The 72089-nt window shown below is 35.0% G+C and overlaps 1 protein-coding gene across 1 annotated transcript; it reads right to left on the bottom strand.

The window, feature by feature from the left end:
- Nucleotides 1-31244: 31244 nt before the first annotated feature.
- On the bottom strand, nucleotides 31245-35560 carry LOC131629095 (transcription factor MYB101-like). The gene is made up of 3 exons (XM_058899896.1): nucleotides 34720-35560; nucleotides 32376-33162; nucleotides 31245-31841 (listed from the first exon to the last, which is right to left on the bottom strand). Exons 1-3 carry the CDS (start codon nucleotides 35065-35067, stop codon nucleotides 31591-31593), a joined length of 1386 nt encoding a protein of 461 aa, XP_058755879.1. The 5' UTR covers nucleotides 35068-35560; the 3' UTR covers nucleotides 31245-31590.
- Nucleotides 35561-72089: the final 36529 nt, after the last annotated feature.

A 72089-nucleotide genomic window follows, 5' to 3' on the forward strand; every position in this document is an offset into this window, starting at 1 on the left:
AAATGGGACCAGAGGGAGTAGTATATTAAAATAAAATAATTATCAAATTTATTTCTTTTATTTATATCAATTTATTCATTAAATTTTTATTATATATACATTTTTTATATTTTATTAGAGTACATAAGTAATTTATTTTCTTAAGGTAATGATCTCAAAGATTCGAAGTTAAATTATCATATACATGAGTGTTATCAAACAGAGCGCGATGGGGGTCGATTTTTACCATTTCAATCCCCAAACCTTACTCTCTAATAAATATATCTTCTGTGTCTCAAATTCAAACAATAATGAATAGCTAAACTCAAACTCTTTCTCAAAAGAATTTGGATATCTCTTCCTGCGTTAGAATTTAGAATTACTTGATAGATAAAAATAAAGAGAATTAGAGAGAATATAATTGAGGATGGAAATATTTTCATTAACATTCGAAAGAGCCTAGGATCAACTTTTGGAGGCTACGTGGGACAGTAATACTCTCGGGTGAATTAGTCTGTACAGAAGGAAGGAGACCACTGTATAAAAAAATAAATAATAATGATACATTAAAGGTATTTAAACAATTACAAGTGTATTGGGATACAAGCAACAAATCAAATAAGTGAAAAAATAAATTTGCGTTCGTGTAACTTGCTAAAAACTAGAAAAATACTAACAGTTGTAACGGGTTACTGCGAATGCGTAACCAATTACACCAACAAAACACTTATTTTTAGCTTCTTTGACTTTTCTTCATACCTGTAAACGGTTACACGCTAGTGGTAACCGCTTACAACACTTGAATTATGAAATTTCTCTTAACACACAAACTTAATTAAAGTGCTTCAAGTCTTCCATGCCCATGTTCATCTTCAACCTTTTGAACACTTCAATTGTAATTCCCTTGGTCAACAAATCAACCACTTGGTCTTCACTTCTACAATATCCTAATCTCAACCTTCCTTCACTAGCAAGCTCTCTCAAGTAATAAACCCCATCTCAATATGCTTGCTCCTCCCATGTGCAATTTAGTTCTTAGCAAGGTTTATAGCGGGAACGTTAACAACTAAGAGCATTACAATATCACTCTCATCGTTGCCTAACTCCTTCAATAGATTCATTAGTCCTACGGCTTGATACACACACAACGAAGCGGCAATGTACTTGGCCTCACAAGACGAGAGTGCTATTACAAGTTTCTTCTCATAACACCATGAGATTGTTATTTAACCGAACATAAATTAAGTAAATTGCATTTTCTGCCCGTGTCTGTTGTGGGAAAGAGAATTCTGCAGCCAATAGATCCTCTTGACTACTTCCAAGTGAGATACCTTCGGTCTCTCCATGAATTTACTCACAATACCGACACTAAACGCCAAATTTAGTCATATATTGCACAAGTAACGCAAGGATCCAACCAGCCTCTTATACTGGGTTTGATTAACATATTGCTCATCCTCATTCTTCGACAACTGTAGCCTCAGTTCAGCTGGAGTAATGGCAATATTACAATGCTCCATTTCAAGTAAGTCATGAGGCCAAGTTCGTTCATTTCAAACTCTTTCTTAAGCTCACTTTTGAATTTAGAAATTCACTTTACGTAGAGACAAATGATTATCACCCTTTCATTTGTATCCCTCTTCACATACACGCCATGTTCAGATACATACTTCTTGAAGCCAATCTCCTTTAAGAAATCATTTAGCCTCTTGTTCCAAGCTATTGAAGCTTGTTTCAAACCGTATAACAATTTCTTCAACTTGTAGAACTTTGACTCTTGTTTTTTCACAATAAAATCAGAGGGTTGTTTTACATATACCTCCTCTTCATGCAATCCATTCAAAAATGCAGATTTGACATCCATTTGATAGATGGACCAATTTTTGTTATTCACAATATCAACAAATAGCCTAATGGTTTCAATTCTAGCAACTGGTGCAAATATCTCTTCAAAGTCTATGCCTTCTCTTTGCAAAAATTCATTTGCAACTAATCGAGCCTTATGCTTGATTATTTAACCCTTGAGACTTTCCTTGACTTTGAACACACATCTCACAACAATTGACTTCTTTCTTCCCCGAATATCAACTAACTCATAAATATTGTTTTTCTCAATCCATTACAGCCCCTCTTTCATATCACAAATCCATCATGGATCACTCAAGGCCTCTTTCGTCTTAGCGTGTTCAGATTTGGTCTTAAGTGCAAAATGGAAGAAATCACCATCATCCTTGACTTTGTTGTCTCGGAGAAAATCACAATCTTGGAGTCTTGGAGGTAAACCTTTTTACCTAGTTGATCTTCTCACATTCTCTTCAATTTGGACTTCGATGGGGGCTAGTTTTGCACTATCAAACTCTACACAATCTAAATTTTCAATGATGTTAACGGTTACATCTTTTAATTAATCGGTTATAGGCTGCTGCACAGTGGCGGAGCCAGAAAAATTATGAAGCCAGGGCAAAAATTTAAAGAGTATATAATATATAACTATCCGATCATATGTGTTTCCTTTGGTAGTATATTTTTGTGCAAATCCACCGGTCTCCTCTTATCGGAATATAATCCAAAATACAGGCAAATGCAAGAAAGAGGAAACTAAATACATATTGTATAGTAATTAACCTCAACTATAATTATGATGTGCGAGTAAGTACAAGACAATCAAACTTGAATAAGATATGCACCATAGAATAGTGATCTGATGAATATGGAGGATGAATCTAAATTAGACTATGAAAACTAGAGAGATTAGGATATTCTAACTCTAAGATTAAGAAAGCTAACAGTGTAACTAATAAACATTAGTGAGCCTGCACCCTCATGAGAGACACTTCCTCAAGATAAACAAAAAGCTATCAGTGTAGCTAATATCATCATCATTTTGAATATGGAGGAAAAAAAGCTTCCAAGTCACTTGACAAAGAATTTAATGATCAAACTTATTCTTAGGTTAGCAAAAATGGATGCACAAATAATGGAGTTCTAAGCAAGGTAACAGGATCATCTGGTTCTAAACAATAGTCATTTGATAATCATTCATAAATACAACCAAAGTAAAGCTATGATAATCATTCATAAATCCTGATCTGTTAAAACATTCTGCATTCTAGCAACAAAATAATTCCTTCATTAAATCATTTTATAATACCTATAAAATACTAATAATTGTTTTTCTTATTATATTTCTAATCATCTGTTACTATCTGCTCTTCAAACTCAATATCTCTCTCATTCATACTAGCTATAAATTAAGTAGATCATAATTTATATAAAATCAACAAGTACATCTTCAACAAGTTGAAATCCATTGATGAATCATGAATGTTACCTGGTTCTACTTGGTGTGAGGTGAAACACAGATGAATCCAACCTTGTAGCTGTAACTCACTGAGTTGTTTAAAAGAGTTTGCTTCAAAATCTCGACATTATCACATGGCGGATATGACTCCAAAATAAAAGAGCTCGCTTCAATACTTCTTTCTTTCCTTCACAAGTTCAGCAAGTAAAACATATCAAATTGAATCAATAACAATAACTCAACACCATAATTCGTAATAAATAGAAGCGAAAAAGAAATAGAAACTTGATTGAGGCAATTTACCGAACACTTAGTGTGCGAGTTGCAAAACGGTGTTAACGAAAACAATTCGATACCGATCCCATGGCCAATGTATGGAAAAAATAACCAATTACAAACATAGTATAGTCAAGAAATTCATCAAACAGTTGGTGGGCAGAAAACAATCAACAGAAACAAACAATATGTAATGCTTACAGTGGGTATAACTTTTGAAGAAGAAGATATGAGGCTAATTATAGAGATATAGTGTCTATGATAAAATGAAATCTATCAAATAAGAATGAAACAAACCTTCTTCGAGTTCATGGGAGCCAGTGAAGAGTGAAAAAAAGTTGTCGTCTTGTTCATCGCGTTGAGGGAGAGAAGAGTTCCATGGAAGTGATTCGAGGCGGTCGAGCCCGGGCAGCTGCCCTACCTCGCCGGGCGCTGGCTCCGCCACTGCTGCTGCAAGTCTTTAATTTTTTCAAAAACAATGTTTCAGCTGATCACAACCCTTTTATTTGCTACATCATACAACTTGTAACCTGCGGTGGAGTGATACATAACATGTATCATCAATTCTTCCTTATCGTCCAACTTCTTTCTAAGCTGCCCCGTAACATATTGGTACACTACGAAACCAAAAAATTTCAAGTGGTTCAGATTCAATTTGAATTCGGACGATGCATCTTCTGGTTTTATCTTCTCAAGCTTATTTGTCGGACACCTATTCAACAAATAGGTAGCTATGGATACCGCTTCTCCCCATAATTGTTTTGGGAATTTTTTCCCTTTCAACATGCTTCTTACCATGTTCATAATCGATCTATTCTTACTTTGGCAACACATTTTTACTGTCGTGTATAAGGTGGTACAACCTCATGTACTATACCATCCTGATCACAAAACCTCCCAAAGTCATTTGAGACTTATTCGCCTCCACCATCCATTTTGAAAATGTTGAGCTTGTGATCGCTTTGGCGCTCAACCATGGACTTGAACTTTTTAAACACTTTGAATACCTCATCCTTTCTCTTGATTAGGTATTTCCATATCTTTCTACTATAATCGTCGATGAATGGGACAAAATATCTATTGCCACTAATCGAGTCAACTTGCATTGATCCACACACATCAGAATACATCATCTCAAGGTGATGTATGATTATACAACATGCATTCTTGCTGAATTTACCCTTATGTTTCTTCGCTTGCACACATTCTTCACAAATTTAAGCCGGTATGTTGATCAATGGCAGCCTCGTTACCATTCCGTTCTTTTGCAATGCATTGAGATCTCTAAAATTGAGATGCCCAAGACGATAATGCCATATTCTATCTTCTTTACTAGCCTATGTATCAAGACACCTATGCTTCATAACCTTCAGCTCATAGAAGTTTTTAGGACTAAAATCTTGTTTGCATCCATAACGGGTTGCGCCTTATTCTCCATGTGAATCTTGTAACCCTTCTCAAGAAGTTGGCCAATACTTAGAAGGTTACACTTGATTCGTGGAATTTATAATACATTTTTTATCAAGTAATGTTCACCATCCCTTCACATGATCAAAACATCATTGATTCCATCAGCCGCTAGAGTGGTGTAATCCGCAAACTTCACTTTTTTCTTCACGACACGATTGATTTTGACAAATCAATTCTTCCTCCCTGTCATATGAGTAGAATAGACATTGTCCAAATAATATTCCCTGTTTATATGAATTGCTTCTCTCACAGTCACCATTATGTTTTCTTTTGCTTGTATCCGGTTACAACTTTTACGTAACCGATTACCACATGTTTCTACGGTGTTCCCGGAACTACTACAGCTGTTGTCCCACATCCTATTCCTGCTACATTCCCCCTATGTGATCATGACCAAGAGTGTGTTATCTTCAACAAAATCTTTTCTTGCAACCCTGGCTTCATCCTCTCGAGGTTCTTTCTTGTTTGCGTAGCACTCTCTTGCAACATGGCTGAACTTTTGACAATTAAAACATTGTATCTTGCTGTTGTTAATCATTCTCCTTTCACCTCTAAAGATGCCTTGACCACCATTCTTGTTGCAAATACTCTCACTCTTTTGACAAGCCTAATTCTTGGAACTTTGGGACTCTCTTCCACCAAAATTCAAAAAAAATTCCCTTTACCCTTAATTGGCCATTTTTCTTTCGACTTCTTGTTTTACTCATTGAAACGAGCTTTCAAAACGAGCTTCGCCTTTGTCTTGTCACTATTTCTCTCCTTCATTCTTTGCTCATGAGTCTCAAGAGAGCTTTATAGCTCCTCTTTCTTCATTGTCGCGAGATCCGTTGATTTCTCAATCGCTACGACTATGCTATCAAATTTTATTGTAAAAAAACGTAAGATTTTCGCGATAACATACTGCTTAGTAACAGTTTCTCCACATGCTTTTACTTGGTTCACCAACTTTCTCAAGGTTGTCATCATCCACACATTGATGGATAAAAAAAAAACACCTTGAAATCTTTCTTATTCTATTCCTTATGCGTTGCTCGATGTGCATCCGTTGCACCTTCAAAAAGAGGATTCACCCCGTTCTTGATCACTTCAAGAACATCTTGTAGCAACCTGCCCTAAAAATTAAGGTATTTAGAGTCGCCACCTATTCTGAAGGGCGAATAGGAAACCCTACGCAGATATGAGATTCGGGGTAAGTTATTATAATCAGGTCGAGGGAAGGTGTTAGGCACCCACAACCCTTTCCTATTGGCTTTGAATCTAAGGGTCAAGTTTTATGGCTAAAAGTTAAGGTTAATAGCTAAGGAATTGAATAGGGGAAAATTGAGATTTTAGGGAGGGGGACTCGCCTTGGTTATCCAAGTGCCTACGTATCTCCTTAGGGAGAATCAGAGTCAACGTAGTTCGGGCACAGGGTTGTACGCCTTAGAATTAGAGTTTGAATAGTTGACGGTATTTTGAATTACCATTTCGCAGTTTTGAAAAGGTATTTTGAATTACCTTCATAGTTTCGCAGTATTGAAGAGATGAAAATTTGTGGTTTGTGGTTTGATGTGTTTTAAGTGTTTGGGCGTACAACCCTGGTTTGATATGGCACCGTTAGATGCGATGACCAATAGATTTGGTCAGTATAGCTAACAGATTAAGGGGCATTGCTGGTTACTCAGATCGATAGATTGATCGTCGCGGGCAGCAAATTAAATGTGTTTTAGATTTTAATTAAATTGCTTTATTCAGATATTTGGTCAGTACGACATAGAGAGTCGACTAATTCGATGGCGGGATGAAATAGATATCCATCCACCATTTATCCGTTAAAGGGGAAGTTAGAATTGATTGTTTTTATTATTTTTATCTCTCGTCTAATGCGACTAATAGATTTAGTCGGGTCGAGGAGAGAATTAATTAAGGGTTAATGTTTTGCCAAATGGCAGTGGGATTGGGCAAACCCTAATACTTACACCTTTATAGGGTTTTTTGTGACTTGGTATTAATTAGAATTTGATTAAAATTAATTAAATAAGTTAATCGAGATATTGAATAATCGAGAGATAAACCTAACGTTAATTATTAGCCTAATCCTATTTTATAGGATCCTAATCCTAATTAGAATAAATTAATTATTTAAACCTATTTATCTAGTGTTTAATCTATATCAATAATAAAACAAAATAAATAATAAAATGAATATATATACAAAGAAACCTGGCAATACTCCAGTGTGGAGAGTCCTTGAGAATGCATGGTAAACCCTCAGCCCTGCGTACGTTAGATCTGAATCAGAGGAGATCTGATGGTGGTTAACCAAGGGTGCGTGGTGGATGCATATGAAGGCATAGCACTGAATCCAGTATTTGATTTAATTGAAAAAATATTGCTTTGGCAAGGGATCGAACCGCACACACCATGGTCACGCCTCTCTCTCTCTCTCTTTAACCATTTGTGTCACATGCTTTTGTTGTTAGTTAGACAGAAACCAATAAATAAATATAAAAACTGTTATTAAATGGGAAGAGTCAAAGAAATAGCCTGCGTGGGACCCATGGTATGCTGACGCGCCAATTAAAGAAGGAGAGAGAGAGCATTCCATGTTTGACCGTCCAATGGGAGTTGCGCGTGGAAGGAGAGAGAAGAGGAAAAGCTGACCGGCCAATCAGAAATTGATACGTTGCCACGCGTGTAATCATGCATTGTTGAATACACAGAGCTGCCGCACCGATGCTACGCCGGTTGTCTTCTCCGGCCGGCCATAAGCGCTGCACCTGCGTAAAACGCCTCAACGAAAAGCAAAAAAAAACTCAGATCGACTAAAGTCGATGCTGCGGACTCGTTGGTACGATCAGTTTCCCCTGAAAACATCTAGAACCATGAAAACGAAGCAACACCAAGTTGGTGCTTTAACAATGGCGACCCTCTATTCCTACGTTAAAGCTCCAAGAAAACGACTCTAAGTGGTCCCTAACATGACTATGATCACATGTGTGCATATTAAATCCATTTAAACGACATGAAAACAAAAATTGAATATGAAGAATATTTACAAACCGGTGGCCCTTAGAGGGGACGGTATGGGACGCTATTGACTTCAGGAACGATTGAGGTACGTCCCTGGGAGCTTGTAGGCGACGATGGAACCCTTGAAAGGAGTTCAAATTTGCTGCTCAAGATCCTTCGTTATGCCCTAGTTTTGGTTAAGCTTTTGCAACGTGAACCTTTGCTTCCTCCCCTGATTTTTCGTCCCCCCTTCTCTCCAGCCTCTTTTTAGCATATATATGATCTTATTAGGGTTATCATTGGGCTTGCCCCTTAGGTTTTTAGAGAGAGTGCAATTTTGATAAAAAAATAAGCTTAATTCTTTCTAAGTTTGGTAATTTTCCTTCATGGACCATGCAAGTGATACCTTTGCTATTTGATGATGTTATATGGGCCCATATAGGATTAGTAATCAAGCCATGCAAATTAATTCAAATATTTTTATAATTTTAACTAATTTATCTAGTTTTTATTTGCATAAAATCCAAATAAATATGAATAAAATCTACAAAAATAAATGAATGGCTTTACATACTCCCTTTTAGGTCATAAGATTGTTTGGAATCAAAATCTTAGGCTTACCAAATCAAAGAATGCAAAGTTGTGCACTTAGGATTTCATGTATCTCTTGAAAATCGACCAACTTGTGCGCATTGTTTCTCCCTCATTATTTGCCTTATAACCATGTTCCATGACTCTTTGGAAAACTCAGAGAGTCCTTAAAAACTTCCTTTTGGTTTCACCTCAATTAGGGCTTCTATGCTCAAGTTATGAGCCTTGAGTTATTGGAGATGAGATGAGGAAACCTTGATTGAATATAGGAGGGCAAATTTTGGGGTATGACAGCTGCCCCTGTTCAATCCTCTTAAACCTGAAGAATCGGATAGGCACGTCTGCCTATCGTGATCTAAAGGTGGAAGATGATTGGACACTGAGATGCCCTGAAATTTGCGTGTGTCAGGAAAAAGTTCCGTGGGAGATGGGCTTAAAGATGCCACCCAGGGTAAATACCCCTTTTTGATTGTGAAGCATATGCTTTCGAAAGGAACCAGTTGCTTTGGTTGTAGCATGGCCTGAAAAGGTAACCTGAATTTTATGCAATGTTATGATGCATGCGATGTATGATGCAACGAGCTTCTCAAAATAAATGAGAGCTATGTATGTATATGCGTTATGTATGAATGAGGTATGCTAGTTGAATGATGCATAATTGTTAGTTATGTTAGTTGAAGTATGTTAGTAATTCTGAAAAGAAAGATAAAACCTTTGCATGTTATTGATGATGTTTTGAAAGATATCACTGCCGAGGGACTAACGTGATAAGAAACCCAATTGAGAAACCCTTTTGTAGATCCTTTGTAACACCCTGTTTGCCTGGAAAAGCTCCTAGAAAGGATTGAATACGTCTTAAAGAAGACTGCCTGGAAAGGCTCCTGAAAAGGATGGAATATGTCTTAAAGAAGACTGCCTGGAAAGGTTCCTGAAAAGGACTGATAATATTCATTTGATTGTAGAATGACCACTATGTGGTTGAAATGTATTGATAACTCCGTGTAGAAAATCCTGATATGGGAAAATAAATCCCTGCACCAATAGGATCATTTGCTATGATTATAGCAAACTCACCTGCACCATTAGGATTATTTGCTAGGGTTATAGCAAACTCACCTGCACCATTAGGATTATTTGCTAGGGTTATAGCAAACTCACCTGCACCATTAGGATCATTTGCGAGGGTTATCGCAAACTCACCTGCACCATTAGGATCATTTGCGAGGGTTATCGCAAACTCACCTGCACCATTAGGAGTCACTTGCCCTTGTTCTGACAAGTTTACCTGAACCATAGGAATTACCTTCCATGGTTCTGACAAGCGTACCTGCATGAAAAAGATTCACCTGTTTGGAGACTCACGACTCGAGGGTCAGAAACTCACGACTCGAGGGTCGGAAAACACCCCTATCACAACACGAGGGTTGGAAACTTACGACCCGAGGGTCGGAAACTGACTTTTGTAGTATATGAATGCGCTAGATGATGTGTATATGCTAATGCGTATGTATGCTTTATGAGTGAAATGAACAGCGGGGTCGCTATCATCGGTAAGATTACCGAAAGCATCAATCAGGTGATCGGAAATAAGCCAACAGTAAGATTACTGTCATCGGTAAGGTTACCGGAAGCATCAATCAGGTGATTGGGAATACACCAACAGTAAGGTTACTGTCATCGGTAAGGTTACCGGAAAGCGTCAATCAGGTGATTGGAAGTACACCAACAGTATGGTTACTATTATCGGTAGGGTTACCGGGAAGCAGGTGGATAGTATAGCTTTAACACCAGAGTTTTGAATTGGGATGTTTTGATGTATGGGACAATGCTTATGCATGTGTTGATTGATGTAATGAGTGGAACGAAATAATGTCTTCTATAAGACTACCTGAAAAGGTTTTTAGCATGGATATGAAAATTTGTCTTGAAGAAGACTACCTGAATAGGTTCTTAGAATGGATAGAAATTTGTCTTAAAGAAGACTACCTGGAAAGGTTCTTAGAATAGATATAAATTTGTCTTGAAGAAGACCACCTGAAAAGGCTGAAAATGTTTTACAAAGACTACCTAAAGAGGTTCTTGGAGAGGACAGTGAATGTCTTAGAAAAGACCACCCAGAAAGGTTCGTAGAATGTCTTAAAGAAGACCACCTGAAGAGGTTCCTGAAAAGGATGACAAATTGTTTTAAAGAAGGTTACCTAAAAAGGTACTTAGAAAAAGAATGTCCAGAAGAAGACTACCTAAAAAGGTTCTTGGAAATAACGATGATTGTCTTAGAGAAGACTACTTAGAAAAGTTCTTAGAAAAGGACTGTCTTAAAGAAGACTACCCTAAAAGGTTCTTGGAGATGACGATTTGTCTTAAAGAAGACCACCTAAGAAGATTCCTAGAAAGGATCGTGCGATTTGTCTTAGAGAAGACTACCTGAAAAGGCTGAAAGATGTCTTAAAAAAATTACCTGGAGAGGTTCTTAGAAAAATAATGTCTTAAATAAGACTACCTGAAGAGGTTCCTGGAAAGGATGACAATTCGTCTTGAATAAGACTGCTTGAGGAGGCTCCTAGAAAGGATCGTGAGACTTGTCTTAAAGAAAAAAGCTTCCTAGAAAGGATCGTAGGGTTTGTCTTAAAGAAGAAAGCTTCCTAGAAAGGATCGTAGGGTTTGTCTTAAAGAAGACTGTTCGAAAAGGTTCCTAGAAAGGATCGTAAGGTTTGTCTTAAAGAAGACTGCTTAAAAATGTATAGTGTAATGTATCAACCAATGTATGTAATGCATGATTTATATGTATTTGCATGATACTCCAATGACCAAAGCGTATATAGCTCGCTGGAATTGTAGGTTTGTTTGATAAGGTGGGGTGTGATGCTAGCTCGACTTCCCAATCCCTATTTTTTTTTTAAATTTTGCAGATCGTAGTTAGGAGAAAGATGTGTCCGAGGTTGTAAAGTGTGAGAACGCCTTTTCCTTATGTCGTGCGCCTTATGGACTTGATATCCATTGCCCCAGTTTGGCTCTATCGTATGCTTCGCCTCTTAGATTGAAGGGTATGCCCTTGATCTCCAGGATATGGAGGACTATCCATAGCATTCTATCCTTTGTATTTGAATTCTTCCCATGTTTGACATGCCCCTGTTGGTTATTGCTTCGAGATGTGCCCCTAAGTCGATTGAACCTTAGGAAGAATGCCCCCTAGTAAATAGGATCTTTGGTTGTATGCCCCTGCAATCCTTGAAAGTTTGCCCCTGTTTAGGAGAACCCCCTAGATGTGGTTCCCCCATTCCAGAGTCTTTATTAGAAAGGATCACCTTTGATTAACCCATTTCGAGATCTCCTCGATGCTAAGTGTATACTCGCAGATGACGTTGTACCATTTGAGAAGTAACTCCAATACAGTTTTGAAATCGTAGTCCGTTATGAATTAGGACGGGATGATTTAGAAATGAATGTTTGAAGAAGCGCAGTGGTTTAGAAATAGTTTTAACAAACATAGGAGTCCGTATAACAAAATCCTGCTTAATATGCTTTCGTAGTTAACCTTGCCTCAATTAGGACTTTTTGAATGTTGTAATTTGGCCTGGTTCACGGTTTTAAGAAACAATGGATATAAGGCTCAAAATTTATTTAACCCAACCCTTTCCCCTTGATGTTCTCCAAATCCTTAAAATTCGCCTAATCCAATGAATGTGTTTTGTTTGCAAGAGAATCGCTTCAGTTTTGATGTTGAGCAGAAGACTTAGTAGAGATTCAAGCACTGATGAAAAACTATCGTAGAGATCCAAGCATTGATGAGAAGCTTCGATGATTTAGCAGTCACAAGTTTATCCTTTGTATTTCACCTTTGTTTTTATCCCTTATTTTTGCATGAACCAATTCCTTTGAGTTTGATCCATCGGGATGCCCTAATTTTTGCCTAAGTCATTTTGTTTTCCATTTTGACTTAGCGGGCGTTTTTTCTCCTTTTTTTGTTTTGAATACTCCTTGGATTTTGAATGTTGTGACTGCCATGTTGAACTTTATTTGTAAGCTTCGCCTTTGATACGTCCTCGATCTTGAATGATGTATTGAGGAAGAAGATGTTGTAAATGTTATCTCCATTGCTTCCTCAATCTTGGATGAATGCGAGGACGAAGATATGCTTGAACCTTTGCTTGGATTGATTGATTCTCTTGACAACCAAAATACACCATTGAATTAATTGAAATCTACCCTGCCCCTGGTTGAAATCAAGGTTTAATTGAAAAGTATAAACAAACTCCAACTCCTGGCTCGAGGGGGTGACGAGGGATTAACATCCTTATATCTCCACTGTTTGGGAATTGAAACAATGCCTGTACATCCTCGGCTCGGTCTTACCTTGAAAGCATATGTTTAGCGAGATTTAGTTATTTGTATTCGTCATTCTCCCTTAAGTTTGTTAATAACCCTAAATTTGAAATAGAATAGAATAGAAGCGTGCGAATGAATCGATTCCAAAACCTGTATAGTCATCCCATTAGAATTGCTAATCCGAAGGTACAACTTTTATCTTGAGTAACACTTAGCGATCGTAGGGATTGAAATTTTGAGCGTGGCAAAACCTATTGATCCTAGGGGTAATCTCCTTTGTAAATCCGTTGACCTTGTTTTACTCCTTAGTTCATAGACTTGTAGAAGTAAAGGGTAACCTCGAATTCTCCTTGGGCACGTCAAACCTGTCTGAAATAAATTGTTAGCGGCGGGTTTTCGTCGTATCGGAACTTCATGAGTTTCCTTTGACTGAACCTCTTTTGCTTTTCCTAAGGATAGTATCACACCGTTTGCAACCTTCAGCGTTTGTAAATTGACAAAGAACACCTATGACCCTTTTAACCCTTGATGGGGAGTTAACATATGTTGCTTTTCCTCCACTGTAAATAGGCATCCTCGTTCAGGGTATAGCCCCAGTTGGACTGACCCTTGCCCCCAAGTTATCGTAGAGCTTCCATGTAAGTTTGATATGTTCTAAGATGAACCCCTTAATGACTAGATACATCTTGAGTGTATCTATGAGGAAACTTCTTTGTTGAACTAATCCTTGCTCGACGATGACCTCAGTTGCATTTACAATCCTGTTACGACAAGGCATGGACATGTAACTGGCATGGTGAAAGGCATCCTCTCTTTCCTTTGTAGGACCAGGCTCACTCCCAATAATTGATCCTCCTTTCTACATAGTTTATGATCCTTTTTGGTCTTCTTCGGGACTTTTGGGAAACCGGCTAGCACGGTAAGTATGGATGTGGGCGAAGATAAATATGCAAATGTAAATGTATGAATGCATGAAAATGCAAATGCATGTGTATGCGAGAGACTCCTTGTGTTGTAACTCCTTGTATGCAATGTAGATGTGTGACGTATAATCCTAGGGATAGCCTTTAGAGGCGACATTAGACCCTAGTGAAATCCTTGCAAGATAGATGTTATGACACGCCAATGGAAATCCCTTAGATTAGGGAGTATGTAGAAGGTAGCGGCTGGTGAGCGTTCAAGACAGTCACCAAATCTCATGGCCATCGAGAGGCCAATCGACGTGTACCAATAAAGTTGTCCCTCGTGGGAAGGTTCTCTATGCAGAACATAACCTATCTAAGGATGATATCGAATGAAGTGAAATCCCTACAGGCTAGGGATGAAAGACGTGGAGATGGGAATCCGAACCCTACAAGTTACAGGGTGTGCAGAAACAAGCATGGAGTGACCGTTCAGGACAGTCACTAGATCTCATAGCCATCGAGAGGCCAATCAAACGCATGCTAATGAAGTTGTCCTTCGTATGAGGGATGTGTTTTTTTTTTTAGAAATAGAATCCCTACAGGCTAGGGGACACGTAGATGTAAGCACGGGGTGACCGTTCAAGACAGTCACTGAATCGCATGGCCATCGAGAGGCCAATCGACGTGCGTAAACGAAGATGTCCTTCGTGGGAAGGACACGTAGTTGTAAGAATACAAAGGTATAAGAAGAAAATCCCTACAGGTTAGGGATGCGTAGACGTAGACACGGAGTGACCGTTCGAGACAGTCACCGAATCGCATGGCCATCGAGAGGCCAATCGACGTGCGTAAACGAAGATGTCCTTCGTGGGAAGGACGCATAGTTGTAAGATTACAAAGACATATAAGGAAAGTCCCTACAGGCTAGGGAGTGCGTAGATGCAGGCGCGGAGTGACTGTTCATGACAGTCACTAGGTCTCATGGCCATCGAGAAGCCAATCAACGTGCGTAAATGGAGGTGTCCTTCGTGGGAGGGACATGGTCTTAGAGATGAAGTTCTTGCAGGCCATGGAACACGTAGGAATACCTGCAAAAATTAAACGCAAGACATTCGCAGTACATAAATTGCATATATAATAAGCACGTAAGCACATAAGCCCTAGGTTCATAGGTTCGACGTAACGGCTTAGGGTGCCTACCCTTCCCATTAGTATGTTCTAGAAGGTCTCATGGGGTCGTTCGTAGCCGCCGAGACTTTTTGTCTCTTTGGATTTTAGAACAACTTATTTTATCCATGAGGTTCGAGTTTTAGGGGTAGGTTCCCAGAGAGATCAGCTAAATACCCAGTCCAGCCCTCAACAAGGTCGAGCCTCATATCATACCTTTCCGAATATTTAACCCACTCTGAGTGGAATTATAATAAGACTCGTAGGCGATGTAATTCCCCTCTGGTCATTATTATAATTCCCACGCTTAGGTTTAACAACAGTTTTATAATCCCAGCAGTGCAAATATATTAATATACATTTAAACATTTAATGCAAATGTATTAACATAAGCAATTAATATTTAGGAAAATAATAATAAAAATTAAATAAATAAATAAAACCGAAATTAATATTATTTTTTTAAAAAAAAAAAAACATAACCCTAAATCAAACCCTAAAAATGGCGAATTAGCCAAACCCTAAAAATTTCGCCAAAAACCTAAACCGTTTATCAAACCTAAACCCTGCCAAGCCTTAGGAGCATAATAATTCACCATTGATGATTTGTCCCCAGTGAAGTCGCCAGCTGTAGCAACCTGCCCTAAAAATTAAGGTATTTAGAGTCGCCACCTATTCTGAAGGGCGAATAGGAAACCCTACGCAGATATGAGATTCGGGGTAAGTTATTATAATCAGGTCGAGGGAAGGTGTTAGGCACCCACAACCCTTTCCTATTGGCTTTGAATCTAAGGGTCAAGTTTTATGGCTAAAAGTTAAGGTTAATAGCTAAGGAATTGAATAGGGGAAAAATTGAGATTTTAGGGAGGGGGACTCGCCTTGGTTATCCAAGTGCCTACGTATCTCCTTAGGGAGAATCAGAGTCAACGTAGTTCGGGCACAAGGTTGTACGACTTAGAATTAGAGTTTGAATAGTTGACGGTATTTTGAATTACCATTTCACAGTTTTGAAAAGGTATTTTGAATTACCTGCGTAGTTTCGCAGTATTGAAGAGATGAAAATATGTGGTTTGTGGTTTGATGTGTTTTAAGTGTTTGGGCATACAACCCTGGTTTGATATGACACCGTTAGATGCGATGACCAATAGATTTGGTCAGTATCGCTAACGGATTAAAGGGCATTGCTGGTTACTCATATCGATAGATTGATCGTCGCGGGAAGCAAATTAAATGTGTTTTAGATTTTAATTAAATTGCTTTATTCAGATATTTGGTCAGTACGACATAGAGAGTCGACTAATTCGAAGGCGGGATGAAATAGATATCCATCCGCCATTTATCCGTTAAAGGGGATGTTAGAATTGATTGTTTTTATTATTTTTATCTCTCGTCTAATGCGACTAATAGATTTAGTCGGGTCGAGGAGAGAATTAATTAAGGGTTAATGTTTTGCCAAATGGCAGTGGGATTGGGCAAACCCTAATACTTACGCCTTTATAGGGTTTTTTGTGACTTGGTATTAATTAGAATTTGATTAAAATTAATTAAATAAGTTAATCGAGATATCGAATAATCGAGAGATAAACCTAACGTTAATTATTAGCCTAATCCTATTTTATAGGATCCTAATCCTAATTAGAATAAATTAATTATTTAAACCTATTTATCTAGTGTTTAATCTATATCAATAATAAAACAAAATAAATAATAAAATGAATATATATACAAAGAAACCTGGCAATACTCCAGTGTGGAGAGTCCTTGAGAATGCATGGTAAACCCTCAGCCCTGCGTACGTTAGATCTGGATCAGAGGAGATCTGATGGTGGTTAACTGAGGGTGCGTGGTGGATGCATATGAAGGCATAACACTGAATCCAGTATTTGATTTAATTGAAAAAATATTGCTTTGGCAAGGGATCGAACCGCACACACCATGGTTACGCCTCTCTCTCTCTTTAGCCATTTGTGTCACATGCTTTTGTTGTTAGTTAGACAAAAACCAATAAATAAATATAAAAACTGTTATTAAATGGGAAGAGTCAAAGAAATAGCCTGCGTGGGACCCATGGTATGCTGACGCGCCAATTAAAGAAGGAGAGAGAGAGAGCATTCCATGTTTGACCGTCCAATGGGAGTTGCGCGTGGAAGGAGAAGAGGAAAAGCTGACCGACCAATCAGAAATTGACACGTTGCCACGCGTGTAATCATGCACTGTTGAATACACAGAGCTGCCGCACCGGTGCTACGCCAGTTGTCTTCTCCGGCCGGCCATAAGCGCTGCACCTGTGTAAAACGCCTCAACGAAAAGCAAAAAAAAACTCAGATCGACTAAAGTCGATGCTGCGGACTCGTTGGTATGATCAGTTTCTCCTAAAAACATCTAGAACCATGAAAACGAAGCAACACCAAGTTGGTGCTTTAACAATGGCGGCCCTCTATTCCTACGTTAAAGCTCCAAGAAAACGACTCTAAGTGGTCCCTAACATGACTATGATCACATGTGTGCATATTAAATCCATTTAAACGACATGAAAACAAAAATTGAATATGAAGAATATTTACAAACCGGTGGCCCTTAGAGGGGACGGTATGGGACGCTATTGACTTCAGGAACGATTGAGGTACGTCCCTGGGAGCTTGTAGGCGACGATGGAACCCTTGAAAGGAGTTCAAATTTGCTGCTCAAGATCCTTCATTATGCCCTAGTTTTGGTTAAGCTTTTGCAACGTGAACCTTTGCTTCCTCCCCTGATTTTTCGTCCCCCCTTCTCTCCAGCCTCTTTTTAGCATATATATGATCTTATTAGGGTTATCATTGGGCTTTCCCCTTAGGTTTTTAGAGAGAGTGCAATTTTGATAAAAAAAAAGCTTAATTCTTTCTAAGTTTGGTAATTTTCCTTCATGAACCATGCAAGTGATACCTTTGCTATTTGATGATGTTATATGGGCCCATATAGGATTAGTAATCAAGCCATGCAAATTAATTCAAATATTTTTATAATTTTAACTAATTTATCTAGTTTTTATTTGCATAAAATCCAAATAAATATGAATAAAATCTACAAAAATAAATGAATGGCTTTACATACTCCCTTTTAGGTCATAAGATTGTTTGGAATCAAAATCTTAGGCTTACCAAATCAAAGAATGCAAAGTTGTGCACTTAGGGTTTCATGTATCTCTTGAAAATCGACCAACTTGTGCGCATTGTTTCTCCCTCATTATTTGCCTTATAACCATGTTCCATGACTCTTTGGAAAACTCAGAGAGTCCTTAAAAACCTCCTTTTGGTTTCACCTCAATTAGGGCTTCTATGCTCAAGTTATGAGCCTTGAGTTATTGGAGATGAGATGAGGAAACCTTGATTGAATATAGGAGGGCAAATTTTGGGGTATGACACATCTTGGTAGCTAAACAACATCTTCATTTGTTTGCACCATTTGTCATAATTCTTCGCATCAAAGACGAATAGGTTTATAGGGATTTCAATGGAGACAAAATTAATGTTGCAGACTAGGTGTTTGGAGGATCGAACCTGGCTCTTGAAGCTAAATGTTAGAACTTAGAATCACATGTGATAATTGATTAAAGGACTTGAATTATGAAATTTCTTTTAACAATCTCCTCATTAAAATTAATTTTTATAATTGAAATAATTCATTTTCCCGAATTCCCGACTTGTTTTGAACTCAAACAAACATTAATATACAAATAGTAAAGTAAAATAATTTTAATTTTGAAAATGTCTAAACATATATTTTAAAATTTTCAAATAATAAAATCAAAATCAAAATAACAATCTGTTAACAAATAAATAATACTCAAATTTATTAAAAACAAATCATCTAAATTATGAGAATTAGCGTTAGTATCTCAATTGTCGGTCTCATTCTCATATTTTGAAATCGAAGAAACTCAAACTTAAATTCAGTTAAGTTAAAATTAAATCCCTGTTAAATTCTTTTATACTATTTTATCTTGTCTTTTATCATAGCCATTATTATATTCTAATAATGTTTGTATATATATTTTTTAAAGAAAATGTTTATATTATTTTAGTCGGAATAAGTATAGGACAAAACTTAGGTATAATTCTTTAGGCGTGGTTCTTACTATGTTCCAATGAAAATATGACAAACATACTTAAATATTATTTAGTGAGTAAAAATAAGAAAAAATTGCATATGTGTAAGAAGAAATCATACACTTGTCATATTTTAATTGGAAAATAGTAAGAACCACACATAAAAAATTTACCTACGTATTGTCCGTAAGTAAAATATAATGAAATTAACTAAAGATACATGTGGCAATATCAAGATTAATTCTCTTGAACAAAAACGTAAAATATTAATTTAATTAAATAAAACAAGATAGCATGACTCATGATTAAGTGTCTTGCCATATTTTAAGCAATCCTATGATACTTAGCTTTCATTTCTTCTACGTGAGCGATCGAATGCAATAGTAATAGGAAGCATATAATATATGGAAAAAAGCGGTTATTAGGGAAGGCTCTTTTGTGTGTGAGTGTCATATCACAAAAAAATTAAATGTACTTATATGGTGCTCTTGGGATTTTGCATGGATCAATGGTTGAGAATTAAGGGTGGAAATAAGCCAGGCTCACTAATAAGAGTCTACGGTTTGATTTTTTTTAAATAGAAAAAATTTAAATTCTTTTATAAACTCATTTAGTTAAAAATATTTGATCACAGACCATAAAAAATCTTTTAAATCTATAAAATCGACCTATTTAAATAAATAAAATAAATATATCATTATCATTATATTTTAATTGTACTTTGAAATAAAATATAAAAATAAATCTTGTTATTTTGAAGAACTTACGAAGATAAGCTGAAAAAAGCTTATGAATAATGTCATCTGTTGTTTTCATAAGTTCTTTTAAACAAATACTATTGTAAAATTTATATTAATAAGTAAACTTAAATAAGTAAATGGAAATAAGTATTTAGTCTCATTGATATTTTAATTTGTTAGTCTATTTAAACATTACTTGAATTGCTGTGTGTCTTACTTTTGATTTCTGATTTGGCTCAGATTTGTTGAAATCTGCAGTTATCAAAGTGTTTGGATTGATGCTACCACAACAACGATTTTGTTATGTTTCACAACCTTGTTGATGCCTTGTTGTGACTAGTTATAGTTCTCGGTGATAAAGATTTATTTAGCTTGAAAGAGCATCTATGTTTGCTGTGTTTTATCACAGGGAATTGGTTCGTGTTGGCGGCCGATTCATTCACCATATTAATGCTTGTAAAGATCTACGCAACACCTTTTCTTTTGCTATCTAGTTTTGTTCCTGTAATGTAATTAGGTTCGCTAGACAGTGTCTGTGTTGTGAATATTTTTACCTCTTGTAAACCATTGTTGTAATAGTTATATTCTGTTTGGAATATCTATTATTTTTGCTATTGTTTGACTGAGTCAGATTTGACCCCTCAGTTTATAAAAAGAAAGTTCATATAATTACGATTACTCATTTGAAAAGAGCAAAAAGCTCTCAACCTTGAAAGGCGTTTCAAGGGGTTAGGTTCTGATTAAATTGGTATATTTCTTAAATATCATTTGACCTTTTTGTAGTGTAAATGATTTGAATAGTTGAGGGTAAATTAAAAAAAAAAGGTGGTTGTAGTTGATTTTCGTAGTTATAATGAATAGTTGAGAGTAAATTAGAAAAAATAGATTGCAGTTGATTATAATAAAGTTGATATGTTATAGCAATATGTGAAACAAAGTTGAATAAAGAGTTAAATATGTCAGAAATCTTTATAAATAAATCAACATTCAATATTAATTTCTATAAAATTTTCTTAACAAAAAGATCCTCCTAAGTTTCTGTCTCCAATTTTGACTCCTTTTGTCTATTTGCCCTACTTTTCTTTAAGGCATATCATCAAACACATGGCGTGTTTGATCAAAATTGTCTTAATTCGCATACAAATTAATCAAACACATGGCTCTTCTGCTTGCTCAACAATTTTTTTAAAACATAAACATCATCTTCCTCAAGTTCTCCTCGATGAAACCCACTATTCTTGAAAGCAAATATTTATTTTAATATTCTAGTCTACACACTCATGGTTATTATCTCTTTATCATTGATGTCACATCACTGTGTTTCTTTTTTGTTGAGTTGTTACTATTGTTGCCGATAATCATTTTGGTAAGGAAAATACATTATTTATTGTTGTAGGGAAAAGACATTGGAAAAAAGTTGCAGATCTAAAATAAGGAATATGGGTTCGTCTAAACTTTCATATCAGGATATAATACAACATCAATTTGTGAGACACTGGAAGAAAATTTCATTGACTTCATTATTGTCTTCACTTTGAGGAAATAATTTACTCCAAAATTCATTCAAGGGATAAACTCAAACTTGCAAGAGTCATAGCCTATTGATCAAAGAGAAGATATATCATATATTACTTACTTGATATGGTAATGTGAAGGCGAAGGTTTTAATAGGGGATGTTTTGGTGGTGGGGAAAAAGGACTCAATTTGGTGGAGGGACATCTTAATTTCGGACAACTACGAGAAGTTAGAAAACAATCATTTTGCAGGGGCTGTAGAGTGCAAGGTTCGGAGCGGTAATGACATACCATTTTGGTATGCTTGCTGGACCGGCCCTCAAACTCTTATGGAGGCGTTTCCGGAGCTTTTCCGTTATGCCGAAAACCATCATGCTGTAGTCTCTTTTGCAGGTTGTATGATCAATGGATTGGATGGCAGCACCGAGGAGGTTGTCACTTCTGAAACTTGGCACTGGCAGCTGCAAAAGATGGTTCTCCCTGCTGCTGAAGTTGATGCAGATACGGCTGAAAGGGGTGACGGGCCAGAAGCCACTCGGCTGGCAGCGCTTCTGTCCGATTTATTGACGGAGCTGCAGCAGCGGCAGCTGTATGTTCAGCGTGGTGGGGCTGATTCTTTCGGGTGGAGAAAGGAGCCTAGTGGAGTTTTTTTCGGTGAGTTCTTGTTATAAGCTTTTTAAAGAAAAACTTTCTAGTCCGCCGCTAGAAAGCTTCACGGTTAGAGCTTTATCTCAACTTTGGAAAATCAAAGTTCCTTCGAAGATTCTTTTCTTTGGTTGGCGTTGCATTATTAATAGACTTGCAACCAAAGATCTCTTGATTGATAGGGGCATTTTGAGTGAGGGCAACGATGCTCGATGTGTTCTTTGCTTAACGGAGGATGAGACTTACCGGCACTTATTTGTTGATTGTGTAGTGACTAATAGAATTTGGAAGAAAGTTTATGATTGGGTTGGAGTTTCAACATCTTTGACTATGGAGGATTTTGTAAATTTTTTCCATAATTGTGATAAGATTAGGTGTGTAAACACTAGAGTCATTGGGGCGGTGGTGTGGCTTTCAACGGTTTGGTATCTTTGGTTGTCTAGGAATGCCGTTGTTTTCAAAGGTGAAAACTTTAGCTTCCTTCAATGTTGGTCGGAGATCGTTGACAAAGCTTGGAGATGGCTAAATTCTTTTTATATTAGAGTAAACTCTTGTAACTTTTATCATTGGAATATCCTTCCGATCTCGTGTTTTGAGACGTAGGAGTTTTCCTTTTTGTATTGTGGGTGGAGTATCCCTTTTACTCCGATTATCAATCCATTGCCTATTAAAAAAAAACTTACTTGGATCAAGATCATTGATTAATGCAGCAGAGTTGAAATAGCAAGATCCTCATTTGTTCTTGATGCTCAAGTGTAACATTCTTGAAGCTTAGAAGCTGTTTGATGAAATGTCTAAAGAATTTAGAGATTTATGGAGGTTTGTAGCAAAAAAAACTGTTGCCCCTCAGTTTCCCCTACCTACCTTTTGGCAAAACTTTTTTTAAAATAACCGTTGCCAAAACTGTTGCCATTGGCAATAGTGAGGATAAATCAAAACACGCTCATATTATAGAGGGTAAATTACTATTAACCCAATATTAAATGATGAGTTATTTATAGAAAAAAAATATATTTAATCTTTGAATAAATTAGTTATATAGTTGATATGTTATAGCTGACGCACACTTCAAACAAAAAATCTTATATATATAATTTGTTAGGTCATTTAGCAACTTTGTCGCAAAAATTATATTAATTTTATAATTTATTATATATGTATATATATATATATATATATATATATATATATATATATATATATATATATATATATATATATATATATATATATATATATATATATATATATATATATATATATATATATATATATATATATATATATATATATATATATATATATTCCATTAACTAGCCATTTTTATATTATTTATTTATTTACTATTAGTTATCCCACTAACTACCTATTTTTATAATTTTTTAAATTTATTTATTTAATATTATATATTCCACTAATAACTATTGTTTTATTTATTTATCCTACTAACTATGATTTTTTTGTTTTAATTAATAAAATATTTTTTGCTTAATTATAGTTTTGATCTCTCTATTTTCTTTGATTCACGAAATTGTTTTTCTATTTTAAATTTAAACAATTTTAGTTTCCTTATTTTAGATTTAAACAGTTTTTGTCCCCCTCTCATATTTTTCCATTTAAAATTAACGATGTTTTTGCTTTTTTAAATGAAAAATTATTAGTAAAATATAACAAATCATCGTATATAAATTTAGTATTAAATTTTATAGATAAAAATATAAGTTATAGAAAAAAAAATCTCATCTATTTTCTATAAAAATATATAAAAGAGGGACTAACATTGTAACGCTATTTGAATTTAAAATAGGGGGATTAAACCTACTATTGATTTTCTTACTACAAAATGTGTTGTTATGGATGAATTATTTGGTTTCACGTGTTTTTTATAATAATTATTATTTTAATTAATCAAACATAAGAAAGAAAAAAATTATGAAATTTTTTTCATTTATTGCATGGTTATGAAACAACAAATAAGTTTATATTTTATTCTTTCAATATGTTATGTAATATGAATATAACTCACGTGTTTATTTTTCTTTAACTTTTTTAATCATCAATCTTTTGAAGATAATAACTATATTTATTTGATACTATATTTTGGGTTATTTACTAAATTATTACAAAAAGTAATTTAGACATCTAATAACTTATTATATTTTAATTTTATATTAATTCGTCATTGAAATAATTTACTTTCCTTGCAATGCACGGTAACAATTACTAGTGATAATATATTATATTAACATGTCATAATTTTGGTACATGTGTGACATGAAAAATATATTTCATACTTAAATGATAAACTTATTATTTTTAAATACTTGCATAAGTTTTTATGAAATTATATATTAATATATAAAAAGTAACATTAGATAATAAAAAAACTTACAAAGTAATATTGATATAATTCTATAAAATATCCACAAATACTGCTAAAATAAAAAAAAAGAGTCATTTTTATAGAAAAATCATGAAGTGATTATACTATATATGTTAGATTAATATATAGTATATGTAAATTATAAAATTGGCCTTGCAAAGAAATTATATTTAATTATTTAGGAGAATCAAATTTATATAATTAATTATTTATAACATTGTGAAGTTTTTAATAGTTTATTTTAATAAAATAATTATTAAATTTATTTCTTTTATTTTATACCAATTTATTTATTAAATTTTTACTATATATACATTTTTTATATTTTATTAAAAATAAGTAATTTATTTTCTTATTTTATTATAATAATTTTTAATCTAAGTCAAATTCAGAGTAATGATTTCAACTACTGAGAAAATGTGATAAGATTCGAGATTAAATTATCATATACTTATGTGTCATCAAACAAGGTGGAACGGGTTGATTTTTATTGTTTCCGTCCAAACACCATAGTCTCTAATAAATATATCTTCTCTGCCTCAAATTCAGATGACGATGAATAGTTGAACTCAAATTCCGTCTTTTGTCCATATCCGCGTTAAAATAATCTTTTTAATTAAAATTGTTATTTTTTAGAACTATTGACTTGTTTCGAATTTAACATTAGCATATATAATAAATGATAAAATAAAATAATTTTAAAATTTTGTAAATATATATTTAAAAAATTTTAAATAATAAAATACAAATTAAAATATCAGTGTATTAATTGATAAATAATATTTTTAATTATTAAAATCAACTCATCAAAATTATTAAGTGAACAATTTAAAAATGAGTGTTAGTGTCTCAATTATTCGTCTCGTTTCTTTCTTTTAAAGTTTGATTTTTTTTTAAACTCAAAATCAATTAAAATGAATTTTCCTCAAAATCATATCTTTCGTGCTGTTTTATATCTTTTATATCTTGTCTTTTATCATATAATAAATATTTTTATATTCTAATATAACTCTTTACCACATATTCGTATAAGTAAATTCAGCATTAGATTGATAGCTATTATCATATAGATCACGTCTATAAAATTTTACATCAGATAGAATTTATTTAATATGTGAAAGAGAATGATCAAAATTAATGTTTTTAAAGAAGTTTTGTAAGTCGTTAATTTTATGCATTTTATTGAGATGTCAAATGAACTTCAATTTATGTTAAATTTTCTAAACATGATATATAAGATATTAAATATCAATTCAATGATGAATTTTATGCATCTTAACTTTGTAAGACGTTAATTTTTATGCATCTCATTAACAACTTAAATGATTCCGGATTGATGTTAAATTTTAAATTTTATAGACATGCGTAATATGATAATATCTTTCAATTTAACGGTTGGTTTTATTATACTGATATGCAATGAAGAGTTATTAAAGGTGTCATAATAATAAGATTGACACCTTCATTTCATTTCATCCTAATCCATTAAAAAAAGTTTAATTTAATTTAAATATATTTCCAATGTATGAATATTTATAAAATACCAACTATAAAAATTATTTGCGAATGTTATAATTGAAAAGTTATACACATCAAAAATATAAGTCTAACACATAAAGTTTTAAATTTTGGATTTAAAACTATACTAAATTAAAGCATTGGTCATTTTTAAAATTTTTAAATATGTAATATATTTAACACTGACTAAAGAAATTTATATACTAATCAAAGAAGTTAAATAAGTGAAAAATTTGAAAGTTTTTTTGCAAATATATAGTAAAAAAAATAAAAAAATTTAATACTTTTTTTTTCTTTTCATAAATCCATTTGAGGTATTCTTATACAAAAGTGTCTCGCATTGAAAACAAATATTTCTTATTCTTAATTTAAAATTAATTCGTTAAATTGTGAAAGTTTAGTCTCATTTGCTTAACGGAAATATATTAATAAAAAGTTTTGATTTTATCCATTTCATTTACAAAAGTTTTGATTTTTTTTATAGAAATTAGATATCATGATAGCAGAGACTAATCTCTTGAATATGATAGGATTATAGTAAATGGTAAAGCTCTTTCTTTGATTTTATTTTATATAAAACAACTAAAAACATGTAATATAAAGTGAGTATTTAGGTACCAAAAATAGAAAAATAAAATACATATATTAATATTGTTATCATTTTATAAGGTTATGGATATTACTTTTTTTAGATGACATTTATGTTTTTCCAATTTCCTTTTAGTATTTTTATAATATTTATTTTGATTTAGAAAATAAAAAGACTCATATAGATGTTTTTATAAAGAAAAAAATTGATGATGTTATTGGTTAGATAAGTAATCAATTGAATATTTGGTAATTTCCAATAATTTATAGATTAATAATAATATTTTTTAAACTAAAAGGCTCAAGTGGGGAAATATATCATATTAAAATAAAAAAAATAACAATTGTGATAGTTAATAAATAAGTGAAGGTTTAAAAGGCATATACCAAACAATTAAAAATAACTTTACTTGAATTAAAAAATAATTAGTTATATATATTGTAAGCAGTTTGACTATAGTGAAAATCTCTCAATATGAAAGGTATGGACGTATCTTTGAGTTAAGGGATGAACCATGATAAATAATGCCTGTTAATCTTTTTTCCCGTATTTATGTACATATCAAAACATTTTTGATTGATTTGATATTCATTTAAAACTATCCAAAAAAATTTTTAAATAGGCAACACATTTCAAACCCACCACGTTGGGTTTTTCTCTGAAGTTGTTGATATCATAGATCTTATCTCTTATTTATACACTTAATTTGTAAGAGTAAAAGATCTTAACGAAAAACATGTCTCGAAACTTAAATATTAATAATGAAGCAACTAATTACTCAATTAGATATGGTATGTTTGATAAAGAAAACACGCATAAAATATTTGACATCACACTTTTACAAAAATGTTTAAGGCATTATGTATTATGGGTAATTGTATTTACATATTGTTGTGAAATCAATGCCAAGAATAAAGTATAATGAATTTTTTTTCTTGGCAAAAAACCCACAATGGTAGGAAATAGGGAAGCAAGAAGAACACGATGAACTTGATTATAAACTGTTATTTTTTACTCTCTCTTTGAAATAAGATTATAAGTGTTACAAAATAACAAATAACCTCTCCCACCATAGTTAGAATTTGCAGGGTAAATTGATAAAAGACTAGTATGCTATTTATAATAAAACTAAACACACTAAACTAATGAATTTTTACACACATACCTATTACACAAGCTAATTTAGAGAACAAGCTAACTTAAACCATTGGGCTTAACAAACAGGCCCAAATCAACATGCTAGCTATGCTAACAATCCTAGCATTTGACTACTTCATACTTGATCATATTTCTACTACAACATTGCAGACCTTCGACTACAGCATGTGAACAGACTTCGACGATGTAACACCCCAATTCTACCCAGGCATATAGGTACAAATATCAGAGTATAAAAATTAAATTCATAAAAACAATTAGGGCGTTACACTTAAGTAACCACATAACCAAACATAACATACTCGCAAAAGATGCGTAACACAAATAATCAAAGAGGACGGATACACATAAGCACCTGAATGTATTCATACTTATATATATGTGTCGGTAAACAAAATATCCACAACATTCTTCCAAAATACATCGCATGAGAAGGTATTCAAAATACATAATACGAATGCATCTAAAGGATCAAATATACATCAAAAGGATCCTATAAGCATTATCTACAAAATAAGTGTTCGATCCCCCCCTAGGTGTTACGTATCATGAGCGGATGACACCAAAACGGACGACTACAAAGAGAGCACCTACACCTGCGGATCACCTGCACATTATCCACGAGTAGGTAACATTAAGGCAGAAGGGTGAGAATACAATTCATAATGAAAGCATGATCAATATAGTAATGCCCACAATATCATTAAGAATCATATAACAAGATAATCCAATAAGTCAACCACAATCAATATATAAGTAATGCGGTACATGAATGATAACATAAATTATAAAGACCGAAGATGATGAATGAGACTCGACTATGCGTATGCATGTGGTACCAAATCCGGAGTAAAACTCCTCCTTGTCATTATGACAAATACACCTTGCCGAGCATTATGCTGGGACTTCTTTCCCTAAGGAAAATACACCTTTGTCGAGCAGTAAGCTACGACTAACCGTCATCGAGCATCTAGCCCCCACTGATGACCTCTTGCCACTCGGGCAAATACACCTTTTTACCGAGCATTAAGCTCCCACTGGTAATAATTGCCAATTCAGGCCACCTGTTAATAGCATTCCGCCATTAACGTAATGAAATGTCATGCTGTGCATACAAACGACTCAATTACATAACAACAACAACAACAATATAACTCGGTCACATATCTACATCACACCGGTTATATTATTCTACACGGATACATCATCAAAATTGCCACTCAGGCGTTCATATTCACACAACACACGTATACCGTCAAAACATACTTGATTAGCAAATATCATTTCACAAAATACATTTATGAAAAATCATTCAACCACCAACACACTCCTCTTTATCATAAAGCATACTCAAGGGTTCTCATAATACTTCAAACGGCGCGTAGAAACGACCTACGGTTCAAAAGATACAACGAAACAAAGTTTGGAAAAACAAAATTTCACACAGTCCGCTTGAGCTCCGCTCAGCGGACCCAGACAGGGAATCACCAAACTAAAATACAGAACCTCCGCTCAGCGGACCCAGACAGAGATTTCCTGCAAAAGAACCTCCGCTCAGCGGACCCCCCTCCGCTCAGCGGACCTGCGTAAACCCAGAAAAACCAGTTCTGCAACAGACCGTCTCAGCTCCCTCTAACCCATTCAAAACCCATTTAAACCTTCATCCCAACCCCAATACAACACAAACATGCTATATATACACCTAATCCATGATTATCATATGGTTGGATCATCACATATTGTCTTTGACCTAAATTTCTTCATAAGCAAGAAAACATGGAGAAATGAAAAACAAACATGACCCATGGGAATATCTATCATCATAGCACACATACACACCATAAAATCAAGTTTATATCTTCAAAACTCACAAAACACACAATTTGCCATTGTTGAACAAGCTTGGAAAAGAGGAAGAACAAGAACAAAGCATACAAAACTACAAGAACCATACAATCAAGATAAACTATATTCATCCCCCTTACCTTGGTTGGATTCTTGGCTCTAGCTTGGTTTGGATTCTACAACTCTCTTCTTCTCTTTGTTTTTCTCTTCTTTCTCTTCTCTTCCCAAGTTCTCTTTCTTTCTTTCTATCTCAAAATATCTCATTTTCTCTCTATATCAAAATATCTCTTTCTATTTCTCTACTTCTCATTTTCCCCCACTCAACTTTCATAAATTCTAATTTTGGCCCAAATGTCACTAAACATTAATTCTAACCAATTAACACCCAAAACATAATAATTACACACATGGAAAGTAATAAGTAAAATATTAACATAATTAATATTTACCGACTGACTCGACTCGAAAACGGTAAAATTAGGAAAATGTAGCAAACATCACAATTAATCAGAAAAACACATTTATGGGCGTTACAGACGACATGCTAAAATTCTGTCAAATTATCGAATCAAGAAACTACCCTTCGAACATCTAGAGTTCAATCCGCTATCTCACAAATCTCCACCTTGGAACAAACTCTATAACATCAAGAGAACAAATTAGCTTTCTTCATGCAACTTTATCAACTGTTATTAAACAACCTTACTGAACTAGTAGGGCTTTCATCTTCAAGCGCCACAGACTGAAATCGTTCACTCCGGTGAACTTTTCAATCTCATACTTTGTTGATGACATTCTTCTCCACGCTACCCACACCAATTTATTTTGAAATCAATGCCAAGAACAAAATATAATAGGGTTTTTTTCTTGGCAAGAAACCCACAAGGATAGAAAAGAGGGAAGCAAGAAGAACACAATCAAATTGATTATAAACTATTCTTTATTTTCTCTTCGAAACAAGATTACAAGTGTTACAAAATAACAAATAACCTCTCTCACCCTAATTAGGATTTGCAGTGTACAATGATGAAACACTACACTAATATGCTATTTATAATAAAACTAACACACTACACTAATGAATTTTTATACACAGACCTCTTACACAAGCTAACTTAGGGAACTGACTAACTTAAACAATTGGGCTTAACAAATAGGCTCAACTCGACATGCTAGCTATGCTAACAATCCTAGCATTTCGTCTACTGCATACTTGAGCATACTTCGTCTACAACATTTCCGGCCTTCGACTACATCATATGAACATACTTTGACGACATACTAATATCTTGTCGACTTGTCAAATCAAAAAACTACCCTTCGACCATACTAGAGTTCAATCCAATATCTCACACATATTAATTAACGTTAACATTTTTATTTAATACGAGACTTCTAACACGCACTTGACATTAACTATCCCACTCTTAAGTGTGAGTACATTCATTGATGTGCTCAATGTAACACGTTATATGATTAAGTACTTTCAACACAAGGAATAAATTTCTTTGGACAAACTATCAATTTTGATTCAACTACACAATTAAGAGGAGACACACAAGAAATCAATTTCTTTTGACAAATTATCAATTTTGATTCTATTGTAGAACATGAGAGGAGTTTGAAAAATTATCACACTGTACTAAGAACAACCACACAACAAATTTAATACCACACTTCTCTAAATATTCGACTTCTAACTCATACTTCAAAAAATATACATAAGGTTTTATTCATGTTCTACATTTTTTTTCTCCATTACCTTACCCAAATAAATCACGTTGAAAAAAAACATTATAGAATGTTAAACAAGCCGCAAGACAAACTCTTTTTACTACATCTCTAATCATAACAACTCATTAAACTAAAAATAAGACACTTGATGGAATAAGTTTGTACTAAGACCAACCTAGCTATAGCTAAACCAAACTCTAATTTATATCTAAATAACTTAAATAAACTACATGCAAATCATTTAATGTCCTTAAAACTCTCTATCCCTTACATATTCAAACTATTGCATATGGATCTACTTTCTATTTCACAATCAATATTTGTTTTGTAAGAGTTACCAAACACACTTCTTTTTTTGTCTTTGAGTAAAAATTAACATATGCCAGGCATGTTATTCCAACTTGATCCAAGAGTCCAAGCAAATTCTTGATTGGTGGGGCCAGGGCCAGATGATGGAGAAGCATGATCAGTTTGAGTTTCAAGTCCCAGTGTTTGGCCTTTTCCTCTACAGTACCATTCTGGCATTGGAATTTCTGAGGGAAAATTGTGGAGCAAGCAATCCAAGTCATCATCGTACAATGCATTCATCTCTCCTAAAGGATCATCCACAAATGGTTTGTTCCCTGCATTTTAGAAGTTTCAAATGGCTTTAGTGCAACAGAATTCAAATAATCATACAATATATGATTAAAATCCAACTAATTATCTGAACCGTCTTTAAGGATATACAAAATGGACTACTGCACAACACAAATTTTGATACGGTAAAACTGTAATTAAATAGACTCTCATAAAATATTTGTCAGGTTTAAACCTTGATAAAATAGAGCCTATTTGTATTGCAACGTATGCAAGGACTTCGAAAACTTAAGACTGTCATGCAGACTATAATGTAACCAAAATCAAAATAATCGGTAACTTGCTCAACTTCTTGTTAAACTGGTTAATTTGATTGGCTAATTCGGTTTCATTTTTAAAAAATCAATTCTATCCATCTCCCTCGCCATCAACCCTTAATAAAGTTGTGGAAAAGAAGATGAGGTGAGTTGAAATTCATGTAACATTGAGTTATCTATATGATAACAACATGCATATATTTTTGTTAGACATATATGATTATCAAATAAATCAATTACAAGAAGAGTGAGTGGTTTCACCTGTTGACAATTCAGAAGAGCTAAAATCTTTCTTCTGAGTCTCATCAAAGCTCTTGTTCTTCTTTATTGAACCTGACACCAAAGAAGCAATGCCTTCTTCATCTTCATATTCTTCAGCCTCCATTCGTTTCCTCTTGTTTGAGTCGACACTCTTACCCTTGTCATTGCTTGAAATACTTCTACCCTCCTTCACAAGATCATCCAAAAGTCCACTATTTCTTCCTTCAGACGATAACGGTGCAACTTCATAGTAATCATTAACACCGCTAGCATAAGATGAAGCAGTAGTTGCAGAATCATACATGGATCCTGCATTGAATCCATGATGACCATAGCTCAAGTTCTCAGAATATTGGTGATCATATGAATGATCATCACTTGGAGGAGTAAAACCTTGGTTGAAAACATTTGAGGATGGAGATGGATAAGGAGAAAGTGAAGGTGAATTTTTCAAAGCAAGATTTTCATTAGTCTCTAGGTTTTCATCATTGGAAAAGGTGAATTGTGGATATGGGTGGGTGTAAGCAGAATCAGAGTTGTTTTGCATAGGATTGTAATCATAACTGTTTGTGTTTGGATCATCAAGCTTCTTAGGGTAACATGAAGATAAGAGTAAGGAAAATGATGATGAAGAAGAGAATGGCTCATGTTGTAGCATCATATGATTGTTGTATGAAAGAGCTTCTGCATGGATTTCTGGAGGGTAAATAGGTAAACCCGCTCTTTGACGCCTTTTCATCCTCGTGTTCCAGAAGTTCTTGATCTCATTATCCGTTCTTCCCGGCAACTGAAAAAACAATATCGAAAAATTTTTAAGGTGTCAGAAAAACAACTCTTTAGTAGGATTGAAGTGTGAACATTTTTAGGGTTAGGTCACTCTTGAAAAACAATAGAAAGAAGTTGTTTCAAGCAAAGTACACAAAAGACATGAAAATGATTATTTTATCCTTAAATGAGAGCTTTAAGAAAATGGGATACTTATCAAAAGTACAATATATCGAAAAAAAAGACACAAAAATGGCAAAGTGAGATTCATACAAAATGAATGAGGCGAGGCAAGTTTCTTGATTGTGGTTATCATAATTTCACTATGTACAAAACTAGTATTTAAAAATGCTAACGCCAAAAAGAAACTCAATTTATGTTCATTTTGGTTTAACACATGATTTTAAATTGCAGCTTGTAATCGTAATTGCGACTGTAATATTATAGATGTGGTAGTCACCGATATCTCTATCGTATCATACCGTAATTGCAGTGCAATTTAAAATCATGCGTCCTTCTACATTATGAATTATGAACTGTATAAGAAAATTTCGTCCAAATTTCTTCAAATATTTTTGTCAAAATTTACGATCTACAACGCAAAATATAATTTATTTCTGAAAAATTTTAATATTAAATTGTTTTTAACGGTGTATTTTAAATTTTTTTCAACCAAAATTTACGCTGTGCATCACAATAATCGCAAGGGTCGAAATCGCAATACCTGAAACTGTAATTGCAACTGCGACCGAAACCGCAATTTAAAACTATGGTTGAAAAGGTGAAATTGAAAACCCAACTTTTTCACTTTATTTTAATAAGAGAAAAATGCAATCTTTAAGAATTTAACATTTATAAGGATGAACAAAATTGGAGTAATAATGGATTTCTCTTCCTTTCCCCTAGTTTCTTGCTTAAGGTCCTGCAAATTGGAACATAATTAAACCAAATACAATAGATCTGAATTCAGATCCATATGTGGAAGAAATTTTTTTCTAAAAGCATAAAACTTTGATCCGAGTTCAGATCCAATTATTGTATAAAAAAAATAGTAGAAGTATAAAACATAAAATATTATACAATTAAATCACAAATACAATATACCAATACAAAATTTACTTTGGAAATCAAAATATATGATTGCACTAAAAACCATGAGATGACAATCAATCATGGTTTTAAATCGCGGCTGCAGTCGCAGATGTTGCAATTACAATTATTGTGATGCGATTAAGGTTATTGCAACGTGAACTTCACGCAATCGAGAAGAGTTTGAAATACACCAATAAAAAAATAATTGATGTTTGGATTTTTTAGAAGTAATTAAGTTTTATGATCTAAATTTTGAGAATAAAAAAAAAACCTGATTCGATTTCTAATGTGAAAAACGCGTGATTTCAATTCACGCCTCAATTGCAGTAAACCACGGTTGTGTAAACTATCGGGTCAACAATATTGTAGCCGCCATTGCGGTCGTTGCAATTTAATAACATGCAATGAACATAGATCATGAAAATAAAAAAATATATAGATAATCTATGGAAATTTTTAATATTATTAATTTAATAAAATATAATACCTGAGCAGCCATTCTAGCCCATTTGTTTCCAAGCTTAGCATGAAGTTGAATGATGATTCTTTCTTCCTCTTGAGAAAATGAACCTTTCTTTAGATTTGGCCTTAGATGATTGGCCCATCTAAGTCTGCAGCTTTTTCCACATCTCAACAATCCTGAATTCTTCTGAACAGAATTCCAATTCCCTTCACCATGCTTGTTCACGTACTCTATCAAGATCATGTCTTCTTGTGGGGTCCACGGCCCTTTCTTCATGCCAGTTCTTGCATCAACATCATCTTTTGATGACTCAATGTCAACCTCAATGTTAATATTATTATCATCGTCATTGGATTTGATGATCGAAATCATTTTCGTTATAATTAATTAATCGCCTTAGCGCGAACAATAATTAAATATATCCTTAAAAGAAAAATATTATTTGGATCTCTGAAATAGTTGACTGGTCAATCGATCGAGTTAAATCTCGATCGATCACTGTAATGCGGAATAGGGTTTAAGCGATGATAAAAATGAATGTTGTTTAAGAAAAGGAAAGATGCTTTGTAGTTAATTTTTAATCAAGAGTTTTTCTCTCCTCTTAACAAATATGCTGAAAAGGAGAGAGGGATGATAAAATAAAATGGAGAGAAAGAGAGAGAAGTGTTGAATTTTTTTAAAAGGGACAGAGAGAAAGTGAGGGAGAGACAGAGAGAGATATAAAAAGGGACAAAATCTTGTCTTGAGTTTTTGTTTTTGTTGAGATAGAGACAGTGGATTTTAAGGGAAAGAAAGAAAAAGAATTAAGGAAGTGCAAATTAGGTGTATAGAGAAAGAAAGAGAAGTTATGTGTTGGATTGCAAGGGTAAATTTGGTGTTTGGAAAGAAAGAAAATAAAATAGAGAGAGAAGGAAAAAAAAGTTGAAGGAGATAATTTGTCTAATGAAAGGTGTGAGCTATCATTTCGTTCCGGATTACATGCTCTATGTTACGTCTATAAACATAAACGTTTTTATTATCTTCTTTCTTCGTTAAAGATAAGATTAAATTAAATAAATATTTATTTTTATATAATAAAAAAGAAGATGATAAACGTGTATGCAGACGTAACATAAAACATAAAATACGGATTTGTGTAGAAATACAATGTTACCTTGAAAGTTGTTGTCATTTAAATAATGTCTATTAAATTTAGTATTAATAAAAAGTTGTTTAAAATGTCAATAAAATACATCAAAATAATTGGATTTGTTAAATATTGATAAGATGATGTGAACTTTGATTTATATATTGACAAACAAATGATTTCATATTAAGGTTAAATTTATAAAAATATTCTATATTTTATCACGTTTAATCCAACAAAGAATTTTGTAATGCAGATCATATATTTTGTGTTCTAGGCATCACGTTTATAGGCCTCATTAATGGTGGTGGTTCTGGTCTTTTACAGAGATTAGTTGTCGATAAAATTGATAAATACTAGCATCGATAATATAATTACAGTATATCTAAGTTTAATTTATAATTTTTTTACATTTGTATCACTATATCTTTCTGTAGATTATTAGTTATTTTATTTTGATATCTAAATATATATGCGTTGATATGCTAATTAAAAATGAGTATTTTATTTTATTTTTAATTTAAAGTAGTTTTCTTTTATTCAATGATAGCTATTAAATTTATTTATTTTTCTATTAAGGACACATTTTACAAATTTTGAAACTTATTAAAATGAATTTTTTTTATAAAATTTAATCTATTTTAACATATACGCACTATTTTATTTAGAAAATAGTAATATTTAGAAATATCAAAGGTCTTTACTATCTTTCTTGTGACTTTTATTAATGTTTACCATTACTTGCTATATGCTATATGCATTTTAGCTATACTAATAATTCGTTCATTTTATCTTTCCTTTAATATTTAATTTAATCATTTAAATACCTTACAACAATTGTGTGTATGTAGATTTTCCTATCAATGAAAATATTGAAGTTGAGTCCAAAAAAAGAGTTGTGTTTATATGTGACTAGTGCATCAAATAATTGAGCTTTTTTAAAAAAGGAATATATATATATATATATATATATATATATATATATATATATATATATATATATATATATATATATATATATATATATATATATATATATATATATATATATATATATATATATATATATATATATATATATATATATATATATATATATATATATATATATATATATATATATATATATATATATGGAAAATTCTTAGGTGGACACCATACCTAAGAAATTGTTTTACACACAACCAATCACAAAATTTTAATTGATTAAAAATTAAATACTGAATTTTTTCTCTTTTTCATAATCTCAACCACCCCATGAATCTAATTAAAAATAAAATTAAAATTAAAATAAATTAAAAAAATATTCTTTTCTTATTGATTGTTCCTAAGAATATATTAATAATTATTTACCATTTTTTCTATAAATACTATATTCCTAATAAAAAGTTAATTTCGGTTATTCAACCAAACAAGATAAAAACATTTAAAAACGCGCCTTAATTTTATTTTTATTTTTATTTAAAAAATAAGTCACTTATTTCATTGCTACAGCTGAAAATTGAGTGAAAAAATCAGTCAAAGATAAACTTTAATTCCTATCAACAACAATTTCATATTTTATTTAAAATTATAATGACATATTTCTTTTTTATTTTGATATAAATAATAATTAACATTTTTCCTTCTTTCTTTTAAATAATAGAGGTAACATGTTAGTATGTTACAATAAATTTATATATAAAGCACCACATTCTCACTCTTATCCTAAATTTATCTTTTTGCCTCCAAATTTCTTATTTATCTCATAAACTAAATTCTATTTTTTTTGTTGGAATTGTTGTGTTGTAGTTGATTTTTTAAGAATAATTTCTTAATGTTATCATCAAGACAAACATTCAATAATTTATTGCTTGTATCGGTTAACCATATTGAAAAATTTATCTTTAGTCATTCTTAGAAGATATTGCATTTTAAAATAAGGAAATTTCTTTACCTACCTCCTTACTTTTTTGGTCACTCCTGGTGAAATCCCCAAACTACCCCCTGTTTCGGAAATGCATTTCCGAAAACGTGTTTTTTTTTTTAAAAAAGAAATGTGTTTCGGAAATACATTTCCCAAAACGTGTTTTTTTTATGAAAAAAATTGATTTCGGAAATACATTTCGGAAATAATATTTTTTTCCAGAAAATAGGTGAATTCGGAAGTGCATCTCCGAATTCACCCCCCTTGGAAGAATTCGGAAATGTACTTCCAAAATAAGGTCTGGACAGAAAAAAAATAACAAACAACAACAATTCGATTCATTTAACGGATGAAGATTACATCGATCACGTTACATAAGATTAAAGTTACATATTGTTAAACACGGGTAGGTGAGGATGAGTCAACATTTTGATAACGTCGGCCCCCGATCTTTGAAGTTTCGCATCCTACTCGATCGGACCCTTCGAAGAAAATCGGTCGAAAGTTGTCCACAAAACCGCTAAATCTTCTTCGTTCTTGATCTCAAAAGGTGTGAACTCAACGTCTCCGTCGTCATTAAGCGATGGCGAGCGGTACTCGAGCTTGACAACCTTTCAATTTTCCGGATATTGCAATAGCGTGTTGAGCGACGTTATCAAGTCCGCAAACGGCGTGTCGCGCGAGAAGCGGAATTGGAACGGCATCGCGTAGCCACTGGTGAAGTAGACGAATGCTAGGTGGGGGTAGGTTTGTGTCATTTGTGTTTTGTGGTGTGAAGAGGATGAAGAAGAGTGTGTTGTATTTATAGAATTATTGGAGTAATAATGGCCCAACAAACCTTATCCTGCATTCAGTGGAAGTTTCGGAAATGAACTTCCAAAATTGGTCTGAAAACATGTATATTTCGGAAGTTCATTTCCGAATTATACAGAAATAGAGGTAAATTTTGCATTTTATGCATTGCATTCTGTTTTTTGTTAACAATACCAAAAGCATACAAAATAGACTAAAATAGGCAATGACAACATAAAACATACTTATATTATATATGTATTGAATCAGTCTGATTTTACATGGTAAACGACAATACATACAAAAAAAACATGCACCGGTCATTACAAACAAAAAACGGCCCGGTAAAAACTAAAATTCGCCGAACCAATTGGTGGCGCCTAAACCTACAATAGGTATGTTCTTCGACCGCTCTCTATTTTGCTCACGCTCTTGGCTCATCATTTCTTCAAACTCCGCCATTCTTGAAACGAAAGGATCCGACCAAGTCTCCGCTTCATTTGAATGATGTGCCGTCCATTGACAAGAAGTAGCCGGTATAGGACACCCCGGTTTCAAAAAGACTTGCACAAAGTGCCGCGATCTTAGATACCCGATGCATATGATGCGGCTCGACGCGTCCAATGGCGGTCGACTATGAAGTGGAAAGAATGTCTCACATAGTCCAAATCTCGTCAAATCGACACACACCCGATCATATGCACTTGCTATTAGATGGCCCATAGCGGGGAATGACATCCACTTCGAAACCGGAGCGATACCGGTAAGTGATGGAACAAGTGAATCATGAAGTTTCTCAAAGTTTTCTTGATTTTCATATAGTCGAGCGTAGATGTCCCGATGCAAAGTCAACTCCGAAAGAAGTTCCTGTTGAATTAAAGTGTGATTTTCTTCCCTTTTACCGAGCAAACCCGCAACGGCCCGATATCCACAATTGCCATCGCCTCCAACATCAACTATGTTATCGATATATTTGTGCATAAAAAATGGCATCTCATCAATGTAGATAGTGGGTAATTTTTTGATCGGCGGTGTGCGAGGTGGCTTCAAAATACGGGCTCCTTTGTTACCACTACACTTGGATTTTGGTGTCGGTGAATCCAGGAACAATGCATCAACATGTTCAAAGTGTGAAGGAGATCGTTTTGTTGATGTGTCTTCTTGTGTATTTTTGGAATTTTTCGGTGCACCTTTCGTTTTAACCGGTTGAGATGGCGGTTTCAAATAGGTGGTCTCCGGAAATGCAATTTTTCGTAATTGTTCTCTTATGTGCATTTTCATTGTGTCATCCGCTTTAGCAAACTTATCCATTATCAAGAACGGTTGGAAATGTGTTGAACAATTTGATACTTTCGGGATGAGTCCAAAAAATGTCACGCACCGTAACTTTGTCCTCGGACGTTCGGAAGCTTGACACGTATTGGTTATCGCCTAATAGTTTCAAAAGTTGTTGCATTTCCGACCGAGGGCCCATTTTCAAGACTTTAAGATTGTGTCGTTCATTGTAAACTTGCTTGATATTTGAAACGCTATCCGATTTTTTACGCTTCAAATTGGTAAGTATGTTGTGAGGCGCCACTTTGACTATCGTTAAATCCGAAATCACATTCTTCTCTTCGCGGGACAAACGACACGCCATTGGATTCCCGTGTAACTTGGCATCCAAGGCATGATTATGAATTCCACAAATGACGGTTAAACGCCACAAATCATCAACCCTCTGAGTCGCGCGCAACTTAAACGGACACCCACACTTTCTCGATCCCGTGTCTTCGTGTTTTAACACCCGGTTTGTTTGTACATAATTCCCACCCCGCTTGCAATTCAAAACGACAAAAGCTTTTCGTCTACTATTTCCATTTGCGGACCTTAAAATAAAAATTCCAAATCCAAGTTTACTAGCTTCGTTACGAACCCAATCAAGCAATTGTTCACGACTACCGAAGCACCGATCATTTGTAAATTGTTGTCGTACATCAACCGCATTGATCATAGATTTAACATCGATAACCGGATCGTTATTAATATTGACAACTTCCGAAACTACCACGTCATCGTCGACAATGTTGTCCGGATGCACCATACCTAACATATGCAAAAATTAGCAAAATTGGCCAAAACTGTTTTTTTTACTGCCAGGGCTTATTTCGGAATTACATTTCCGAAATTTGTTAGGTAACTTATTTCGGAAATGTACTTCCGAACCATCTCAATTTTCAGCAGAAATTTCTTCAATCAATGTAGTGAAATAGGGGATGAAATGAGAGATGTTTACCTCAAATTGTAGCTTTCTATGTTCCCTTTAACGTGATCAACGGTTTGAAACTTGGTTTGGAGATGGAAAATGAATTGAGATTGATTGAGTTTTGGAGAGGGTTTGGAGGAGTTTTGGAGAAAAATGATGAAATAGTGAAGGAGGGAAAATTGTATATGCAGATTTATTTTCGGAAATGAACTTCCGAAATATTACCTGATTGTAAAAAACAACGTATTTTTTGAATTTTCATGCATTACGGAAATGCATCTCCGAAAACACCAATTTTTTGGTGTTTTCGGAAATGCATTTCCGAAGTCTAAAAAATCTGAAAAAAATACTTCGGAGATGCATCTCCGAAGCAGGGGCAAATGGGGGATTTCCATGGGGGTGACCCCCATAGGGAGGTGGGTAAAGAAAAATTCTAAAATAAAATGTCTCGGTTGTATCTGATATTTCTTACCATTCACCATTTTTTTTGTCTGCAGTAGAAGCTATTTATTCCTTTAATTGGGCTTAAAATTTAGGAGAAAAGTCCCTAAGAAACACACCTATTTTATGTTTTTATTTCTTTTAAAATGGCACTCTTATTTTATTCTATTTATTTATTAAAATCTAATTATAAATTCCAATCAAGAGATAAACTAATGGCGAGCTTATTTTCTAAAACAATTATGCTAGCTCTCGTTCACTTTTTCTTTTCTCAACTTTTTGAGCCCTAGCGACTAGAGCACCTTCTTCATCTTCTCCACTAAACCAAACCAAACCAAACTCCATCTTTCAAGACGAACGAAGGAAACAAAGGAGGAAGGAAAACTCGAAACTTATACAAAATCATTGACTCTTTCACCATGTTTATGGTACATAAATAATTTCTCCATCATTATTGTTATTGTTATTGTTGTTGTTGTTGAGATATATAAGATTTTTAATGTTAGTGTTGTTTTTGAGACTAATGGTTTATTGTTGTTGTTGTTGTTATAAATGTTTTGTTGAGATTGAATGTTTAATGTTATTATTGTTTTGTTGAGATCGAATGTTCATTGTTATTCTTGTTGTGTTAATTTGTTTAAGATTTGTGTAGGATTTTAATTTTATTTTAGAAAATAAGTAATTAGGCATTGTAGTTGGATAAAAGTCAATATATTAAGTGTTGAGTATGATAATTGAGTGTGTCGATTTCTTGAATTTGTCAAAAGAAACCTTTCCGATGATCAAGAACTATTTTTATTGTCCTCGTAAAAAATGTCGGAATACGAAGAAACGGGGAAAGGAAGAAATATTTCACTATCTAGGTTACAATAGAATTTGTCAAAATTATACGGCATGAGTGTGACATGGTGAAGTCACAAAAAACCAAATTGTGTCACATAGAGTTGAAGTTGCTGAAGATATGAGTGGTCAACTAGAAGATATGATATGTGATATTGAAGAAGATTCTTTTAGGAGAGTTCATGTGTAACATACTTTACATAGTGACAAGGAAGAGCCGTTATTTATGGGGTACAAAATTTTTACATGATTGTTTTCGCGCCGCAAAAAAAATACAGAGTCGCCACCAAACTTTATTTATCCAAAGGAAATGGAAAATATTGAGAAAAACCCTAAAGTGAAAGAAAATGGTCTCACAACCAAATTTAAGTTTGGGAGTCAATTACACAAGGGGGATGTATTAGCACCCCTCACATCCGTTGTACTCAACGAGAAATGTTCTGATTGTTTTATGTGTGAGGGTGTTGTTATCTAAAGTTTACTTGCTATTATTGATTATTAGATTTAATTAAGGGGGAAAATAAGTTTTTAATTAATCTGCTCGTCAAGATTTCAAAATCTTAGGCCAACATATCCTCGTAGTGCAATGAGAAAATTAGAGCCTCATAGTTCGTGGGGTAGAAAATAAGTATTTGTTTGTTGTTTTTATTTGACGATTTTAACGTTTACGTTCAAGCAGTTAAACGTTATTTGTATGCTCGCGCATGGGAGGCCTAAGCGTTGCTTGTATTGAGGTAGAACGGAAATAAAATGTCCTTTTTGAAAATGTTTTAGGTTGCCCTAAGACGGAAAAAGAAGTTTTTATTGGTTTTGATTGATTTTAATGTGGAAGACAAGTATCGAACCCCAAGCTAAGTACGGTCGACAATCCAAGTACTTGAGAAGATGAAAGGGCAATTGAGTCCATATCTCTCCTTTTTCATCGTCAAAAGGTTTTGTTTATGAAATTTGTTTGGTGATTTTAATCATTGGTACTTAAAGGGATGAGAATATCTAACCACAAGCTAAGTACAACCGACAACCAGAACACTTAGAAACCTGAAAGGACAAGTACGCCCTGACCTCTCATTTTTCATCCCAGGAAGATCGAATTAAACTCGTGTATTTTAAGGTGTTTTGCATGGAAGACAATCGTTGGACCATAAGCTAGTTACAGCAGGCAACCCTTGTACTTGAGAAATAATATGGACTAGTACGTACTTACCATCCTTTTTTCATCCAATTTATTATGTAAATGACTTGACGTTGGATCAAATGTTTGAAGTTTTGAAATTTGCATGAATTAAATGGAGGAGGTATTTGGAGTTGGACAAGGCACTCGTGTTGTGTTCAATTGATTTGATTTTGAAAGTAATTGACGTTGGATCAAGTTTGTTTTTATTTTTTTGAAATATAATTAATTTTACATCATTTTTTGTTATTCTAAGTTAATGAACGAATACTGGAAAGCGATAAAGGAAATAAACTAAGCTTTTACACTTTCATGGAAATGAAAAATATTTTACCCATAATGGGGAATGAATCAACATTCAAAAATAAACCATATAAATCATACAAAGTGCAACAAAATAAACCATACACATATGTGAACCATACACCATACAATGTATTTAAACCATAAACCATGATATGATGCATGACTAATTCTAGTTCTAAAAAGTCAAGAAAAATTAGAAATTAAAGGTTCTAATGTAGCACCTAAAAGAATTAAACTCAATTCTAAGAATTTAAAAGAATTTAGTCTAACTAACTCTAGAAATTAGTTAGACTAAGTTCTAAGGTTTTTTTTTTTAAAAAAACATTCTAAAAGAAAAGTAATCTTAAAAATTATCTAAGAATTAAAATCAAAACTAGCCTGAAAATATTTTCTTATATGTTTTTATTACTTTTTATGTAGACAAGAAATGCTAAAAGAAAATAGAGGGAAAACACTAATGGGCCAGGAGGTTAAAAGCTGAAAAATAAGGTTTAGAAAATAATGTAGTGCTGGCCCAATTAAATTCTAAGTCCAGTCTGCATTTATATTGTTTTTATTAAATTGGAATTTAAAAAAAAAACGAAAAATCTTACTTCGTACTCCTACAAGTGGCTTTATACCCCTACACGTAAAATGTTTGGACCAAAATACCCTCATATAAATTGGTTCCCTTTTTCACAATTTTACTCTTTCACCCAACTTAAAAAAATGCTTCGAGAAACCGAAAAAAAATCCTAAACAAGAACACTTTCCGCAACTCTTCCGATTTAGGTTTGTCACAAATCGGAATTTTTTCTCAAGTCTTCCGGTTTACAACAGCTCACACTAGAACTCTTTCTCCAACTCTTCCGATTTATATTATCTCATACCGGAACAACTAAATTAAGTCTTCTGGTATTTAAGTTTCACACCGGAACACATTTCTAAAGTCTTCTGGTTTGTGCGTAACCAAACCAGAACACATATTGAAACTCTTTCGATTCTGTTTTCTAGTGAAACTAGCACACTTTCCAAAAGTGTTTTGGTTTGTTTTTTATTTGTTTTAATTTTTATTGTTTTTTGTTATTTTATAAATTCGACAGTGCCGCGTAGACGAGGGTTAGACTGGAGGATTCCAGACCGCACTCTTGGACGACACGGCGATGCAAAGGATGTTGGTCCCTCTGCACCGGTTCCACAGCCGCCACAGGCGCCTGTTGGATATCTGGGAGGACCTTGTGATACATCCGTTCTGCTGAGGTACGAGCATCATATTGCTCAATATCTATGGTTTGATAAGGTATGTAAAATAAATTTATTCTATATCGATTTTTTTTTTAAGGATGTAAGTAAAATAAATTTATTTTATATATATTTTGTAATGTGGTTTTTTTCTTTATTTTCAGGAAAAAGGTCCGAAAATGGAGCTGAAAGTGGATGGACACGGGCTTAAGCTGAAGGAAAGAGTTACTCTTGATTTCACATATGAGATGGAGCATTGAATGTCTGAGTCAGGTCTAACTTCTCTACAGAGAACCAGTCTGACAAAGATAGACATAAAACTTGTTACAACGTTCGCGGAGAGGCGGCGTATGGCGACATCATCATTTCACATGTCATTTAGTAAGATGACCATTACATTCAGTGAGATGACAAGTATGTACACACCATCCTTTTTTCGACTAATTTATTATGTAAATGACTCAGCGTTAGATCAAATGTTTGAAGTTTTAGAATTTGTATGATTTAAATGGAAAAGGTACTTGACGTTAGACCAAACACTCGCGTTGTGTTCAATTGATTTGATTTTGAAAATACTTAATGTTGGATCAAGTTTGTTTTTATTCTTTTGAAAAATGGTTATTTTTACATCACTTTTTTTTTTTATTCTAAGTTAATGAACGAATAATGGAAAACGATAAAGGAAATAAACTAAACTATTACACTTTCATGGAGGTGGGAGATATTTTAGCCACAATGGGGGATGAAATACCATTAAAAAATAGACCATACAAGTCATACAAAGTGCAAGAAAATAAATCATACATATAGGTGAACCATACACCATACAATGCATTTAAAACATAAACCACGATATGACAATGCCAAATTAAAATAGATGCAAGTATGATAGAAAAAAGGTGTTAAAATGCATGACTAATTCTATCTCTAAAAAGTAAAAAAAATATAAAAATTAAAGGTTCTAATGTTGCACCTTAATTAGTTAGACTAAATTCTAAGATTTTTACCAAAAAAAAAAAAAAACTCTAAAAAAACTAATCTAAAAATATTTAAGAATTAAACTTAAAACTAGCCTAAAACAATATTTTTTTCTCATGATATTATTATATATATTCATTACTTTTTATGTGCACAAGAAATGCTAAAAGAAAATAGAGGAAAAACACTAATGGGCCAGGAGTTTTTTTTTTTGACAGGAATGGGCCAGGAGGTTTAAAGTTGAAAAATAAAGTGTAGAAAGTAATGTAGTGCTGGCCCAATTAAATCTCAAGCATAGTCTAAATTTGAGAATTTATCTTGCCACCCCCTATTTTATATATGCCACCCCCTTTTCAAGTAGGGCGATTTTACCAAATTATCCTTGTAAAATACTGGATTTTTTGAAATTTCCGGTACCGTACTGGAAATTTCACATAAATACCGAAAATTTTGTTGGATTTACCAATTTATCGTGTCTGATGCTACATACCGAAAATTTAAAATTTTCGGTACCGGATATTTCAAATTTTCTGTATGTAGCAGCAGTTAAAATTAATATCAGAAATTTGAAATATCTGGTATATGAAATAATATCGGGTGTAACTTCAGTTCATAAAATAACAGGAATTTTCAAATTTTCGGTAAATAGATATCAGAATTTTGTAAAAAAACAAAGAATTTCCGATATCGGCCAAAAAGAGGCACTGGAAATTTGCTCTACGGTACCGGAAATTTGTTTTTTTTTTAATGATTTTGGCAACAGTAATTTTTTTTCCAGAAAAGGTAAAAATTTTGAGTAAATAGTGTCATTGATATTTTGGGAATAATGTAAAATGGGGGATGACATGTATAACTTGGGTGTGGCAAGATAAGTTCTCTCTAAATTTATTTTATTTTTATTAAACTTGAATTAAAAATAATAAAAAAAAGGCTAATGGGCTTGAGTTGGAAATGAATGTGGGCTGAACTAGAAATTGCATATGGGCTACAAAGCAAAATGCTGAAAAAATAAAATCTGAAATTATAAAAAAATAAAAGAAAAAGTAAAAAACAATATTCAGACCGGACTGACCCATCTCTCATCAGTCTCCCTTTACGCGTGAGCATTCACGCACAACAAAACATGCAAGGGCATCAACCCCTTTTTGGGCGGACAATGGGTGGTACAAGGAGGACGGTCGCCCGCTTAAGACAGCGGTGGTGGCGGCCCCCTCTCATGAGGGTGGTGGTGTTTTTTTTAACTTCTTCTTCCTCCTACCTCCCAACCTCCATTGAAGACTTGCAAGATATTTAACTCAAAATTTTTTGCTTAAAAATTGTTTAAAAAAATGCATTTTGATGCTTGGTTTGATATGGGTTTCATGTTCTAGTGTTAATTCTATGATTGGGGTTGATTTTAAAATTTTAAAAATTCAAGAAAAGCAATTTTCGGTTTTATGTCAAAAATTGGTTTAAAAATGATTATCTTAATAAGCTAATTTATTATATGCATCTAAATCAATGTTAATGCTATGTCAATGCAATGTTATGTTAATTTTTGGAGAATTTAATGTTATGTTAAATTTCCAATGCTACTTGAATTTGATTTTTTTTCTTTTTGAAAATAAGTGCTTAAGTGAAAAAGCTATTTTAGATTATGATGAAAACAACGCTAATGCTATCATAAATGCAACTATAAAAAATCTTGTACTAGATGTCGATTAAGAACTCTAAAATTCAATCAAATTGTAAAGTGTTAGCTACTTTAATTTTGGATTTTATAATTGCTTCTAGTATATACAAACATATAGTTGCATTTAGGATAGCATTAGCGTTGATTTTCATCATATAAAAAGAAAAAATCAAATTCAAGTAGCATTGGAAATTTAGCCTAACATTGAATTCTCCCAAAATAAACTTAGCACTGGCATATCATTAACATTGACTTAGATACATAGAATAAATTAGCTTATTAGGATAATCACTTTTTCACCCACAAAACTCATTTTTGACATAAAACCAAAATTGCTTTTCTTGAACTTCTAAGATTCTAAAGCCAACCTCAATCATAGAAGTATCAAGAAATTAACACTAGAACATGAAACTCATATCAAATCAAGCATCAAAATGTATTTTTCATAATTTTTAAGCAAAAAATTTTAAGCAACTCTTCAATGGAGGTTGGGAGAGTATGAGAAATAAAGAAGTAAAAAAAAACACCACCACCTTTACGAGAAGGGGTTGCCGCTGCCTTGGGCGGCCGACCGGCCCCCCTTAACCATTCTTTGTATGACCCAAAAGGGGTTACACCTTGCATATGTTGTGTTATGCGTGACATCTCACGCGTAGAGGTAGGGGTGAGAGTTGGACCGGTCCGATCCAACTGATTGGCCGGTTCGGTTCAGATCTTTTTTCTTACTTTTTATTTTTGTTTTTTTAATTACATATTTTGTTATTTATTTTTTCAGCATTTTGCTTGGTAGCTCATATGCAATTTATGGTTCAGACCACATTCATTTCCAGCTCAAGCCCATTAGCCTCCTTGTTTTTGGGAATTTCTTAACCCAGCCTATGATTTTCTTACGCACCACGTGAAATTCTAAAAATGCCCTGGAAAATCAGAATAGTAACAAAATGTTTTTATTCAACATCATAATACGTTAACAAAATGTCACATACAATAATATGATAAATAATTACTTAAATAATCTGAAATAACTGTCACCCGACTCGAGATAGGGGAGATCAACAAATACCTATCTTTGAATCCTCGGAGAGACTTCAAGTAAGCCTTAAATAACTTGTCGTTTGTCTGCTTCAGGGACACCCATCTGTGTCTCCCATTAAGATCGTTCCTTTGCAAGTGGAAACAGTGAAAGAATAGGCGAAGGGTTGCCCTGATCCCCAAGTAGTCACATGTAAGCTCGAACGCCCGGATGAACGCCAAGCTATTCAGATGGAGTTGCGACTGTGGTAGGCATAAGTGCTCGAAGAACCCTACTTCCAGGTCAGAGAAGAGCGGCCGTTGGTGGATTTCCCGAAACCAGACTTCGTACATGGGAATTCACTTCTTCCCATAACTCGAGCAGATGCTCCCATCCTTGCTGGGCACTTGCATCATCCACTCATTTTTCCTTGGACCATCCGAATACCAGTAGAGCCTCTGAAACACGTCAGAGGTATCCGTGCTGAAGATTGAAACCTTATCCAACGCCTCAAGAACCGCCCAGTTTACAGGGGGTCTCTCTCCCTACCTTCATATAAGTCGGCCGAATACTCGTTAGTAAGATCTGCCGGAGCCAGATGGTCGCTATCATGTGATTCGCTCTGGGCCGAGCAGCTGGCCGTCTGTTCAGATGTGCTCTCGGAGTCTTCTAGCTCGCTTCAATCCATGATAATATTTTCGTCGGCCATAAAACTTGAAAAGCATAGGACAGAGATGAGTTCGACATCAAAATGCCAAATCCACCCTTCCACCGCTAGTCAAGTGAAAGGGCTTGTGGATACGAGGGGCGAAACCCTCGACCAGAGCCCTCACTTAGGCACGATTCTCCAGCAATCCTTTACATCGCTCGAAAATTAGTTTATCAAGGAATTCTCCATGACCATTCGGTCTATTCGCCTATGGTGCCCATTACCGCTCGTGATTCCTCTGTCACTAACTTAGGGTTTCAGCAGGACTCACGTTGGGACCAGAACAATTGACCGGCAATTGGGCCACCGCCAATCACCAGATTCTTCACCTTCTATCAAACCCTAAATTGTCTTCTCTACATCCTAACCGCATGCAATTGCTAAAAAAGAGCTAATCCCTTGAAGCTAAACATATAAAGGAGTTGAAAGAGAGCAAAAACAGAGGAAACGTACCAGTTAAAGGAAGTACGGCCATATCATGATAACCGGGAGGAGTTTCAGGCTCAGATTCCGATTCCGCTTCAGGCATGTCATCATCAAAATGTTCATAAGCTTGTGGAGTCTCAGGAGATGAGTGTCTCTCAGGAATCTGACCATAATAAAGCCAATTAACGGTGTTATGCACACTTGTTCTCGGGTTTGGCAAAGTGAACTAATCCATGACTTGCTGATCAATCAAAAGCTCAAACTGATTAGGACCCAGGTTTCCAATAATTCCTCTGTTAAAGTAGAAACCGATGTCCATGGATTGATAGGTACCAAGAGGTGTCAATCCAAGGAGCGACTGTCGAAGACCTATAGCATTAGCTATCATAGTGACTAAACCTCCGATCAGAATAGGTGAAACTTCGTCTTGTGTGATTTCCCCAAAGTTTGCTAGCATGAAAGTAACGGCATTAACCGGACAGTTTTGAGATGCACAGAACATGATGAAAAGCTCTTCTCTTGAAACAATGGTGATGTTTTCATCTTTTCCAAAGATGTAGTGAGCGAGGATCTTATTGAAGTACCTGAAGGCAGGGTTATGAATGTTATCAGAATGGAATTCATGCTCTTCAGGTTCGTCATTACCGGTAATACGGGCCCAGAAGTGTTCCAGCTCACGGTATGCAAAAAATTCTTCTTGAACTACAGTGAATGCATCCAATCCGTTGGGGAGTCCGGATAAAGCAGCAAAATCATAAATGTTGAAATTATACTTGAGTCCAAAAAGACGAAAAAGAATTACTCCTCTGTTCATTCCCAGTCCACAATTAGGCAGATAAGTGAGGGAAATCAAGAACTCTAGGGTGAGCTTACGGTAAGTACTAAATCGTCTCATCAGGTGAGAACTTGTCCAACCTATTTTGTTCAGCAGATACATAACACTTTCCTCAATCCCTAAAGTTTTCATAGTGGGGCAATGAGGGTACAGAGACAAATCCATCCTCCTTTCAGCCAACTTAGCATAGCTTCTTACTTGACCTCTTTGATCGGTAAATTAGCAAGTGTACTAATCTGCCAACGTAGTAATAATGGGAAATCCCAAAGTATCGATCTCAATGACTGCGTGGTGATATAGAGTTATGTTTCAATTCAATTAAACAAAAGTCTTGGGGTTTTGGTTTGAAGAATAAAAATTGTAAATAAGAATAAAAGATTTACTTGGCCAAATATGAGTAACATGCCAGGGTAGGTGTGTGCATTAACATGTAACAATTCTAAACCCTTGTTTCATAAAAAAATCCAACTTATCAATTACCGGTTCTTAAGGGTGTTTGCCCATAAGTCCTTAGTGGGCAAACCTTTGAACATTCAATCCTAATCTCAAAGTCCTTCGAAATTAGTGATAAAATCAAGCATTAATTTTATCAAGAATATTCCGGTTACTATAGGGTATCCCTAGTCCTAGGTGATATCTACTATAGTATAATGGTATAAAAACCCTAACAATGGAGGTCCATCCTAATTGTTAGTCATAAATCAATCTTGTTGATCCGACGAGGAAAGCGTTAAAAACCGTATACCATTAAATTGAACGTGAAAGATAAATATGTTATTGAAATTTGGAATTCAAAATCATCACAAATGTTAATCAGGGACACCCCCTAGCATTGGGGGGTTTAGCTACTCATAGTATTCAAAGAAAACAACATAATGAATAAAGACATTACAAGAAATTGGAGGAGATTGAATCTTCAATTGCTTCCGTTCATGAAGATCTTCTTCTCTCCCAAACCCTTGGTTTCTCCAATCTTCAATCGTATTCTTTTCTCCATACGTCCAAAAAGTCCCCTTCCCTTACATAAAATGCGTTTAAGTAGCTTCAGTATCAGTCTCAGTGTCAGCAAAAAGTCCAAAGTACCCTTGATACAAGACAGAGTAAAATAGATCAAAAAGTGAAGTTTCTGTCCGCATCCATTTACACGGGCCGTGTTTATTTACATGGGTGCCCGTATTTATTTTCTGATTCACGTGGCTTAGAATTTTGCATCAGGCCCAAAAGCACGGGCAGTGTTTTTTCACACGGGTGCCCGTGTTTTTCCACTGTCTTGATGTCTTTTTGTGCTTTCCCTTGGCCTTTCCACACGGGCAGTGTTTTTTCACACGGGTGCCCGTGTTGACCTCCTGATTCTTCATAAACTTCCATCTCTCCGCCTTCCAGAGTCCCCTAATTGCGTCCATTGTTTCCTCTGATCAAGCACATCAACCTGAAACACTAACACTACCAAACAAAGGCATAAAGATACTCTTTTGACATAAACTTTAAACAAAATGCTATGCAATACTATAAATTAATAAACATGATAAACTTAACATAAAAGCAATAAAACAACCGAACGTGTTACCGAAATGATGAATTTGTGTCGGATAAACGACGAAAACTTAATAGAAATGGTGACCGATCACAACCCCAAACTTATATCATTGCTTGTCCTCAAGTAATGTATTGAGACTAAACAGAGGTCACCCACAAATTTCTCCTCTCCACAACACAGCCTGTGTCTTTCGCAACTTGGATTTTTCCTTCCCGATCAAGCTTCTGGTTTCCTGAATCGAACTATCTACCACACTTTCACATCAGAGGGCTTCTTTACCTGTAAACTTTTTCACACTCTCACCATATCTCTCGGGATTAAAGTGTTTGCACTCACAGTACCAAAGTATGCAATATCAACTCTTAATTTTGAATGTGTTCTATCTTCACTACACACACATATTCCACACACTTTATGAGGTCTTTTGGATTGTAACGGGGCTTAGGTATGGTAGGATAGACAAATAAATGGATAACAAAGGGGTTTGGATTCGGAATTCATGATGTTTTTCTCACTTTTGTGCCTAACTAATAGGCTTGGGGTTTTATTTAACTTTGACTTTTCTTCACTCAATTTTCAATGAGCATGTTGGGGTCTTTAGTCACGGCAAGTGCTTTTCTCTTTTCTTTTTTTTTTCTATTAGGACATTTGCATGCCTCTCATTTTTTTACTTCTTATCTTTTTTTTTTTTATTTTTTTAAGCACTTACCCTTTCTATACGTGTTACCACCCCAAACTTATCTTTTCGCACACTTTATAATTTACAACAATCATGCCGAATAGGGTAGGAAGTGTATGGTTATGGGTGAACAGGGGTTTATTTCAAACAAAAAGGATAAGGCTCAATAGGGGTTCACAAAGGATAAACATAAATTAAAGTATGGATAGAAAGGCTAAGGGTTAAACAAACAACATGCCTCAGCGTGTGTCCTCATGTTGTGCTGTGCCAAAAGAACATACGCAAAATCAGAGTGATAAGGTCATACCTGACTGAAATCTCATGATGATATTTTAGTGTTTGGCCTTTGTACTCTCACCATGTTGGTTATGCTTACAAGCTCTAAAGCCTCCTCGTGTCATGTGGTTTCTTTCCCGACTCGGGTATACCATACAACCATTTCGGTCCGGTGTTACCAAATCGCGTCCAACCTTTAATTTTATCATTTCATGGCTGCATCAACTTTCGGGGTGCCTCGGGAGATCAAGTATGGGGAGAATCTTTCATCCATTAGCTATCAATCTCAGATTCATCCAACAACTATCTGTCGCTCTATAACACAATGGTACACCAAAGACGAATAGTAATGCTAAAAACAAAATAAAAACAGAAACAAGAGCAATGCAAGAAACCCCCCCCCCCCCCACACCTGAACTAAACATTGACCTTAATGTTTTAGCCCACTACGGAAAGGACTCACAGAGGGTACATCAACTCCAGCTGCCGCTTTCACCAGAAAAATCCCCTTTTTATTACCTGAAATAAAACAAAACAAAAGGAGAAATACGTTTGTTAAAAGCGTGCGTTGCCTCCCACGAAGCGCTTCGTTTAACGTCGCCTGGCTCGACGGTCCACTACCCTTTATTAAGGAGGGTACTTCCTGTTCCAAACTTGTTTTCTTTTCACCTCCGCCACCAAGAACTCATGAAGATGAAAAGTATGGACAACTTTTTTCTTCAATTCACTTCCCACATTCTTTTTCTCACCTTGCTCTTTCTTAGGACTTTTGATAGCTATATGAGTTGGTTCCACCAGAGAGGCTATGCTTGAAACTTTTTCTTGGAGATGTTTAGGGCTATTGTATTCTCCCTCACTTTCGATCATACCAACAGAAGCTTGACCATGTACACCTGCACTTTGTTTCTTAACTTCTAACATCTTTAAGGTTACTTCTTCATTAAAGGCTTTCACCGCCAAAGTTCCTTTCTCAATGTCAAAGTTGCAACGACTTGTCAACAAAAATGGTCTCCCAAGAAGGATAGGAGTTTCTTCATCTTCAGGAATGTCCATGATGTGGAAATCAACAGGGAACACAAACTTATCAACCTCCACTAGTACGTCTTCAGCTACCCCATATGATTTCTTGATGGTGTGATCAGCGAACTTCAACTTTGTATCACTTTCACTTATCTTTCCCAATTCAATCATTTTAAAGATAGATAGTGGCATTAAACTCACACTAGAACCAGAATCAATGAGTACCTTTTTAAACATTTTGTTCTTGATGGTGCATGGTACCGCCACCGCTCCAGGGTCTTTCTTCTTGATAGGGATCTTCCTTGCTGGAGAGACTATACTACACTTTTCCGTTGCAATTTCTGGTTCTCCCCCCACTGGTCTCTTTTTACCGATAACCTCCTTCATAAACTTTTTGTACAAAGGCATGTGGTCAAGTGCTTCAAAGAAAGGTAAATTAACCTCTAATTTTTTAAACAAGGCTGCAAACTTCTCAAAATCCTTTTCTGTTGAATTCTTCTTTGTCACTCTAGAAGTAAAAGGTAGCTTGATTGCCGGTTTAGCATCTTTCTTATTTTTCTCTTCAAGTGGCTTAACTGGTGGTATCACAATTTCGGGCTCTTTCGGATTCTCTCTTATTTCCAAATCCACCTCTATTACCATGGGATCATCTATTTCCTCTTTTTATTTTTCTGGTTCTGCCACTTTCTTACTTCTTGTTGTGACATCATTAATCTTCTCTTGGTTTTTTGGATTTGTCACAGTTGAGCTTGGAAGAGTGCCTTGTGCCTGTAGAGTGAGATGTTGTGCTATCTTCCCCACTTGAACTTCCAGGTTTTTGATTGAAGCTGTTGTATTCCTGTGGTTGCTTCTTGTCTCTTCTTGAAAAAGAGAACATTGTCCAGCCAGTTTCTCTATAGCTACCTCCCACTATGCCTTCTGAGGGCCTTGTTGTTGTTGATCTTTCCAAGAGAAGTCGGGATGATTCTTCCACCCTGGATTATATGTGTTAGAATACAGATTATTTTGCCTTAAGAATTTGATTTCTTCAATCTGCTTGGGAGTTGCAACACAATACACAGTTTGGTGAGGGCCATTACAAATTTCACAGCTGACTGTTTGAGCTTGTTGAACTTGAGCCACCTGTTGTGTATCTATATTCATATCCTTCAATTTCTTTTCAACTTCTGCAGCTATCGCATCTTCAACCCGAATTTTAGAAGTCTCCAACTTCAGATCAATTATTCCCTCAGGTTTGTTAGTACACATGTCATACAACTCCAGATGCTCATTTGCAGCTATCGCTTCAATGATCTTCTTAATACCAGTGGCTGTTGAGAAATTAGTTGAGCCACCGGTGAAGGGTAGAAAAACACTTAGAAAGGGGGGGTTTGAATAAGTGTAGCTTTAAAAACTTGACAGATAAAAATAAATTGCACAGTTATTTTTATCCTGGTTCGTTGTTAACTAAACTACTCCAGTCCACCCCCGCAGAGATGATTTACCTCAACTGAGGATTTAATCCACTAATCGCACGGATTACAATGGTTCTCCACTTAGTCAGCAACTAAGTCTTCCAGAGTCTTCTGATCACACACTGATCACTCCAGGAATAACTGCTTAGATACCCTCTAAGACTTTTCTAGAGTCTACTGATCCACACGATCACTCTAGTTACAACCTGCTTAGATAACCTCTAAGACTTCCTAGAGTATTCTGATCCACACGATCACTCTAGTTCCTTACAACTTAATGTAATCAATTCTAAGAGTATTACAATTGCTTCTTAAAAGCGATAATCACAAACTGTGATATTTCTCTTAACGTTTAAGCTTAATCTCACTAATATATTACAACAGCAATGTAGTGAGCTTTGATGAAGATGAAGATTCTGAGCTTTGATTTGAACAGAGTTTAAGCAAGTTGATTTGAGTTGTTTTGGTGCATAATCGTTAACCTTGCTTCTCATCAGAACTTTATATTTATAGGCGTTGGAGAAGATGACCGTTGAGTGCATTTAATGCTTTGCGTGTTCCGTACAGCATCGCATTTAATGTTATACGCTTTTGTCAACTACCTCGAGCCTTGTTCACGCTGTGTCTACTGACGTAGCCTTTAATAGCTTTTAACGTTCCTTTTGTCAGTCAGCGTAGCTTGCCACTTGTACTTCCTTCTGATCTGATGTTTGTGAATACAACGTTTGAATATCATCAGAGTCAAACAGCTTGGTGCATAGCATCTTCTGATCTTCTGACCTTGAAGTGCTTCTGAGCGTGATACCATCAGTACTTCAGTGCTTCTGTTCTCTTGTTCTTCTGATGCTTCCATAGACCCATGTTCTGATTCTGCTTCGACCATCTTCTGATGTCTTGCCAGACCATGTTCTGATGTTGCATGCTGAACCCTTTGAGACAAAGCTTCTGAGCGCTGAATTATGCGTACTCTTTATATATTTCCTGAAAAGGAAATTGCATAGGATTAGAGTACCATATTATCTTAAGCAAAATTCATATTATTGTTATCATCAAAACTAAGATAATTGATCAGAACAAATCTTGTTCTAACAATTTCCCCCTTTTTGATGATGACAAAAACATATATAAATGATATGAATTTGCGATCAGAAAGAACAGACGGCAAAAGACAAATTACACAGCTATAGCATAAGCATATGAATATGTCTCCCCCTGAGATTAACAATCTCCCCCTGAGATAAATAATCTCCCCCTGAAATAAATACTCGAAGAACTTTAATAAAAGACTTCCCTGATTATTTCGGTAGAGACGATCATATAAGCTTCTTGTCTTCAGAGAATTCATAGCTTCTGACTTCTGCTTCCATAGGACAGCTTCAGAACTAGAATTTCTTTAGATCCCTAGAACACTCACAGCTTCTGATTCCTGCTTCCATCTAGGACAGCTTCAGAACTTGAATTTCTTTGATCTTCTGAACATTCACAGCTTCTGACTTCTGCTTCCATCTAGGACAGCTTCAGAACTTGAATTTCTTTGATCTTCTGAACATTCACAGCTTCTGATTTCTGCTTCCATTTAGGACAGCTTCAGAACTTGAGTTTTCTGGATCTTTAGAACCTTCGCAGCTTCTGATTTCTGCTTCCCTCGGATAGCTTCAGAGCTTTGAATTTCTACCAACATTACTTCATGCTAGATTTGTATCAGAACATTGTTGAATGTACCAGAGCATCATCTGAGCATCTCTACATCCTGAAATGTTACAGAACAAAAAACTAAACGACAAAAGTCAGCATGAACGAGTCAGAACATAAAATGTATATTAGAACACATTATATGTATCAGAGCCATATAGGCTAAAATAATGTATCAGAGCAAATAGAATTTTGTCAGATCAAATAGACAAATATGGATCAAATTCTATTATCAGTGCTTCTGATCTCTGAAGCTTGACAGCACTCAGCTTGCTTCAGTTTCCATGGTTTTGCTTCTTGTGTTTGCTCTGAAGATTCTCTTCACTTCTTTATACCTGCAAAACACTTAAACCATATAGAACTTGCAGTTCTTGTTAGTAAATGTGTGGGAGCTTTACCCAGCAACTGATAGATTTAATCAAATCATTTATCATTTATCTTCTCCCCCTTTTTGTCATAACATCAAAAAGAATATTTCAAAAGATTCAGATGAATAAAATGACAAATAAAATCACTGGAATGTAAATGACAAAGAAACTTTTCATTGATAATCAAAAGATATTACAAAAGGTTTTTTAACAAGCAGATGCAACAAGGAAAGAAAAACTACTAAGACCAAATCCTAAGACCCTAGCTAAGACAAAGTCTGTGCCAGCATGCCATGAAGGAGTGAAACGCCTCATTGACTGCTTCTTGGGCTTTCAGGCGAGGGGTCAGGGAGACTTGGTTCTGATGCAGATCTTCCACAATCTTTATCAGAGACAACATTCTCAGCGGGTGAAGATGAAGAGATTTCTTCGGAATGGGTTGAGGGAGAGGAAAGGTTAGATGAAGAGGAAGTTGAGTCTAGAAGGAAACAGGATGAGGAAGAAGATGGAGATGATGGAGGGCTTTCACCAGGGGGTTGAAACACACGTCTAGAATAGTTTCCAGATAACATTGCTTCGAATGGATTCACCTTGAGAGGGTCATAGGTGATCTTTATCTTTTTGGGTTCGGAGGGAGATGTTTCAACAGCTTTCCTCTTGTTGTTTTGATCTTTTCCATGGTTTCCTGGGCTTGATGAGGAGTTCATGATGGATTTGCAGATAATGAACGGGTAGGGTTTGATATGAATGCAAAAAGATAGAGTGAATAGAGAAAATATGAGAGGGAAGGAAAAATGTTTGAAGAATATAAAGAAAAACTGAAAGAGAGTAAATGATGAAAAGCATTTAATGTTACGTGACGTGAGGAGAGATAATAATGACAAAAGACGTGATTTGCACAGTTACCTATGGTCGGCGTCCCTTCAACTGCACGCGCGCTTATCTATGAACAGTAACGACAGGTTTACCATCCCGAGATAAAACGTTACAGCTGTTTTGCTTTGAAAGAGGTTCTGAATCAACTTAGACAATGAAACGTTAGTAATAACCGAATCATAATTTCTAAAAGATTTCTAACAGAACTTCTGATTAAAAAATGGTCCATTTTCACTTCAGAAGATACTCATACATGAGAACTTCTCATCTCCTTATTCTGGGCATAAATCCATACTGATGTTCTTCAGAATGAACTTAAACCTATCTTCAGCCAGGGGTTTTGTAAAAATATCAGCCCATTGATGGTCTGTATCAACAAAGTTTAAAGATATAACACCCTTCTGAACATAGTCCCTTATGAAATGATGTTTAATCTCAATATGTTTAGCTTTTGAATGAAGAATAGGATTCTTAGATAAACATATAGCAGAAGTATTATCACAGAATATAGGAATGTTACTCTCATATATCTGATAATCTTCTAACTGACTCTTCATCCAGAGCATCTGTGTACTGCAACCAACAACAGCGACATATTCTGCTTCTGTTGTTGATAGAGCAATAGTTGCTTGCTTCTTGCTATACCAGGAGATCAAATGACTTCCAAGAAATTGGCAACTTCCTGAAGTACTCTTTCTCTCAATTCTGTCTCCAGCATAGTCAGCATCGCAGAATCCTACTAAGTTGTATTCTTTAGATTTTCTGTAAACTAAGCCAACATTAGTAGTACCTTTCAGATACCTTAGAATTCTCTTAACAGCAGTTAAATGAGATTCTCTAGGATCTGATTGGAATCTAGCACACAAACAAACACTGAACAGAATGTCAGGTCTAGAAGCCGTCAGATATAGAAGAGATCCAATCATACCTCTGTATAACTTCTGATCTACCTTCTTACTTACCTCATCCTTACCTAGGATGCATGTTGGATGCATAGGAGTTTTGGCTTCTTTGCAGTCTAGAAGATTAAACTTCTTCAGAAGTTCCTTCACATACTTGGTTTGGTGAACATACGTTCCTTCTGATGTTTGATTTATTTGTATTCCAAGGAAATACTTGAGTTCTCCCATCATGCTCATTTCAAACTCAGCCTGCATAGACTCAGCAAACTCCTTTCCAAGTGTAGCATTAGATGTTCCAAAAATAATATCATCTACATATATTTGACAAATTAAAATATCCCTTTTAAAGGTTTTACAAAAGAGAGTAGTGTCCACTCTTCCTCTAGTGAAACCATTATCCAGAAGGAAAGAACTTAAGCGTTCATACCAAGCTCTGGGAGCCTGTTTCAATCCATACAATGATTTCTTTAGTTTAAAAACATGATTAGGAGACATAGAGTCTTCAAAACCAGGAGGTTGATGGACATAAACTTCTTCATCTATATAACCATTTAAGAAGGCACTCTTAACATCCATCTGATAGAGAGTGATGTTATGTTGAGTGGCAAATGAAATTAATAGACGAATAGATTCTAACCTGGCCACTGGTGCAAAGGTTTCTGTATAGTCAATTCCTTCTTGCTGACTATAACCCTGAGCCACCAGTCTGGCTTTGTTCCTTACCACTTCACCTTTCTCACTGAGCTTGTTTCTGAAGACCCATTTTGTACCGATTATATTGAATCCATCAGGTCTAGGAACAAGATCCCAAACATCATTCCTTGTAAACTGATTCAGTTCTTCTTGCATAGCAATTATCCAGTCTGGATCTTCTAGAGCATGATCAACAGAAGTTGGCTCGATCAAAGATACAAGACCTAATTGACAGTCTGCATTGTTCTTAAGGAATGCTCTTGTTCTGATTGGATCATCCTTCTTTCCAAGAATGACATCTTCTGAATGACCAGAGATGAGTCTGGATGATCTTCTGACAGATGGTTCTTCAGAAATGCTTAGATTCTCCAGAGAAGCTGATACTTGATCTTCCGATTCTTTGCTTCTGAGAAGCTCTGCTTCTGATGCGTTGCTTCTTGGCTCAACAACTTCTGATATATCAATATCACAATCTGCAAAATTATCAAACTGCTTTGGTTTTTCAGAACCAAGCTTATCATCAAACCTGATATTGATTGATTCTTCTACAGTCAAAGTTTCAGTATTGTATACTCTGTAGCCTTTTGAGCGTTCAGAATATCCAAGAAGGAAACATTTTTGTGCTTTGGAATCAAACTTACCAAGATGATCTTTAGTGTTCAGAATAAAGCATACACATCCAAAAGGATGGAAATATGAAATGTTGGGCTTTCTATTCTTCCACAATTCATAAGGAGTCTTATTTAGAATAGGTCTGATAGAGATTCTATTCTGAATATAACATGCAGTGTTTATTGCTTCTGCCCAGAAATGCTTAGCCATATTGGTTTCATTGATCATGGTTCTGGCCATTTCTTGCAGAGTCCTATTCTTTCGTTCTACAACCCCATTTTGCTGTGGAGTTCTAGGACAAGAGAAATCATGGGCAATACCATTTTCTTTGAAGAATTCTTCAAAGGATCTGTTCTCAAATTCACCACCATGATCACTTCTGACCTTTATGATTTTACACTCTTTTTCAGATTGAATCTGAATGCAGAAATCAAAGAACACTGAATGAGTCTCATCCTTGTGTTTCAAGAATTTTACCCATGTCCAGCGGCTATAATCATCTACGATGACTAATCCATATTTCTTTCCTCTGACAGATGCTGTTTTGACTGGGCTAAACAGATCAATGTGCAAGAGTTCTAATGGCCTTGAGGTAGAAACAACATTCTTGGACTTGAATGCAGGTTTGGAGAACTTGCCCTTCTGACATGCTTCACAAAGAGCATCTGATTTGAATTTCAGATTAGGGAGTCCTCTGACAAGATTCAGTTTGTTAATCTGAGAAATCTTTCTCAAACTAGCATGACCTAATCTTCTGTGCCAGACCCACTGCTCTTCAGAAACAGACATAAGACAGGTCACCTTCTGACTCATAAGATCTTGCAGATCTGTCTTATAAATGTTGTTCTTCCTCTTGCCTGTAAATAGGATTGAGCCATCCTTCTGATTTACAGCCTTGCAAGACTCTTGATTAAAGATTATATCATAACCATTGTCACTCAATTGACTGATAGATAAGAGGTTATGTGTTAATCCTTCTACAAGAAGAACATTAGAAATGGAAGGAGAGTTACCAGACTTTATAGTTCCAGAGCCAATTATCTTGCCCTTCTGATCTCCTCCAAACTTGACTTCTCCTCCAGACTTAAGCACCAGGTCTTGGAACATAGACCTTCTTCCTGTCATGTGTCGTGAGCATCCAGAGTCCAGGTACCATGACATGTTGTGCTTTGTCCTTTTTGCAGTCAAGGATATCTGCAATAGGAATAATCTTATCCTTAGGTACCCACATCTTTTTGGGTCCTTTCTTGTTAGATTTTCTCAAGTTCTGATTGAACTTGGGTTTAACATTGTAAGCAATAGGAGGAACAGCATGATAATTCTTAATGTGAGTTTCATGATATTTCCTAGGTTGTGTCACATGCTTTTTGGTGTGTGTTATGTGAAAACTTTGAGCATGTGAAGTGTGCCTAATATCATGGGAGTGGCCATACTTGAACTGATCATACAATGGCTTGTATGTGAATTTCATTTCATCAACAGGTTCAAGTTTGTATGGGGTTTCACCCTCAAAACCAATGCCAACTCTTTTGTTTCCAGACACAGCATATATCATAGAAGCTAGCTGACTTCTGCCAATACTTCTAGATAAGAACTTCCTGAAACTTAAATCATATTCTTTCAGAATATGGTTTAGACTAGGAGTGGATTTTTCTGAATCAGAAGGAGATCCAACATTATTGGATAATTTTAAAAGTTTTTCTTTTAATTCAGAATTCTCCAACTCAAGCTTCTTTGTTTCAAATTCAAATAGCTTTTTCAGCTTTTTGTATTTGAGACTGATTTGAGACTTGAGTTCCAGAAGTTCAGTTAGACCGGAAACTAACTCATCTCTAGTAAGTTCAGAAAATACCTCTTCAGAATCTGATTCTGATGTAGATTCTGATCCGTCATCTTCTGTCGCCATCAGCGCACAGTTAGCCTGCTCATCTTCAGAGTCTGAATCATCTTCTGACTCATCCCAGGTTGCCATAAGACTTTTCTTCTTATGAAACTTCTTCTTGGGATTTTCCTTCTGAAGATTTGGACATTCATTCTTGAAGTGTCCAGGCTCATTGCATTCATAGCACATGACCTTCTTCTTGTCAAATCTTCTTTCATCAGAAGATTCTCCACGTTCAAATTTCCTTGAACTTCTGAAGCCTCTGAACTTCCTTTGCTTGGTCTTCCAGAGTTGATTTAGCCTTCTGGAGATCAAGGACAGTTCATCTTCTTCTTCAGATTCTGATTCTTCAGGATCTTCTTCTCTAGCCTGAAAAGCGTTAGTGCATTTCTTGATATTGGATTTTAATGCAATAGACTTACCTTTCTTTTGAGGCTCATTTGCGTCCAGCTCTATTTCATGACTCCTCAGGGCACTGATAAGCTCTTCCAGAGAAACTTCATTCAGATTCTTTGCAATCTTGAATGCAGTCACCATAGGACCCCATCTTCTGGGTAAGCTTCTGATGATCTTCTTTACGTGATCAGCCTTGGTGTATCCCTTGTCAAGAACTCTCAATCCAGCAGTAAGAGTTTGAAATCTTGAAAACATCTTTTCAATGTCTTCATCATCCTCCATCTTGAAGGCTTCATACTTCTGGATTAAAGCTAGAGCTTTAGTCTCCTTGACTTGAGCATTTCCTTCATGAGTCATTTTCAAGGACTCATATATGTCATAGGCCGTTTCCCTGTTAGATATCTTCTCATACTCAGCATGAGAGATAGCATTCAGCAAAACAGTTCTGCATTTATGATGATTCCTGAAGAGCTTCTTCTGATCATCATTCATTTCTTGCCTTGTCAGCTTTACGCCTCTGGCATTTACTGGATGTTTGTAACCATCCATCAGAAGATCCCATAGATCACCATCTAGACCAAGAAAGTAACTTTCCAGTTTATCTTTCCAGTATTCAAAGTTTTCACCATCAAATACCGGCGGTCTAGTATAACCATTGTTACCGTTGTATTGCTCAGCAGAGCCAGATGTAGATGCAGGTGTAGACTTTTCACTTTCATCAACCATCTTTTACTGAAGCGTTTTTCTCTTCCTGAATCTTTTCTAAACACGGTTAAGTGCTTGCACCTTAGAACCGGCGCTCTGATGCCAATTGAAGGGTAGAAAAACACTTAGAAAGGGGGGGTTTGAATAAGTGTAGCTTTAAAAACTTGACAGATAAAAATAAATTGCACAGTTATTTTTATCCTGGTTCGTTGTTAACTAAACTACTCCAGTCCACCCCCGCAGAGATGATTTACCTCAACTGAGGATTTAATCCACTAATCGCACGGATTACAATGGTTCTCCACTTAGTCAGCAACTAAGTCTTCCAGAGTCTTCTGATCACACACTGATCACTCCAGGAATAACTGCTTAGATACCCTCTAAGACTTTTCTAGAGTCTACTGATCCACACGATCACTCTAGTTACAACCTGCTTAGATAACCTCTAAGACTTCCTAGAGTATTCTGATCCACACGATCACTCTAGTTCCTTACAACTTAATGTAATCAATTCTAAGAGTATTACAATTGCTTCTTAAAAGCGATAATCACAAACTGTGATATTTCTCTTAACGTTTAAGCTTAATCTCACTAATATATTACAACAGCAATGTAGTGAGCTTTGATGAAGATGAAGATTCTGAGCTTTGATTTGAACAGAGTTTAAGCAAGTTGATTTGAGTTGTTTTGGTGCATAATCGTTAACCTTGCTTCTCATCAGAACTTCATATTTATAGGCGTTGGAGAAGATGACCGTTGAGTGCATTTAATGCTTTGCGTGTTCCGTACAGCATCGCATTTAATGTTATACGCTTTTGTCAACTACCTCGAGCCTTGTTCACGCTGTGTCTACTGACGTAGCCTTTAATAGCTTTTAACGTTCCTTTTGTCAGTCAGCGTAGCTTGCCACTTGTACTTCCTTCTGATCTGATGTTTGTGAATACAACGTTTGAATATCATCAGAGTCAAACAGCTTGGTGCATAGCATCTTCTGATCTTCTGACCTTGAAGTGCTTCTGAGCGTGATACCATCAGTACTTCAGTGCTTCTGTTCTCTTGTTCTTCTGATGCTTCCATAGACCCATGTTCTGATTCTGCTTCGACCATCTTCTGATGTCTTGCCAGACCATGTTCTGATGTTGCATGCTGAACCCTTTGAGACAAAGCTTCTGAGCGCTGAATTATGCGTACTCTTTATATATTTCCTGAAAAGGAAATTGCATAGGATTAGAGTACCATATTATCTTAAGCAAAATTCATATTATTGTTATCATCAAAACTAAGATAATTGATCAGAACAAATCTTGTTCTAACAATCGGCTGCTGTATCGATCAACTGCTTTGTCTTTATTTTGAGCCCATTAACAAACACTTGCATCTGTTCAATATGATCCATGTTATGAGTTGGGCATGCTACGAGGATCCTCTTGAATCTTTTGTAGGCATCTCCTAAAGGTTCACCCTCCTTCTGCTTGAAGTTCAGGATTTCATATCTTTTTCGTAGAAAGACTGACGCTGGAAAATACTCATTCAGGAAGGCCTTTTCCATCTCCTTCCACGATGTGATAGTGCCCGCTGGGAGAGAATAGAACCACTCTTCTGCCTCTTCAGCTAAGGTGAAAGGAAACATCCTTAGCTTCTTTGCTTCTTCAGTATGACCATCAATTTTTAGAGTGGTGCTCATGGTCAAAAATCTCTGCAAGTGCTTGTTTGCATCTTCATTAACCTTTGCGGTGAAAGGCTTTCTTTCGAGCTGAGTGATGGTGCTTGGATGAAATTGAAAATTAGGAACATTCACCGGTTGGTTGAAAATTGTTAGTCTCCCACCCGGTGTATTCGCAACACCATAGTCTCCGAGGAGCCTTTCTTGAGGTTCCCCTATAACTGTCTCTGTCTCTGACTCTGTATCTGATTTTGACCCTGTATTTGAATGACCAGAATGATCTGAAGCTTCTTCCTCTTTTTCTGGTTCTGGAATTAAGGATTCTACGGTTGACTCTGCCAATCTTGCTTGTTTAGCTTTTCTGAGCCTAGCGTGCAAAGATCTTTCAGGTTCTGCGTTAAAAGATAAATCAGCTGAGGACTTTCCTCACATACAAATATTAGAGCAGATTAGTTGAAATTAACAACAATAAAAAAACAAAGCTGAAAATAAAATTTTAGTTGGCGAGCAACAAAATTTTAATTGAACTAAAAAAACTCTATACTATGGCAGTCCCTGGCAACAGCGCCAAAAACTTGATCGATAAATTAGCAAGTGTACTAATCTGCCAACGTAGTAATAATGAGAAATCCCAAAGTATCGATCTCAAGGACTGCATGGTGATATAGAGTTATGTTTCAATTCAATTAAACAAAAGTCTTGGGGTTTTGGTTTGAAGAATAAAAATTGTAAATAAGAATAAAAGATTTACATGGCCAAATATGAGTAACATGCCAGGGTAGGTGTGTGCATTAACATGTAACAATTCTAAACCCTTGTTTCATAACAAAATCCAACTTATCAATTACCGGTTCTTAAGGGTGTTTGCCCCTAAGTCCTTAGTGGGAAAACCTTTGAACATTCAATCCTAATCTCAAAGTCCTTCGAAATTAGTGATAAAATCAAGCATTATTTTTATCAAGAATATTCCAGTTACTATAGGGTATCCCTAGTCCTAGGTGATATCTACTATAGTATAATGGTATAAAAACCCTAACAATGGAGGTCCATCCTAATTGTTAGTCATAAATCAATCTTGTTGATCTGACGAGGAAAGCGTTAAAAACCGTATACCATTAAATTGAACGTGAAAGATAAATATGTTATTGAAAACAACATAATGAATAAAGACATTACAAGAAATAAGAGGAGATTGAATCTTCAATTGTTTCCGTTCATGAAGATCTTCTTCTCTCCCAAACCCTTGGTTTCTCCAATCTTCAATCGTATTCTTTTCTCCACACGTCCAAAAAGTCCCCTTCCCTTACATAAACTGCGTTTAAGTAGCTTCAGTATCAGTCTCAGTGTCAGCAAAAAGTCCAAAGTACCCTTGATACAAGACAGAGTAAAATATATCAAAAAGTGAAGTTTCTGTCCGCATCCATTTACACGGGCCATGTTTATTTACACGGGTGCCCGTGTTTATTTTCTGATTCACGTGGCTTCGAATTTTGCATCAGGCCCAAAAGCACGGGCAGTTTTTTTTCACACGGGTGCCCGTGTTTTTTCACTGTCTTGATGTCTTTTTGTGCTTTCCCTTGGCTTTTCCACACGAGCAGTGTTTTTTCACACGGGTGCCCTTGTTGACCTCCTGATTCTTCATAAACTTCCATCTCTCCGCCTTCTAGAGTCCCCTAATTGCGTCCATTGTTTCCTCTGATCAAACACATCAACCTGAAACACTAACACTACCAAACAAAGGCATAAAGATACTCTTTTGACATAAACTTTAAACAAAATGCTATGCAATACTATAAATTAATAAACATGATAAACTTAACATAAAAGCAATAAAACAATCGAATAAGTTAGTTAACTAAGTTAGCTTGTAAAGTAAGTTGAAAATATGAAAATAAAGTCAGAATGAGCTAGATGCCGAAGAAGAAGAAAATAGAAAAATAAAATATAATATAATATAAAATAAGAAGATAAAAAGAATGGGAAGAGATAAAAAAGAGTTATAAGAAAAATAAAGAGGTGAAATTTTTATAATTATAATTCTAATAATAATAATAATTAAAATCAAAAGTGAAATAATAAAAATGAAAATAAAATAAAAATAGAAATTGGAGATAATGATAATTAAAATAAAATGAAAATAGATGATAAGAAAATTTAAGAAAAATAAAGAAGTAAGAAAAACGTGGGTTGTCTCCCACAAAGCGCTTTGTTTATTGTCGTAAGCTCGACAGATTTATTTGTTAAATTGAGTGAGTAGCTCGTCAAGTTTTAAAATTTGCACATTTTCATCGTTTTCGAGACAATGATAATGTTTAAGGCGTTGCTCATTTACGATAAAAGGTTCAACCGATTTTCCTCTAATTTCTATTGCTCCACTCGGAAAAATGTTAGTAACTTCGAAAGGACCTGACCATCTAGAGCGAAACAGTAACACTTTATCGCCTTTATTCAAAAATTTCCTAGATATGCGCTTGTCGTGCCATTTTTTTGTTCTTTCCTTATAAATTTTAGCGTTTTCGTAAGCATCTTGTCGAAGTTCTTCTAATTCATTTATATCTAGAATTCGTTTTTCACCAGCAGTTGTATAGTTTAAATTTAAAGTTTTAATGGTCCAATAGGCCTTATGTTCTAATTCCACTGGGAGATAACAAGATTTACCATAAACAAGTTTAAAGGGAGTGGTTCCTATTGGAGTTTTGAAGGCGGTTCAATATGCCCATAAAGCTTCGTTTAACTTGGAGGACTAGTCTTTTCTAGATATAGCAACAGTCTTTTCCAATATTTGTTTTATTTCTCTGTTGGACACTTCCACTTGTCCACTTGTTTGCGGATGGTACGGTGTTGCTACTCGATGCTTAACTCCAAACTTAAGAAGAAGTTTCTCAAGTATTCTCGAGATGAAATGGGATCCTCCATCACTAATTACTAGTCTTGGTACACCAAACCTCGGAAAAATCACATTCTTAAAAAGCTTAATTACTACTTGTGTGTCATTTGTAGGAGAGGCTATAGCCTCAATCCATTTTGAAACGTAGTCGACAGCTACGAGGATATACTTATTACCAAATGATGACGGAAATGGACCCATAAAATCTATTCCCCAGACATCAAATATTTCTACTTCTAAAATACCCTTTTGAGGCATTTCTTCTCTTCTTGAAATGTTTCCAGTTCGTTGACATCTATCGCATTTTATAACGGCAGCGTGTACGTCTTTCCACAGGTTGGGCCAAAAATGTCTAGATTGGAGGATTTTTGCGTAACTTTTGGATGTGCTTGCATGACCTCCATAGGGGGCTGAATGGCAATGTGTTATTATACTTTCTACTTCTTCCTCGGGTATTCAACGACGAAAGATTCCGTCGGGGCCTCTTTTCAAGAGTAGAGGATCGTCCCAATAATATTGTTTTAGGTCGTGGAAGAATTTCTTCTTCTATTGGTAACTTAAATCGGGTGGGAGTACACCAACGGCTAAATAATTTACGAAATTCGCATACCAGGGTGTAATAGTAATGGCTAGAATGGTTTCGACTGGTTCGCCAGAAGTATCTCTTTCTAGTTGAGCGAGAAGTTTATCGTATGGAAAGTCATCATTAATCGGTACGGTTTCAGGTTCTAAAATTTCTAGACGAGAATGGTGGTCTGCTACGACATTTTTTGTTCCTTTTTTATCTTTAATTTCTAAGTCAAATTCTTGCAATAACAGAATCCATCTTTGGAGTCTAGGTTTAGCGTCTTTCTTAGTTAACAGGTACCTAATTGCAGCATAGTCGGTGTATATGATTATTTTGGCTCCTACTAAATAGGAATGAAACTTGTCTAAAGCAAATAATACCGCTAAAAGTTCTTTCTTGGTTGTAGCGTAATTCATCTGGGCTTCGTCCATAGTTCTACTTGCATAGTAAATAACGTGAAGTTTCTTTTTTTCGTTGTCCTAAGACAGCGCCTACAGCAAAATCACTTGCGTCACACATTATTTCGAATGGTTCAGTCCAATCGGGAGGTTGCATAATGGGTGCAGAGATTAAAGCTTCCTTAAGGGTTTTAAAGGCTTCTAAACACTTGTCGTCAAAGATAAAATCAACATCTTTCATTAATAGTTCAGTTAAGGGTTTAGTTATCTTTTAGAAGTCTTTAATAAAACATCGGTAGAAACCAGCGTGTCCTAAGAAACTTCGTATTTCTTTAATGGTCTTTGGGGGTTGAAGGTTTTCAATAACTTCTATTTTAGCTCTATCTACTTTAATTCCTCTATTAGATACAATATGTCCTAACACAATCCCTTCTTGTACCATAAAATGACACTTCTCCCAATTTAGTACTAGGTTAACTTTCACGCTGCGTTCTAGAACTTTCTCTAAATTCGCAAGACATCCCTCGAAACTTTGTCCACATACAAAGAAGTCGTCCATAAAGACTTCCATAATATTGTCAAGGAAATCGGCGAATATTGCCATCATACATCTTTGAAATGTCGCAGGAGCGTTACACAATCCAAATGGCATTCGTCGGTAAGAAAAGGTTCTGAAAGGGCAGGTGAAGGTTGTTTTCTCTTGGTCATCAGGATGGATCGGGATTTGGAAGAAACCGGAATAACCGTCCAAGTAACAGAAATGGGAATGTGTAGCTAGGCGTTCTAACATTTGGTCAATGAATGGAAGGGGAAAATGGCCTTTTCGAGTGGCTTTGTTTAGTTTCCTATAGTCTATGCACATTCGCCAACCTGATTCAACTCGCTTGTTTATGTTTTCACCTTTCTCATTTTTGATCATTGTGACTCCTTCTTTCTTAGGTACTACATGAACTGGGCTAACCCATTTACTATCGGATATGGGGTATATTATTCCAGCTTCTAAAATCTTTAATACTTCTATCCTAACCACTTCGCTCATGATTGGGTTAAGTTTCCTCTGGTGTTCTCCAGAGGTTTTCGAATCTTCCTCAAGCATAATTTGGTGCATACAAATAGAGGGACTTATTCCTTTAAGATCAGCTATCTTATAGCCTAAAGCTGTTGGATATTTTCTTAGGATACTTTGTAATTTTTCGGTTTCGATCAGTCCTAAGTCAGCATCGACTATCACAGGTCGTTCGAGTTCAGTGTCTAGGAACTCATACCTTAGATTTTTAGGAAGTGTTTTGAGTTCGACAGTTAGTTTATTTGGAGAAGATGTAGGATCAGGTGTTAATGCTAAACATTTGTTCAAACTTAAGTTTTGGCTTTCATCGTGCGAGTCATCGTCAGATGTTTGAGTTATAGGGATTTCTAGGATCTCTGGATCTTCGGGTGGTTCAGTTTTTTCTTCTTTGACGCATTCGTCAGTGATGTCCATGAAACAACAGGTGTCATCTATTGCAGGTGCTTTTAAGAAGTGAGATAGAATAAATTCAATCTTTTCTTCTCCTACTTCAAAATTTAATTTCCCACGTTTTACATCTATGATCGCACCAGCGGTTTCTAAGAATGGTCTTCCTAGTATGATCGGGATGTTAGAATCCTCTTGGATATCCATGATGATAAAATCTGTTGGGATATATAATTGACCTATACGTACAAAGATATTTTCTAACATTCCTATGGGATACTTAATTGAGCGGTAGGCTAATTGGAGTGTGTCATACCCCAAAATTTTCCCACCATATTTTTTACCAAGCAATCTCCTCAGGCACATGTGATCATTAGATACTCAAGGCTACACAAGAATTAGGCATGCTCATCCTTCTCCTAAGCAATAGGTCCCCAACTAGGGTTTGGTATCTTTTCAAGGAAATGAGATTTTTGACATCTCAAGTGGACCTCATGGATTACTATATGTTTAAAAGAATCCCCATACAAATTTTTAAGCCTTGATTCCCAAGATTGCTCATTCAATCGTTCAAAAGGTCAACAGTCGACTATGTTAGGTTAAAAGTCAATTATGGTCAATGTGCAATCAAAACTCCTGATTTTTGGTCAACATAAACATTTTGAAGTTATATCCATCATTTGATAAATTTTTGATCATGATTCATCAAGAAGAGCTCCAAAGTTGAGAAATGTCCAAGTTTCTAAATTAGGGTTTTGAACTAAAAGTCAACCCAACTTTGACTGATCATAACTTTCACATGGAACATCAGAAATTTCCCAACCAAAGCCTATTTTGAAGGAAATTGAATTTCTACAACTTTGTATCTCTAAAGGCTTGGCCAAAAATGCATGATTTGGAAGATATTACTCAAGACATTATAGGTCCTCCAAAAGGTCAACAAAAGTCATCTTTTTCAAGAGCTCATAACTTGAATATGGAAAATTCAATTGAGATGAAACCAAAAGGAGATTTCAGAGGACACATTAAGCTTTCTAAAAAGTCTTATAGCACCCTCATATGATTAAAACTGAGAAAGTTATGGATGGTGCGAGTTGGACTAATTTTGAGAAATGCATGGAACTCAAATGGACAAAATTCATACTTTTAAACATTGGGCTTGGACTTTTGGCTCTCCCATGTGATTCTAAGCTTGCAAGAGGCCCATGAGCAAATCTTTATTTGTTTTGTGAATTTTATTTCAATTATTTTGATTTTTATTCATTTAAAGTCATTTTAATTCAAATAAAAAACATAATTGAATAAAAGGATATTCTTGGAATTATTCTTGTTTATTTATTCAGATCCAAATCACAATCACAAGCAAGAGAACACGTGAAGAAAAGTATTGAAAATAGAATGGGAACTTGAATTAGAAAGATTTTATATAATCTTCAAATCAAATTTTTTCACACAATCCAATTGTTTCTTTCCAAGTTCATCTAACCCTAATATCACCCTTATATATTGCTCTTAATACTCATCCTCAAGGAGACGATTTTTTGGGAGAAAAAGGCTAGGGTTTCAAAGCTCAAAAAAATCCAAAGAAAGTGTAGAATTCGTGTCCCTTGGTGCAACTCTTTCCAGGTCCAAGCAGCCATTCCAAATTGTTTC

This window comes from Vicia villosa, unplaced genomic scaffold (assembly GCF_029867415.1).
Source record: "Vicia villosa cultivar HV-30 ecotype Madison, WI unplaced genomic scaffold, Vvil1.0 ctg.000506F_1_1, whole genome shotgun sequence".
Lineage (NCBI taxonomy): Eukaryota > Viridiplantae > Streptophyta > Magnoliopsida > Fabales > Fabaceae > Vicia > Vicia villosa.

Excerpts from the sequence above, each read along its gene's own strand:
- LOC131629095 (XM_058899896.1), bottom strand. The coding sequence starts at position 35,067 with ATGATTTCGATCATCAAATCCAATGACGATGATAATAATATTAACATT. Across the intron at positions 33,163-34,719 it reads GGGCTAGAATGGCTGCTCAG|TTGCCGGGAAGAACGGATAA; the intron begins GTATTATATTTT and ends TTGTTTTTTCAG. Across the intron at positions 31,842-32,375 it reads CTCTTCTGAATTGTCAACAG|GGAACAAACCATTTGTGGAT; the intron begins GTGAAACCACTC and ends TCTAAAATGCAG.